The sequence below is a fragment of the Argentina silus genome (genome assembly GCF_951799395.1).
Source record: "Argentina silus genome assembly, chromosome: 2".
In the NCBI taxonomy this organism is placed as follows: Eukaryota; Metazoa; Chordata; class Actinopteri; order Argentiniformes; family Argentinidae; genus Argentina; species Argentina silus.
In genome coordinates, this window is record NC_139656.1 from 7,095,770 (window position 1) to 7,162,109 (window position 66,340).

At 44.8% G+C, this 66,340-nt stretch overlaps 4 protein-coding genes across 5 annotated transcripts in view; 1 reads left to right on the forward strand and 3 right to left on the reverse strand.

Annotated features, from left to right (window-relative positions):
• The window catches only part of taok1b (TAO kinase 1b), an 18,068-nt gene extending 6,052 nt beyond the window's left edge, over nucleotides 1-12,016 (reverse strand). The window contains exons 1-10 of the mRNA XM_083695331.1: nucleotides 11,467-12,016; nucleotides 4,480-4,734; nucleotides 4,177-4,248; nucleotides 2,521-2,622; nucleotides 2,348-2,393; nucleotides 2,013-2,109; nucleotides 1,124-1,237; nucleotides 735-826; nucleotides 403-496; nucleotides 178-259 (exon numbers count right to left, since the gene is read on the reverse strand). Of these exons, the coding sequence (XP_083551457.1) occupies nucleotides 178-259; nucleotides 403-496; nucleotides 735-826; nucleotides 1,124-1,237; nucleotides 2,013-2,109; nucleotides 2,348-2,393; nucleotides 2,521-2,622; nucleotides 4,177-4,248; nucleotides 4,480-4,611 (831 nt within the window). The 5' untranslated portion in view covers nucleotides 4,612-4,734; nucleotides 11,467-12,016. The remainder of the gene's footprint in view (nucleotides 1-177; nucleotides 260-402; nucleotides 497-734; nucleotides 827-1,123; nucleotides 1,238-2,012; nucleotides 2,110-2,347; nucleotides 2,394-2,520; nucleotides 2,623-4,176; nucleotides 4,249-4,479; nucleotides 4,735-11,466) is intronic.
• Nucleotides 12,017-19,021: 7,005 nt separating this feature from the next.
• smg6 (SMG6 nonsense mediated mRNA decay factor) lies at nucleotides 19,022-35,299 on the reverse strand (the record flags this gene model as incomplete). Its single annotated transcript, XM_083695296.1, has 19 exons — nucleotides 19,022-20,702; nucleotides 20,916-20,997; nucleotides 21,084-21,346; nucleotides 21,509-21,653; nucleotides 21,954-22,115; nucleotides 22,342-22,521; nucleotides 22,768-22,987; nucleotides 23,168-23,342; nucleotides 23,757-23,870; nucleotides 24,049-24,194; nucleotides 24,379-24,440; nucleotides 28,988-29,206; nucleotides 29,666-29,776; nucleotides 30,051-30,129; nucleotides 30,442-30,548; nucleotides 30,691-30,801; nucleotides 31,023-31,215; nucleotides 31,445-34,085; nucleotides 35,209-35,299. 19 exons carry the CDS (start codon nucleotides 35,297-35,299, stop codon nucleotides 20,572-20,574), a joined length of 5,232 nt encoding a protein of 1,743 aa, XP_083551422.1. The 3' UTR covers nucleotides 19,022-20,571.
• Nucleotides 35,300-52,153: 16,854 nt separating this feature from the next.
• ovca2 (OVCA2 serine hydrolase domain containing) lies at nucleotides 52,154-53,926 on the reverse strand. Of its 2 annotated transcripts, none has more exons than XM_083686487.1 (2): nucleotides 53,554-53,926; nucleotides 52,154-53,026 (listed from the first exon to the last, which is right to left on the reverse strand). In XM_083686487.1, exons 1-2 carry the CDS (start codon nucleotides 53,714-53,716, stop codon nucleotides 52,518-52,520), a joined length of 672 nt encoding a protein of 223 aa, XP_083542613.1. In that variant the 5' UTR covers nucleotides 53,717-53,926; the 3' UTR covers nucleotides 52,154-52,517. The 2 variants fall into 2 exon arrangements, with proteins under 2 accessions (XP_083542613.1, XP_083542612.1); XM_083686486.1 differs by having other exon boundaries at nucleotides 52,154-53,029; nucleotides 53,554-53,924.
• Nucleotides 53,821-57,946, forward strand: LOC310816353 (globoside alpha-1,3-N-acetylgalactosaminyltransferase 1-like). The gene is made up of 6 exons (XM_083686507.1): nucleotides 53,821-53,942; nucleotides 54,336-54,523; nucleotides 54,600-54,622; nucleotides 56,053-56,120; nucleotides 56,936-56,987; nucleotides 57,608-57,946. The coding sequence occupies exons 4-6, from the start codon at nucleotides 56,074-56,076 to the stop codon at nucleotides 57,821-57,823; spliced, it is 315 nt and encodes a 104-aa protein (XP_083542633.1). The 5' UTR covers nucleotides 53,821-53,942; nucleotides 54,336-54,523; nucleotides 54,600-54,622; nucleotides 56,053-56,073; the 3' UTR covers nucleotides 57,824-57,946.
• The last annotated feature ends 8,394 nt before the right edge of the window (nucleotides 57,947-66,340 follow it).

The following is a 66,340-nucleotide window of genomic DNA, read 5'->3' on the forward strand; positions in this document are numbered from 1 at the left end:
TGTGTGTGTGTGTGTGTGTGTGTGTGTGTGTGAGGAAGTACAGGATTAGTGAATCAAAATAGAGGCTTATGGGGATGGAACAGAGAGCAAACATCAGAGCGAGATTTAACACCACAGGGTTTCACAATCTCCATCTACAGAGTCAGCACAGTAACCTCACTGTGTGTGTGTGCTCACATTTAGCAGATCGTCAGAGTGTGGTCTATCCTGGGGGATTTTCTGAAGGCAAGAATCAACAAAGTTTCTAAAGTAATCCGTCCTGCAGAGAGAGAGAGAGAGAGAGAGAGAGAGAGGAAAGTAAGGAGGATGAAGGAAGGAAGTGCCAAGGAAAACATATATATATATACTTGGTAACAATTGAAATCAAAACTGCAAGTGAGAACGATTGCATGTGTTACTCACCATTCTATGGACTGCAGTGTGGGGCTCTCATTCTGTGCTATGTGGTATAAGGCACTCATTGCATTCATATTAAACAGAGGAGGCTTCCTCTCCGCTACATACACACACCGGGGGACAGAAATAGAGGAGAGTTACACACAGATATTCATACACATACCACCTACTTCATACAGGCACAAACACAAACACTATGGTGTCACAGTGATACACTTACAAAGAAACACAGACAGACAGACAGACAGACAGACAGACACAGACAGACAGACAGACACAGACAGAGAGACAGACAGAGAGACAGAGAGACAGACAGACAGACAGACAGAGAGACAGACCTAATTCTATACAGGTGATGCCCAAGGACCAGATGTCCACCTTCCCATCATACTGGCCCTCGTCCATCGCCAGAATCACCTCTGGGGCCATCCTACAGAGAGAGAGAGAGAGAGAGAGAGAGAGAGAGAGAAAGGGGGGGGGGGGTAGGGGAGAAGAAAGGAGAGATGGATTAGGAGAAGGAGGGAAGGAGGGTGAACAAACAGTTGTATGAGGTGGTGCTATCCACAGAAACAGAAGAAGGTGTGTTTGTCTTTTGGTGCATCCTTAAGAGGGTTCCTCTCCCTCACTCCTTAAACCCCTCCCCATAACCCACCTGCACTGACACATACCAGGATGTCACAGTAGACCATTGAGATGCAACCTGCCCACAAGCTGATTATTCCCTCACCAATATGGCGTCCCCACAAAGGAGTTGGCAGGTGAGGCAATGGAGGCGGAGCCAAAGTCTGCCAGTTTCACCTGCCCAGGCTCAGTCAGCAGGATATTACCAGCCTTAATGTCTCTGAGAGAGAGAGAGAGAGAGAGAGAGAATCAGTCAGATGGTGCCAGTTTATGACAAGTGACTTTCAGTCAGCTACTTGGATAGGTATAAAACGCAGGTTTCTGAATAAGGTTCCAGCAAGCTGGTCCACATGCCACAGAGTTGCAAGCAACTGCCTCCAAATTCATTGCATGGTGCTTCATCATACAGTAAGACAATGACCCAAAACATACTCCCATAGGAACGAGGGAGTTTTTCAGGGCCAGAAAGTTGAAAGGTCTTGACTGGCCATGTCAATCTTTAAATCAAAATTTAAATCCAATTGAACATCATTTCATTTCCTTATGATAAGATTTTAAGCAAAAAGACCGAAAAACAAACAACTGGTGATGGCTGCAGTACAGGCCTGGCAGAGAAGATACCCAGCCTCTGGTGGGGTCAATGGGTCGCGGACTTCAGGCAGTATATGCATGCAAAGGATTGTTGACCAAATACTTAACATGAGTACTTAATTTGGACATTTCATAAATCTGTCCCATTACTTTTGGGTACCCTGAAATAGGGGGACTATGCATAAAAAGTGGTGTAATTTCTGAACGGTGAAACCAATATGTACACAAATACCAGTTTTAAATAAAAGCTGAAGATCAGCCACTTTAAACTTATAGTAATTTAAAATCCAAACTTTTGGAGTGTAGAACCAAAAGAAGAAAAATGCTTCACTGTCCAATTATTTATGCAAGGCACCGTAAGTTATAACATTATGACCACTTTTAAACACGCTGTAAACACTCACCTGTGAATCATGTTGTGGGAGTGAAGATAGGCTAACCCCTGCAAAGCACCATGGGTAATGGCAGCGATCTCCATTTCAGTAAGGGGCTTTTTATGAACTAAAAGTGGAAGGAGAATCTTTAGCAAACGGCTGCGATCAACGTTTTTTTTAAGTTTAACGCACATCAAATGTACAGAATCATCTCAATCACACACCCTCTGTTGTTATGGTGATCTGTCAGGCATGCTCATATAAAACATTCAACCGTCACTTTCTAGAAGTATGTGTCAGTGTGGGTGGGTAGAATCATATTGTACCAGATGAGTATATCACAGAGCGGCCATGTTAACACCTACCTTCCAGAAGATCAGAGGCTGAGCCCAGACAGTACTCCATCACCAGCTAGAGAGAGAGAGAGACAATAGAACTGGTACCTTACAATATGGCGAGTATGTGGGAGTCTGTCTTTCTTGTGTGTTTGTTTGCGTGTGTGTGTGTGTGTGTGTGTGTGTGTGTGTGTGTGTCTTACCCATGCTGTATGTTCACGTAGGTAGCAGCCCTTGTACTCTATACTGTTGGGATGCTGGATCCTCTGGAGGAACTTCACCTCTTTGATGATGTCCTGCCATTTCTGTCAGAGGGAGAGATGAGAGAAGAGACTTTCAAATTAATGCATATTTGTTGTGCGTGTGCATGAGTGTGCGTGCGTTGTGGTAGTGTGGGGTGAATCTGAGCACACAGATTAGGTGTAATCTGATTATGGCTAATCTGAAATTAAGAGCGGAGCAGAGCGGGCGAGAGTGAAAGCCATGCGGTGACCTTGGAGTGTGCGACACTGTGTGTGTGCTATGTTTATTTAAGTTTCAAGTTTATTTTGTTTTAAAGTGCATTTTCACCAAGGTCTCAGCACACTATACATCATATAAAAACACATTAACAAAACACATAATATCAATAAAAGCATATGGGTCACAATAATTTGACACGGGGAATGGGGAAAGGCAGTGGGGGGGGGGGGGGGTTGCTAAGGGCATGTTGGACTAGTTGCAGACTTCGTATGGAGGAGCTCATTGGATAATAGCTCATTGGATAATAGCTCATTGGATAATAGCTCATTGCTAGTAATCAAATCTTGATGTTATAAAAGTGTGAATCAATCTTCTGGCATCCTCAAGTAAAAGAGAATTTCTTATTTTTGCAATATTGCTTAGGTTCTTAATGTGAGCGTCCAACGTAAGGTCAGAGTCAATAATAATAATACGAAGATTTTTTACTATTTTTTACATTAGACCTCAGATTTCTTGGGCCAATGATCAACAATTCAGTGTTATCAGAATTAAGGAGGATGTTATTTGCCATCAATAATTTAACGTTAGTCACACAGCATTCAGGCAAGACAGTTAGTGGCATGCCAGGTTTCATAGCAATGTATCACCTGCATAGCAATGAAACATGCTGACTACATTACCTAGGGGTAGCATATATAGGGAAAAAAGTAGTGGTCCCAAAACAGAGCCTTGTGGAACACCATAATTGATAGTACACTGTTCAGAAGAATCACCACTGACATGTACAAATTAGTATCTGTTAGTGAGATATGATTTAAACCAAGACAGAGCAGACCCACGGATTCCCACAAGTTTCTCCAGTCTGTGTAATAGAATTTGGTGTTAAACTGTATGAAACGCAGCACTCAAGTCAAGGAGCACAAGGATAGAGACAGAGTTGCTTTCCGAGGCCAGTTAATTAATGCAGTCTATGTAAGGCAGATTAGCAACTGCGGCCACACACACACACACACTGTACCAGACACACACTGTACCTAACACTTACGATGGTCAGAATCTGATCGTGAACAGTTCTACACTACTTTTAGTGGGGTTCATAGAACATAAACCATATTCACAATGCAGATGACTGATTCAAGACCGTGTCAGATAGCCGCTAGATTTATTATGGTCAAGTTCATGAAATTCATCAATCTAAATCAACATTTTAGTAGATTTACTAGGGGTTGAGGTTGTACAGACCCGAGCATAAGCGATCATCTTTTTTTAAATTTTTTATCATGACATCTTCAATCAAACAGTGCTGCCAGAGAGTCACAGAGACATGTCTGATGCTGCGTTTGGTCTCTGTGAAAAGCCGCCTGTAGACGTGTTTGGTGTGGTGTCGTCGGTCTCACCTCGTTGGACTGCTTCCCGCTGTAGGACATCTTCTTGATGGCCACCACCTCGTTAGTGCGCACATCCCGCGCCTGAGACAGACAACACACATGGGTGAGACAGGAGGCCAAAGACTCAACAGGGTAGGTCAGAATCCCTCTATACCTCTGGTTACTCATATCATTGTCTGATATAATACATCTGCTTTTTGTCTGTCTGTAATCTGTCTAATCCTTCTCTGCCTGACAATTCTGCCTCTTTATCTGTGTGAGTGAGTGAGTGAGTGAGTGAGTGAGTGAGTGTTTGTTTGTTTGTTTACGTACAAAGTAGACGGCTCCGAAGCTGCCATGTCCGATCTCTCGTAGGTCTGAGAAGAGTTTCTCAGGGTCGTCTTTGAAGAAGAGCTCGGCGACATCCGGGTCCTTCAGGCTGCCTGCCCGCACAGAGGAGGGCATGTTGGGTACCGTAGTCCACACCCAGGGGAGGGAGGCGGGACTATCTGGGCGTGTGTTTACGCCGGAGCAGCTGAAGACTCATCTGCAGGAGGGAAGGGGCCAGAGGGGCTGGAGCATGGGCATCTGAGGAGAGGGAGAAACATTTGCAATAAAATCAATACAGCCGATTATTACAATATTATTTTTCACGCCACTCTATCGATAATCCAGCCCTAACATCGCAATCGCTTTTAAAATGTTTTTTTTTCTTCTTTTTTTTGGGGGGGTTATCAATAACGTATTGTATACTTACTGTACAGACCAAGGTGATGCATACAACAGAGTAGGCTGAATTTTCAGTTACATTTTTACATTTTCAGAAAATACATGTGGAGTATCGTAATGTATCGCCATATGTATTGTATCACAATAGTATTGTATCGTGACCCATGTATCGTGATACGTATCGTGAGGTCCTTGCCATAACACAGCCCTAGTCACAATAACTAGGCCTAATAGAACTACACAGTAGAGAAGTAATGGAAACCATGTTTTGTTTGTACCTAAAATCAGTAAACCAATGTCAAAACAGCAGGAATATTAAGCCTCCTAGTCTGTGACAAAGTGACTGTGACACCAACTAATAGCAGTACTGTACAACTGTTGACTCATCAAAAGTAGCCTACAACAGCAGCACTGGAATCCAACACCTCAGCAATTACGATGGATCTTTAAGCTACTGGACTATGTGAGAGCACTAGCTACATCATTTAGATTGATTTAACGTCTATGTTTACCAGCCTAAACTGGGCTATTGTCTTAATGAGAGAGGGTGGTGGGGTTAGACGATAAGAAAAGTCTTCCGAAGTGTGCGTCTTCAGAAGTGTACAGTATTGATGAATGAAATTGTTGTGTGTGTGTGTGTGTGTCAGCACTTTAAGACCCTCAGGGACTCATCAAGCTCCTCAGATGTGCAAATCACCACAACAACCCCAAACACATGAAGAGAAGGCCATTAGGGAAGAGAGGGGGGGGGGGGGGGTGAAAATCAGAGGGGGGAGCAAGAGAAAGTGGAGAGGGAGAGAGTGTGGAGAGAGGAGACGGGTAAAGAGAGGGAGGGGGGGGGGGACTGCAAATTCTTCAAAAAAGCATAGGCCTATTATGAACAGTTGACGCACACACACACACACGCACACACACACAATAACAGAGTCACAAGACTGGTCTGGTATGGAACGCAGTCGAGGTTGCTCCGTGTCTCAAAACATACACATCAGTCTTATTTGACATGTATGATTTGAGAAGCGGTACGACCTCAACGGCATTCCATAGTCTAGGAGGGCCTTAGATCACGTAGGTCAGTCTGAAACCTACACACGCAAACAACCACACACACACACACAACATTACACACTTTGTCTCGGTATAGAAAATGGATACTCCTGATGGAGTGGGTGTATTGATTTTCTTTGTGCTGTAAAATCCTCAAGAAGAAGCCTAATGGGTGTCAACCGGCACTAACCCCACTGTGTGGGTGTGTGTGTGTGTGTGTGTGTTTGAGAGATGGTCTGTTGACGTGTGCAGAATATAAGAGTTCAGTAGGATTGTGCAAAGCAGTAAGGGGCAGAGAATGGTGGAGGGAGGGTGAGTAATGGACACATTACAGTAGGTTACTCTCACATGTAAAACACACAGGGGTGGGGACCGACAGTGAGCATACCTCACTTCTCCACAACCCACAGAAACATCCCAGGTATTCTCCACACACACACACACACACACACACACACACACACACACACACACACACACACGTTCTTTGTTAGACTGCCTTTTAGATGTTTTGCTTCTTCACGTTCCTCAAACATCTGAGAATAGCCCTACAAGTCACCATCAGATAAATCTTTGTTACAAGAGCTCACATAACCTGCCGGTCTAGAGTCTGGCTACATCACTCTGTCATTACACGTACCGCCAATGTAATGCACTCCAGGAAATACAAGAAAACATTTAGGCTATGCTGAGATGGATTAAGCTGTTGAATTGGATTAGCCCTAGAGCAGAATCTTGCCATGATCAAAGCCATGATCAAAGCATCTGATAGCTAAAAAACAAGACACAGAGTGTGTGTAACAGTATGTGTAACAGTGTGTGTGTGTGTGTGTGTGTGTGTGTGTGTGTACACCTGGGTCATAAATTCGAGGAGTAGCCTAGGTCAGGGGCAAAGGCTATATAGCCTAGTACTGTAAATGTTTACTACAGTATGTGATGGTGTGGTTAGACTAGGTCTGAGTTGGTCACTAAAAGGCCCAGCTATGCAAGTCACACTGAATAAGAGCCTCTAGTTGCCAATGCTATTCTCAGAATGTTGAATAGAAGAGACTCTATATCAGTCAAGATTTGGCGACTTCTCAAACTGACTAAGTGCTGCTTAATACACTGTATTTTGACAGCGCAAAGCTCAAGCTCAAGCTCTAGCAGAGCATAAAGACTAAAGTCAGCCAAACATCAACATTGCAGTAACATCACACCATGTAGCCTTTGCCTACTATATGACACAGGGGAGAGAGTGGAAACTAAGAGGATTTACTCCATACTGTTTCCCCTCACAGAGCTTCCATTAATTCCTCTCTCAATGGACTAAATCCTGTGTTTAATGCTTTCTCTGTACTCACACACACCACACACTCTTGGCCTCTGCAACAACACTAAGGGCTAGGCTTCACACACACCAAAATAATATAAACCAAAAGAGCCTGGTGGCAACGGAGCTAGGCGGAGGCTGAAGAGGGCACCCCGCCTTAAGTAATGGTAGGGGAAACAAACACTGCCACACATACAGTGCTGCTTGAAAGTATGTGAACCCTATGTGCAATTATAGATTTTTTTTTATAGTTTTTACCATGAAATCTTTATTTAAATCAGAACCAGTCTTTTGTATCTGACATAACAGGTTTATATTTACCAATTCCATATGTTGGTTTAGAGGAAATCATGCGTGTAGTAGAAAAAGTAAATTATAAAGAAATGAGTGCAGGTGGGGACCAAATGAACCAATCAAAGGAGAGATCTTTAAGAAAGAGTTTGGGCAGGACTCTGATAAATAGAGATAAGAAACCTGGTCAATTTTGTGTTACCCATACAGGTGAATGCAAAACACACCATGCCGAGAGGAAAGGAGATCTCAGAGGACATCAGGAAGAGGGTAGTGAGAGCACATCAGTCTGGGGAAGGCTATAAAATCATCTTAACAACATTTGAGCTCCATCAATCCACTGTGAGGCAAATAATTTACAAATGGAGAGCATTTAACATGACAGCAACTCAGCCTAGAAATGGACGCCCTTCCAAAATATCCCCAAGAAAAATAATAAATCAGGTAACAGCCAACCCAAACATAACATCTAGAGATTTGCAGACCTCCCTTGCTGCATCTCAGGTAACTGTACATGCTTCAACAATTCAAGAACACTGAATCGAAATGGCATTCATGGGAGGAAGAAGCCTCTGCTGTCAAAAAAGAACCAAACTGCCCGTCTTAACTTTGCCAGAGAACACCTGGACAAGCCTGAAGGTTTCTGGAAGTCCATTCTCTGGACAAATGAGTCCAAAATTGACCTTTTTGGTTACAATAAAAAGTTTGGCGAAAACCCAACACTGCCTACCACCAAAAGAACCATATCCCAACAGTCAAGCATGGTAGTGGGAATGTCAAGATCTGAGGCTGCTTTTCCTCCCCAGGACCTGGACGACTCCACATCATCTCCACAGGAGATTCTTGAACAGAATGTCAAGCCATCAGTCAGGGAGCTAAAGCTGGGCTGAAAATTGGTCTTCCAACAAGACGACCCAAAGCATTCAAGTAAATCTACCAAAGAATGGCTCAGGAGAAAGAAGATTTATGTTTTGGATTGGCCAAGTCAAAGGTCTGACCTAAATCCAAAGCGGGCAGTTCATGCTAGACACCCCTCAAACCTCACTCAACTGGCTGAATTTCTGTAAGGAGGAGTGTGGAAAAATCCCTCAAAACAGATGTCAGAGACTGATTAGTGGCTATACGAGACGTTTACTCCAAGTTGTCGCTGCTAATGGAGGTGCCACAAGCTATTGACTGAAGAGGTTCACATATTTTTGCACACATGAAATCTGAGTTTTTGCTAAATAAACAACTTTCGTTAAATAAACAATGAAAATATATAATATGTTTTTGTTTGTCCTTTATTTGGAAAGTCTTTATTACAAATTGGGGTTTAGATAAATATTTTATAAGTTCATTTTAATATTTTATACAAAAATAATGACCATCCCTGTAGGGTTTACAAACTTTCAAGCAGCACTAGATAGTATTGCTCTCAGAGACCAGATAGAAAAGGAGTTAAGCCAGCAATTTACACCATTTAGTCTGTTCAAAGCTTGAATTAATCTCCCCCAAACCAGTAATCTTCAAGCCTGCTCCTAAAAATAGTCCCACACTGTGGCTAGGAGCCTGAAGTGGGCTTGGGTTTGACTATGGCTGGGTATTTCTATACTTGCCTGGTTTAATGGGACTGAGGCTGGGTGGGTGGTAACCTATGCCCTGATAAAGCAGGATACAGTCAGATACATTTGGGTAGTACAGGGGTGGGGGAAGCACCGCCCCCAGAATACATTAAGCCCTACTGTTGCCTTATGTAGGCTGGATGAGTGAGCCCTGAGCCATGGGGGTAGCAGTGGAGCTACACCAGCCCCACATTACTCGCATGTGAGCACCGAAGAGCCACCGTCATTTTTTTCTATCCACATTAAAAGTGATCAGGACAGATGAGCGACAATGATAGAATGACAGCGGATAATGTGATGGCAGAATTGCTGAGAATGTAAACCTTAATTATTTTTGCAACGCGACAGTGCGTGGGTAATGTGGGGCTGGTGTTAGACTTTACCGGTGGTCAGACAGACCCTGGGGATTCACAAAGTATTTAAACACACCTTAGTTGACACTCATACAGGTACTAAACCTCACAGCCAATACACAAGGCAAGACAGCCTCCTTCTTAGTCGTGAGTGACATTCAGTAACTCCCTCAATTGCTCAAGTGGGTACCAGACTATTTCTACATTCAAGAAAAAACATTAGGCCTACATTACCCCCGCCAAAGAACAACAAGTTGGCTAAGGCAGACGCAGATTGACACCCAGACAATTCAATTGGTAGGCAGCCAGGCAAGCACAGACCAAAACAGGTATATAAAAAGCACACAGACAGACAGACAAACAAACAGGTAAGCAGACAGAAACAGACAAACGGTTAGGCAGACAAACTGACAGATAGAAAAATAGGCAGGCCCATGTATGATTCTAAAGCTGGCCAAATCTCTTTCAGGATGCAGTATGATGACTCAACTAGTGACAATGTTTAATGAAAATCAACATGAAATGCATGCTGCTATTACATAATACTGCATGTTGTTGCGTGGGATTGGACTGTGACTCATGTTGGAGAACCAGGTGGTGGTAAGGTACTGTAACAAGGTGGAGTGGTAAGAAGAGTGTAACATCTAGTACTAAATGTGACACCTCTTAAGGGCTTATATAGGCCTTAAGAACATGATCATACTAAAGTTTATGTTTCAGTCAATCAACCAAATGTTCAGTTAAATAACATGACCTAGTCAACTGGACTTTTGACACAAACCAAAACTCCTAAGAAAACAAAGACAGGTATGACTATCCTCGGTTTCCATCCATTGCTTTGTGACTCATGCTGGAATGCGGATGTGTATGCAGGAGGGTAATAATCGGGAGGAGCTGTCACTCATTATCTAACGAATGAAACCAACAGAATGGTTAACAGCTCTAAAACCAACTGTATGATGTTAGCTATATGTGCCCGTCTGGCACCACGTGAGAGTGGAGCGAACAGGCTCAGAAGCTAGAGGATCTTGCTGAGAGAGTGTTACGCAATGTCAACACAGAAATTAGGAATGCGACTTACGTCATAGCGTACAAACCAGCAGCAGCCAGCAATGAAAGCAAGCTTATTAGGCAGGCTAACCTGAAACGATCATCGATTTGTCAAGCTGCATGTGCTGGCTAGTTGTAAACATATAGGCCTAGTCATTTAATAAGACGCTTGCTTATATTTTAGCCAGAGATACATATTGCATGACGTTAATCTTTGAAGTGGCGAAGATGGATTGTGCATGCTGCTGTAGCCTAAGGACTAACACCAAGTTATCTCGTGTGTGTGTGTAGCTTTGTTGAAAATATATTTTCCAGTTGCAACACCGCCAAGAGAGTTGCACAGACAGCAAAAACAACGAGGCCGCGAGGGAGTGTCTTTCATGGTGTCACAATAAACTTCGTAGCAATCCACTGCTTTACACACATACTGATCCATACCCAAACCTACCTACCGTTGCCATCTATCCCCTTCTCTGCATTTTGACAATCAAACAGCTGTTTCATCAGTCACAGTCTACAATTGAATTGTTAAAATTAAACAGAAGCAATTGTGTAAAGCTATACACAAACTGACAATGGTCGTGATGGCTCGAGTTAGGTTGACAACTTGCATTAGCTAGCTTGCTAACCAATCTTTCAGTCAGAAACGAGCCATAGCTAAATGGCCATAAAACAGGGAGTGACAGCTAGAGGTAACATATCTAGATTAAGCTATCCAAATCAAATGTTGTTGTGAGGATTTTAGCTAGCTAGCCTCCCTTAGCAACAGCTGATTATTGAGCTGTTTAGCTGGGCTTATTATTATGTATTCGAAGGTGGTGGTAAACTGCGGACCTCTCAATCAATTTATTTACACTGCTCTCTGGGAGAAGTTCGCTTAACTTTACATCACAGTGTGGTCTTTGTTGTGAGTGACACTGGACGGGGCACTTACCTGTCAGAATGCCAGGCTCAGGAGGAACGGAGTTACCGCAAAAACCAAGGAAGGACTCGGGGCAGGGCTAAACCAACTCAGGAACCAAGAGTGTGGAGCAGAGATTGGAGTTTAGCTTTGATCGCTAACTGGCTTTCAGCTTCAGTTTATTCCCCGGTTCTTTGATTGTTCTGCGAAGCTGTCAATTCAAAAACAGTAACTAACACCAGTGTGTTAGCTACTACTCATAAAATGTGTAGAAGACTCCCTGTTAATGACTGTCAAGGCCAACAGCACTAGCTACACCCAGCCAGCTAGCGAAGTTTCCCACTCCCAGTCTGTTTCTAAAGATGGCGGCGGAGAGATTTCACCTCCTCCACTGTGACAATCACGGGGCCAAAATATCCAAAACTTCATAAAGTGAAAAACGACAGTCAGCCCTAGTTCCAGTTCGTATCGTCGCACACCTGTGCGCCACTCTGACCGCAACGTGGCTGGTTGCAATGTGTTGTTGTCGCTGTTTACACCCGGGTGCTGAAATAACCCCCTCCTCTCTGTACAAACTATCCCCTTCTGAGACTCCTCCGCAATCTCGTTGCACCGACGACACAGGCCGTGATCGGTAGGTGTGGAGGCGGCGTGGCCAAATTGGGCGGGGCGGTGACTATGGGATGAGAACTCGTGGTTGGTTATCACTGATTGACAGTCATCCACAGTGTTGTCAACTTCATTTTCATAATTTGATACGTTTCTGTTTACATTCCCTTGTACTTCAAGTTGCAAAATAAACAGAGCCGAACACTTTTGTTACTCTGTGTGTGTGTGTGTGTGTGTGTGTGTGTGTGTGTCCTGTCTCCTCAGTCTTACTGAGCTCCTTAGCTGATTATGATCTAAGTCTAGCTGTACCACAAATAGCCTAAATAACCCACACATCCTAGTCATGACTGAGCTTCCGCATTCAATAGCCTATACAATTTCAAAATTCCCTATAATCTCTCAATTCAAGAATGGCTGCGTTCTGTCCTGTATTCAGTTTGTCCTTCATTGGATGTATGCACACACCACACACACACACACACACACACACACACACACACACACACACACACACACACACACACACACACACACACACACACACACACACACACACACACACACACACACACACACACACACCTTTGAGACAACTGGCTGGCTGGTGATAGCAATCTGTGTATTTGTGTCCCCTCACCCCTGTTTTTCCCATCAGGGATCTGAGATCAGTGTGTTTTTAGGTAAGAACAGTCAGTCAGTCAGTCAGTCAGTTAGTAACCCTTTTACCTAGCTAGTCTCCTTCACCAGCCATTATTACACTACTGAACCTAGGAGAGCCTAGAGGCCCTGCAGACAAGGCTACCCAAGGCTGTGACGTTCCAGTGTACCATGTTTCTATGCTTGTGTTACATCATTGGACCTGAAGGCTGCCCACAGTCAACCTATAGCCTGCTTACAATCACTAGTTAGGAAAAATGCCTCTCAAATCAAGGTGCTCTGATACGCCTTGAAAACCATATAATAGTCGATACAACAATTCTAAATTGTATCTAGTCCACTACAGTATTCTTTGTTAGGGCACCCTCAGGGGGTCATGTGTGATTCAAACCCTGGTGATGCAATGTAATCCAAAGGAAGATTTAACTACTCAAGACTCAGACCAAAGCAGAATTGTGGCAGTTAATTAAGGGTTGTCAGTTAAGTAATAATCCGCATTGGTTCAGGTGCTGAATCTCCTCTCATCTCTATCTACAGCGAAGCCTTCAGGGAATGCCACAGTGTGTTTGCCTTGGGGTTGTTGACAGAGAGGCAGTGAATGACAGTGTAACCACAACAACGGTGAGAAAAGCTATTATCCAACAGTCATATATCATCCATTAGCTAAAGTTGTTGAAAGGGATGTCCTATGCATACCTATAATATTATCATAACTATCATATCATAAAGAAAAGTTGAAAAGGAAGAAAGCTATCCAAGACTATTGGGACACAGAAAACAAGCTTGTGCATGGCAGCTGAGAGGTTAAAGATGGCATTCCAAAACAGACTGCAGACCGAGCAACCAATTAGCTTGCAGGACAAGTCTCCCAGAACTGTGATTGGCTGTTGGCGGCCCGTTGTCCTGACGATGGGAATCAGGTCCTGCCTGTGTGGTCTGTATCCAGGCGCAGGGTAACTATGCTGAGCAGATAGAGGGACAGACTGCAGAACCGGTTTCCTCTCTCTCTCTTTCTCTCTCTCTCTCTCCCTCTCTCTCTCTCTCTCTCTCTCTCTCTCTCTCTCTTTCTCTCTTTCTCTCTTTCTTTCTCTCTCTCTCTCTCTCTCTCTCTCTCTCTCTCTCTCTCTTGTTTACATTTGAAAATGTATTGTAGTGCACATCATGCACGCTGCAGATGCTTTCACTTCCACCAAACCATGATTCTCGCAATTATCTACAGATGAACATTGAAACAAGTATCTCTGTCTTCCATGTGCTAGTATCTATGTCTTACAGTGCAATGTCTGCTATTTACAATTCATTTAGATAGATTCTATCGATTACAGTAACATGATTGTATGTCCTTGCCAGTGAGAATGACAGCATATGTAAACAAGTTGTAAAATGTTGACTGTGTTATTTCGACTGTACAGTACGACCCTCTGCACCACCATGTTAAACAGTATGAGTCTCTACTCGAGACAGATCACAGAGAACCATAACATGTACAAAGTTGTGTTTTATTTTGTTCCATACATACAGTACCCCATAATTGCCCAAATATAACCATATAGTATTGCAGATTCTCCGCATAGAATCTTTGTCATTTTTCAGCTTCCACAGCCTCCTGGATTCATACTGTACACAGACCTGGACACTGAAGTGTGGTGAAAAGTTCCCTAGGCCAGCACCCCGTCTCCGTATCTGTCTCTGCACCTCCAGGCATTTCCTGCCCTCAGACTCTGGGCTCAGCCTCTCCCCTAGGGAACAGCCTGCTAATGACTTGAGCCCTTCAGTTCTCCCTGCAGCTCTCGACACTTAATGCGCTTCCTGTGCAGCATGCTACCACAGGAGGGCGCTAAATGCAAAGGAATTAAACTCCTCAATGAACCTAATGTCAGAAGTGATATACGTATGCGACAGGTAGATCTAAGATCTTGGGTGTTTCTCACACCCACCACTCTCGTTGTGGCAAGTGTGTATGATAACAGTTGCTAATGCATAGCCTAGCTGTCACAGTAAAGCCAATATTTGTACATTTTTAGTTCCATCAGGAGAACTCAATGTATTCGACTGGTAAACAGCTATTTATTTACATGAATATTCCCCAAAAAAATAAAAAAAGATCCACATAGATAGTAGTGGTAGTGGCTCCCATAATTCATGATAAAACCCATTTTGCCAACCAACTGTGTTAATTTCGGCGACACATTACATTGGTAGACAGTTAGTATAAGGGGGGAAATTGGCAACAGACATCAACAACTTGGTACGTTTGGTACCGCTACATACTCGTCTGCCTACTTGTGCCACTCCTGTCAGCTAAGAACAGGAAACTGAGGCTACAATTTGCACAGGCTCACCAAATTTGGACAATAGAAGATTGGAAAAACGATGCCTGGTCTGATGAGTCTTGATTTCTGCTGCGACATTCAGATGGTAGGGTCAGAATTTGGCGTAAACAACATGAAAGCATGGATCCATCCTGCCTTGCATCAACAGTTCAGGCTGGTGTGGTAATGGTGTGGGGGATATTTTCTTGGCACACTTTGGGCCCCTTAGTACCAATTAAGCATCGTTTAAACGCCACAGCCTACCTGAGTATTGTTGCTGACCATGTTCATCCCTTTATGACCACAGTGTACCCATCTTCTGATGGCTACTTCCAGCAGGATAACGCGCCATGTCACAAAGCTCACAACATCTCAAACTGGTTTCTTGAACATGACAATGAGTTCACTGTACTCCAATGGCCTCCACAGTCACCAGATCTCAATCCAATAGAGCACCTTTGGGATGTGGTGGAACGGGAGATTCGCATCATGGATGTGCAGCCGACAAATCTGCAGCAACTGCGTGACGCTATCATGTCAATATGGACCAAAATCTCTGAAGAATGTTTCCAGCACCTTGTTGAATCTATGCCACAAAGAATTAAGGCAGTTCTGAAGGCAAAAGGGGGTCCAACTCGGTACTAGCAAGGTGTACCTAATAAAGTGGCCGGTGAGTGTACGTTTATTACACTTGCAAGCGGAGAGACACTCCAAACAGAGTTCAGTGGAATCTCTAAAGCAGCACAGCAACTTTCCCTCCTTATAGCAAGGAAGGAGAACACCGTGCCCCAACCAAGGACAGAGATAGGGATGTTGAGGGTTGGAACACATCGTGTCAATAACAGGCGCCACAAGCACTGTTTCCCACAGTATACTTCCAACCTTCAAACCCCGTTTTAGTAATAATATTTCTGTCACATGGAGAGGAGAGGGGCATAGGGAACTGATCCAGTTCCGCATAGTCAATTCTCCCGATTGCCCTCTCGTCCTCGGCCACCCCTGGCTGTCAACCCACAACCCCCACATAGGCTGGTCATCGGGCCAGCTCCTCCGCTGAGGTAACACCTGTGACAGCCATGGCCAACCCCCTCGTTCCTGTTCTTCCCCAAGATCCCTCGCGGCCGGAAACAATAGAGAACAAGACATACATTTAATTTGTTTCTCTTCTTACCAAAATGCAGGACAGCTGACAGGAGTAGGGTGAAGTTGCCCTAAGGCAAGGGTCTATGGTGAGTTTTGTGTGAACTCCTTCTCTATTGTTAAGGTTAGGATTTTGGGAGGGAAAACTGATCAGTGCGTAAGGGCCAAAAAAGCTAGCTGACACCGCCATAAAAGGTGACGTTGGAGGTGGAGGGCCGTTCAACTTGCAAGCAATGGTCAGCCCCCAAACCCCTGCCCGATCACTCCGCTCTTCCATCTCGGCTGGCCGCCTGGCACCGCCGCCTCTACGTGGATGCAGTAGCCGCACTACTCGGTCACGGCTTTTCACTGTCCTGGTGCCCCGCTGGTGGAATGAGCTTCCCACTGTTGTCATGACTGCAGAGTCACTACCAAACTTCCGCCGACTTGACTCCCTCGATCTGTGACTCACCACTCCACACCATGGCAACTGCTGCTAGGAGACACCTGGCAATTAACACCAAATTCAGGTTCAAACCCAGAGCAGCAGCTGGAGGGGAAAGGATAGTGAACACAAAGTATTAGAGGCATTATTGAAAGGTGCTTTACTTACCGTATGTCTGTAATGCAAAGAACATGAACATGGATCAAGATGAATGAGAATTATGATAAAGAACTGAAAAAGGCACTAAACAGAACTACATGGTTATGTCAAACACCTTGATGAAGCATTCTACACATACTACTAGGATGACCAATCTGGTTACATCATTCAAGATAAGGTTTTCAGGATCACCTTGGCTACCAGCGCTCCTCCTCACATGCACAGGACCTTGGGAGACGTTCTGCAGGACGGCCTCTCTCCTTTTCTGGGTGTGGTTTGTTGAGGTGCTGGCATTGGTCAACTCAGTCAATTCCTGCTTTTTTACCAAAATGTGTTTAATTTATGAGCTAAATTTCAAATTAAAACTAAACTGACCATACCTTGTTGCAGTACTCCACATGTTGTATGAAAGGTGCTACATAGTAAGCTTTTCAAAGGTTTCATTATAGTTTGATAGTTTGACACCTCTGACGTTTGTTGTCATATGACCTGACAGCGAAACACAGAGGATTTGACTAAAGCACAAACAGTTCTGACAACAAGCGGAACAGGTGCTCACCGCATATCAAAAGAGGTCTCACTAGCTTTGTGACATGGCGCGTTATCCTGCTGGAAGTAGCCATCAGAAGATGGGTACACTGTGGTCATAAAGGGATGGACATGGTCAGCAACAATATTCAGGTAGGCTGTGGCGTTTAAACGATGCTCAATTGGTACTAAGGGGCCCAAAGTGTGCCAAGAAAATATCCCCCCACACCATTACACCACCACCAACCTTTGAGTTACTGTCGCCTTTTTAGCATCTCGAACAAGTCTGGCCATTCTCCTCTGACCTCTGGCATCAACAAGGCATTTTCACCCAGAGAACTGCCGCTCACTGGATATTTTCTATTTTTCTGACCATTCTCTGTAAACCCTAGAGATGGTTGTGCGTGAAAATCCCAGTAGATCAGCAGTTTCTGAAATACTCAGACCAGCCTGTCTGGCACCAACAACCATGCCACGTTCAAAGTCACTTAAATCACCTTTCTTCCCCATTCTGATGCTCGGTTTGAACTTCAGCAGGTCGTCTTGACCATGTCTACATGCCTAAATGCATTGAGTTGCTGCCATGTGATTGGCTGATTAGATATTTGCGTGAACAAGCAGTTGAACAGGTGTACCTAATATAGTATACTTTTAGTCTTGTCATTTTATGTTGATTGTGTTTCAATATTAGAAATGTAAATACAGTATGTAATCTAAATATAGAAACATAATATATGAATGATATACAAATGATAATAGTTGGTATAACCCTTCAGGGAGCATCAGCTGCTGCAGTCTTACCCTAATAGATCCATCTGTGTTCGTCCTTTTTGGGGGGTGAAGGTCATGGTCCCTCCACAGAAGGAGGCGGCCAACGAGCTGGAGACCAGCAGCAGCAGCAACAGTGCAGGAAGACAGTAAAGAAACATGGTGGCTCTGTCACTCTCTATATGTCCCTCTATGGTGGGACACAGAGCTGTCTTTTACACAGACACACACACACTGAAAACATTCGTGATCAGCTCAGGTATGAAGAGTCCTTGCATTGACGACTGTAGAGAGAAGCTGTCAGGTGGTGTAGAGAATGTCATCTAGGTCATGTTATGTCATCTATATATTTACAATATGACATGATACAAATGTTATTTAGTGGATGCTTTTATTCAAAGCAATTTACACTTAACTCACATCAAAATGTAAGCCCAATCACCATGCTCCAACAAGTGAGCCATGCAGACGTACTGTAAGGTGTAAAAGATGCACTGTGGTACAAATGCTTAGTGAATCAGGCTGTCAGTAAACCAATATGTGTGCCTATCACAGAGGGCTCCGACTGGGAGAAGTCAGTAATGGTTGTTTCAGCAGATACTCCTGTAGCTCTTGAGGACCAGAGAGCCTTGGATACACATTAATAACCACAAATTGACTTGTTTATAATCAAAACAAATTGTTTATTGAAGAAACCAAGGGGAAAACATTTAAAAATATGACATGCACTTGTGTGTCTGTTTCGAGATTTAGAGTCTGCTCTCAAACTGAGAAGTATTTAAAAACAGCAGCACATACAGTAAGCACAGCGAACGGAAATATTAAGAGAATATAGGGCCTATCTAAACTACTACCCCACTAAAAAGGCCCATAGGGGATAAGCAATAACTAATTAACAAACAACTAATTCCAGAGTGGACCAACACCAGATCAGGAGAGGAGCAGGAGTTAACTTTGATCTGGCTAGTATTGACAAATATTAATTTAATTATTTTATATATATATATTTTGATTTGATATTAATTGATTTCATGGATTATCCAAACCATAAAAGACTGAATCCATCAAGACTACTTTATAATAATTGTATCTGAATGTCTAGCACAGTCAGCTGGCTAACTCTCTCTCCTGCTTAGTGAAATGAGTTTATAAACCATATGGTACTGTAAGTATTTAATTCACAGGTACAAATACAGGGATGCATCATACTGCGTGGGGAGCAGAACTAATTACATATTTACTGTAAGAAAGCATCAGCACAAACAGATCAAGTCTGCCTGAGGCCGACCCCTACCATCCTCACACCCACATACCGACAGACACACAGACACACACAGACACACACAGACACACACAGACACACACAGACACACACACACACACACACACACAGGTAAACACAGCTATTAATTACCAACTAGTGGTAAAAAAAGAAAAAGTAAGTTGAAATACACAAAAAGATATGATACCACTCAAACAATGAACAGTTGAGGGTTGGTGACAAGGTTTAAAGAACTCTCTTGACAATCAGAAGCAGAGAGCCCTAAAGCAGATGAGGTTTACAGAAGAAACACACACACAGACACACACACACACAACCATGCACATCAGTGTACTAAAAAATCAACACACACACACACAACACAAAGATAAATCAGAATTGTTTTTTTCCTACTGTTTCTTTACAGAAACCCAGACTTGGAAATGACTCAAAGTCAACGTCAAGCTGGAGGAATGACCCAAGTGGAAACTGGGGTGAAAACCACACCCTGGGTCAGCAGGAAATGATATGACCACTTCCTGGTCAACAGAGCCTGACTCTGGGCCACAAAACATGGAGGGGGTGAAATGAGGGGTGGGGAGGCTTCAGTGTCCCTCCCTAAACAACCCCCTCCAGCTCTTCCATGTAGCCCTCCTCTCTCTCCCTCTCTGTGCTGCGATGGAGGCCAAAGCATTCAAACAGAGATATGAACACTCCTCAGGACAGGGCCTTCACTACAGTCCTCTACCTCCTCTTCCTCATAGTCCTCACCTCCCTCCATCTCTCTGTCCATCCCTCATCTTCTCAGACTTAAATACTGCTGGCTTTATAAACACACACTGCAGACGGAGGTACAGGCCAGGGGTGGACCAGAGATAACCCATAAATTAACACTCACACACACCTCCTGCCTCCTCTCCTCTCCTCTCCTCTCCTGCTTCCTACCTCTTCTCTATCGCTACCTTTCCTTCTGGTCTAGCCTTCCTGAGCCTTCCAAACTCTCCCCCTTTTCTTTACCCGTCTCTCTGTCAGATGCAAGCTGTTCTTTACACACACACACCTCACCACAAGCAGGGAAAAAGCTCATCTCATTAAAGGACTTCATTCGTTTCTCATGCCAAAAACGCCTTTAGTTTTGTTTTGTTTTTCCAAATAAAAAGCGTTTTCTCCCTTTCTTCTCTTCTTTGCTCCTCCTCTGCATTTGCGTGTTTCCTCCACTCCAGGTTGAGTGGTCAGCGGTTTCAGCGATTGGGTGCACTGAGGGTTCAGTCTGGCCCTGTTCAGCCCACTTTGGCCCAGCTGAGGAAGGCGGGGATGTCCCGGACTGGGACGTTTCGGGTCAGAGCTTTGACCCGCAGGTTGCGGTCATCTGTGAGGAGAACCACTTCCCTCCGCAACCGCACTGGCCCGTCTGAGAGAGAGGGAGGGAAGAGGGGGAGGGAAGAGGGGGAGAGAGAGAGAGAGAGAGAGAACAGTAAGTACATGTGCTGGACAGATGGCCCTAGAAGCTATCTACGACACAAATTATGACATGGCACTCCCAAAAAGCACAATGATGGAACACATGCATTACGTAAGGGTGTGTGTGTGTGCATTACTGGCTAAGTCAGACAGGCCTACTTACTTCTCTGCGCAGGCATAAAGTCCTTGGCCTTGTCTTTGCAGTAGTGGAGACAACAGGACAGGATCACATCGTCATTATTCCCCTGAGGAAAGAGGGTGAAAATATGAACCGAAAACTCCAGAGGATGTGTCCTCACCAACGAAGGCAATCGTCAACACCCACACATACCTGTTGTCCTGAGGTGTCCTCACTGCGGAAGGCGATAGATTCTAACTGGCTGCCCCTGCTGGTAAGAGCTCTGAGACAAGGCTCTCGGGCCTCGAACCCTTGTTCCAGGAACGCCACGGCAACCCGGGCCTTCTCCTGCACCACCCGCACGTGGGCTGCGCTCACGTTGGCGTTGCCACGACAACCCCCGCCACGCCCAACGGGGCCTGAGCACCCGCCGCTGCTCTCCTGCCCCTTTGCCAGGCCGTCCAGCTCAGTGATCACTGACGTGACGAGAGATGGCGTGGAGAAGAGGGAGAGAGAGACAGGCATATCTTTAGAACTACATACTTTTCTTTTTTTTTTTACATTGAATTTTTAGATATTGTTAATGATTGGTCAGTGTGTAAAACCCTCCTCCCTCCCTCCCTCCCTCCCTCCCTCACCTATGAGTGGCACCACCAGTATGTAGATGGCAGACTGAAGGAGTTTCTTCAGGCCGTCCATGTGATCTATGAAGCCGTTGGTGTCTGGAACCAGGAAGAGAGGACGCACTTCCAGCTCCAACTGACCACACGTCTGCAACACCGCCTGGAACGCACACCCGCATGGTCAGAAGTTCAGAACATACTACAGTGTGTGTGTATGTGTGTGTGTGTGTGTGTGTGTGTGTGTGAGGGTACATTTAAAGTTCTCCCTAAAGCACACACAGTACATGCATGCACACACATGCATGCAATCAAAAAAATGTGTGGAAGTGTGTGTGTACAGTATCTGTCCATCTCTTTGCATGTTGGACAGTGTGTGAGTGTGTGTATGTGTGAGTGCGTGTGTGTGTGTGTGTGTGTGTGTGAGTGAGTGTGTGTGTACGCACATAGTGTAGTGTGTTACCTGTATCTTGTCTCTACGTTTCTGCTGCTGGGCCACTTTGTTAGCCAGGACATGGCGTCGAGCCCTCAGTTCTCTGATGTCATCCTCGCTAGCCCCTCCCTCCTCAGCATCCCCCTCCCCCTCTGACAGGGATGACTCCGCCTCCACAATGACATCATCACTCTGAATGGGCGCGAGGCGAGAAGAGTAAAGAGTTACCATATTGCTTTGTTTTCTTCCTTTACTAAGGAAATGTACATCTCCCACTAAGCTCTGTTAGGGTGCGTGTTTGCATTACTGAATGTAGTTGATGGGAGAAGGAGAGTTGGATGAAGCAGGGGAGGGGAGGAGAGGAGAGACCACACACACCCACACACACACACACACACACACACACACACACACCCACCTCTCTCTCCGTCTGCGAGTCTTGTCTGCTCCTTCCATCCATCGCCCGGCTGAGCAGAGGAGAGGTTGCCATGGAGATGTACTTCCCTCCTTTAAAGGCCAGCAGAGGCTCCTCCTGTCCGCACAGCGCCTCCAGGAAGTACTTCAGGACAGTCACTCTCTTACAGTCTGCTGCTATCGCCTACAGACAGATCAGTCCGTTTCACCACTTCATAAGCTCAACATAATAACACTCACATTAGCCCATTTCACTTTCCACCTTTCCCTCATCAAACCAACAAACAAACTAACGCAGATTGTTTCAAGGTGAAAATAATCAGCAGCATACATACAAACCCAATAACCGAAGAAACAGAGGGAGAAACAGTGATCAGCATGGCGATGAATGTAATATGTGTGTGTGTGTGTGTGTGTGTGTGTGACTCACCATGTCTGCGGGTCGGTCTATATAACAGGGTTCTTGTGGGGCGGCAAGCAGAGGGACGAACCCAGCCAGCAGTTTGTCCTCCTCCAGCAGTAACAGCCTCAGCTCTTCATCCCCCTCTCCCCCGTCTCCGTCTGCCTTGTACAGCGGCGCCTCCCCGTGGTCGACACGCGCCAGTGCATTGCATAGGTCAGCCAGGCAACGCCACACATCAGGACTACCGCTGGGGAAAGACAAGAGAGAGTGAATGAGTGAGAGAGTGTGTGTGTGGGGGGAGACGAGGGGTGTGAAAAAACACCTGGTGTGTGTTTGTGTTTGAGAGTGAGTGAGTGAGCAGGGGTTGCGTTAGCATTTAGAGAGAGAGAATGTGTGTGTGTGTGTGTGTGTGTGTGTGTCTACTCACTCTATACCACAGGGTGGGGGGTTCCATTGGTCAGGATGACCCAGCATCCAATCAGACCAGACCTTGACACTGGGCAGCAGCTCTCTCAGGTCCAATGGGAAGGCAGAAACCCTGACCATGCCCTCCGTCCCCTCGTCCTCATACCCTTCGTCTCCCCCCTCTGCCGGGATGGGCTCTGTCAGGTAGGAGGGGGGCGGAGGGAGGGAGGGTGAGATTGAAAGAGAGAGAGAGTGAGAGATCATTTTAATTCTAAATCAACTCTTCGAAGGTCAGCTCCTCTCCGACCCCCGTCCCCGTCAACAGAACAAACAGCGCCCCGGGCCCCTCACACAGAACCGAACTGTTAAGGTTGTTGACCAGCTCACAGTACCCACATTCAACCTGCAGCCTCGTTATTACACTAAAACGACAGGCAAGAAACTGCCATTGCCTGTTCTTAAATAGACAAAACAAATCTATTGGCGTCTAGCACTGCGTGAGTGTGAGTGTGAGTGTGTGTGTGAGTGAGTGTGTGTGTGTGTGTGAGTGTGTGTGTGTGTGAGTGTGTGTGTGAGTGTGTGTGTGTGTGAGTGAGTGTGAGTGTGTGTACCTGCGGGCGTCTCTCTCAGTAGCTCTGTGCAGCGTTGTACCAGCAGTCCAAACATGGCCAGACCCAGAGCAGTGGTCTGCTCCTGCAGCACGGAGCGCACCTCTCCATCACCACCTGGCGGAGGACCAAAGGCGGGGGACAGATGGATACATGTTGATGGTGATGAACAGCAGCGTGCGTGTGGGAGTGTGTAAGTGTGCGTTAACCTCGGCTCTGAGTGTTGTGTATAGTGAACATGTTGATGGTGATGAACGGCAATGTGTGCGTGCGGGGGTGTGTAAGTGTGTTTCACCTCGGCTCTGAGTGTTGTGGATAGTGAACATGTTGATGGTGATGATCTGCAGCATGCGTGTGCTGCCGAGGAGGGAGGGGCTGTGCTGGAGAAGAGCCCGGAACTCCTGAAGAACACGACTCGCCACGTCAGGGAAGGACTCCATGCTTTAATATACAGACACAGACAGAGACACACATACAGACAGAGACACACACGGTTTTAGAAATTAAGGTCGGTCAATATAAGGTTCTCTCTTCCTTCCTTTCCCCACAACCAATATAAAAACCTAAATGTATAACTTCACCAACTGGCCCGGTTTCTAGAACACAAACAGGAGACACAACTCACCCTACTTTAGTGAAGAGCTTTCCATGAGCGTGGAGGAAACTCAGGATGAACCTCTTGTTGAGCTGGAGGGGAAAGGGGAGGAAGAGAGAGAAGGGGGATGGAGAGATAGAAATAGAGGGGGAAAGGGTGGGAGAGAGACAGACAATGAGTCTTGATCAGTCTTGGGGTCTGTTAGTTTATATTTCAGTATTGTCTCTACAAAAGAATCAATTAAAAATCTTTCAGCATTTAAAAGCCATGGCTTTCCCCCCCCCCCCCTCTGTCTGTGTGAGAGAGGAGATGGATGAAATACATACAATAAGAGCTTGAGACACAAAAGAGAGCAGGCTGTTTAAAGCAAACAGAGGACTTCTAGTGGAGATGGAGAGAACTACAACAAAGTCTTTTTTTCCTTCAACACATGACAGCAGAGGAGAACAGGGCTGGGTTTCATAACAAAGGAAGATATCCCTCCTCTCTACACATGTTCACTCTCCTCTAGTAGATGAGAACAAATGATGACAAACTGATTGGTCTTCTCCGTGAGAGGGTCAATAATGGTGGACAGAGAGTGTGCGACAGTTCTGAGAAACCATTGATTTTGCCACCGGAAAGTCTGTAACGAGACTGGCTTGACGAACCTCTGACGCAAATACACAGAAACACACACACACACACACACAACGGGACGGCAACTTTTCCTGAGAGCGTGCGCCTTCGAGAGTGTGTATGAGTGGAAAGATGTGTGTGTGTGTGTTTACGAGGGCGTATCGCCATGGACACGGTGATGACGGGTGAACACGGCCCACGATGCCCTGTCCGCTACGGAAGGTGAGTCACAGAGACCGTATTTGTGTGTTTGTGAAAGAGTGTGTGCGTATGAGGCAAGTGTGTGTGACTCAGCAGAAGAGCAGGTATGTATACTGTACGTGTGTGAGAGAGAATGTACTAAAGTCAGATTGTGTGTGTGTGTGTGTGTGTGTGTGTGTGTGTGTCCATTTTCATGTCAGTTCTAACAAGGTTCCACTCTGTACTAGCAGTCTGTTGTTCCTCTTCTGCAGACATGTCAGCCTAGTTTGACCCTGCAAGTCAGAGGGGTGAGACTAAATGGGACCTTCCTGATCAGTATCCCATTGCCGGCTCGACTAGGTCAAAACCTAGATCTTAACCCTAACAACGAAACCCTTAACCATAACCACATTTTAATCAATTCCCTTAGTTTTGTCTAAGTCATAGCCCTGGTTGAGGAGAGAATCAGCCAGGAGCTAAGAATGTGTCCAGAATAGACTAGAGCCACTATTGTCAAAGTGGGGTACGTGGATCGATCTAGGGGGTACACAAAATAAATCTGTGATTTACCTTCCCACAGTAAAAAAAAAAAAAGTTCAGCCCACACCCAGAGTGGCAACAGAAAATTATACTGGTACTACAAATGAAGCCCCTGCTGTTGGGACCAGCTGCTCAGGTCATCCAGGTATGACCACCAGTTCTGATGCTAGCTGTAGCTCTACTGGTGCTGCTAGCCAAGCTGCCACCAATATGGACTGTGATGACGAAGCAGCCCAAGAGCCACAGACCCCTGCCCCAGGAAAACACCAACTTGACAGGGAGGTTGGAGTCTCAAAGAGACGCAAATATAACGAAGACTATGTTATTATGGGGTTCACTTACACTGGGAGTAAGGACTTCCCTCAGCCTCAGTGTGTCATATGCGCCCAGGTTCTGTCTAATAACGGTTTGAAACCTTCACTCTTGCACGGACATTTAGAAACTAAACATGACCATTTGAAAAACAAGCCACAGGAGTTTTTTTGAGCGCCAATTGAGACAACTTTCTAACACCAAGAAATGTCTAACAGCGACAGATACTATTAATAAGGCAGGTCTAGAAGCGTCTTACATGGTCAGTTATAGAGTGGCTAAGTCAGGCAGAAATATCTGGATTCGTTATCCCTTTTCTTCCAACAAGTCATACCATCTACCTATGTCTGAGCGAGAGAGCCTCATTGAGATATCCACCAACGGGGCAATGAAAATTACAGTACAGTAAAGTGGATGTGTCTCCGGATATTTACAGAATTAGCGATACAGGTATACAGGTTGTATTGCATGTGTGTTCATTTTTACAGAGTTTACAGTTTTGTAGTCCACTATAGTCCATATAGCCCAGTTCAAATTGGCAGGTACAGTACAGTTTATGGCTATAGGCCAGTTTGTTACTGACCAGTTTTGTTGACCTTGTTATGTGTTATGTTGTGCGTGAGTTTAGGTGCTGATCACCTGTTTGAAATCCAAATAAAAAGCAGGAATTATTGGTTATTCTGTCTCATATATTTATAATTTATGTATATTATATATATGTGTGTTTCCGTGGTGCTGGGGTACTCAGTAGGATGTAGAGGGTCTCAGGGGTACATGACTGTTAAAGGTTTGGGAACCACTGGACTAGAGGACAAGGGGAGCATAAAGAGGAGTCTGACAAAGACAGAGGATGACAGACAGACAGACAGACAGACAGACAGACAGACAGACAGACAGACAGACAGACAGACAGACACACACACACACACACAGACAACAAAAATAGGAGTATGAAATTATACCACTCCACTGAACAGAAGAGAAACATAATGAATGAAATAAAGAGAGAAACAGAGGAGACAAGAAAATGAATGAGAGAAAAACAAACAAACAAAAAAGGATTCAGAGCATTCAGGACACTTGAATATAAAAAGCTCAGAGAGGAAATAATAAAGGCAAAGGAAATTATGGAAAAGGGGAGAGAAAAAGAGTGAGAGTGAGAGAGAGAGAGGGAGGGAGAGGGGGGGAGGGAGAGAGAGAGAGAGAGAGGGAGGGAGAGAGAGAGAGGGAGGGAGGGAGGGAGAGAGAGAGAGGGAGGGAGGGAGGGAGGGAGAGAGAGAGAGAGAGGGCAAGATAGAGAGGGTGAGAGAGAGAGAGAGAGAGGGAGGGAGAGGGGGGGGAGGGAGAGAGAGAGAGAGAGAGAGAGAGAGAGAGAGAGAGAGGGAGGGAGAGGGGGGGAGGGAGAGAGAGAGAGAGGGAGGGAGGGAGGGAGAGAGAGAGAGGGAGGGAGGGAGGGAGAGAGAGAGAGAGAGGGCAAGATAGAGAGGGTGAGAGAGAGAGAGAGAGAGGGAGGGAGAGGGGGGGGAGGGAGAGAGAGAGAGAGAGAGAGAGAGGGAGGGAGGGGGGGGGAGGGAGAGAGAGGGAGAGAGAGAGAGAGAGAGAGAGGGCAAGATAGAGAGGGTGAGAGAGAGAGGGTGAGGGTGAGAGGGTGAGAGAGAGAGGGTGAGGGTGAGAGGGTGAGGGGGTGAGAGCGATAAAGAAGGAACGGGTATTGAGCTTTTAATTGTCTTTGTTGTGTATCAGTTGTGTGGGAGGGGGTTACTGGGTACAAGGTCATGCACACTGCCGTTGGAGAGTGTGTGTTTATGATTTTTCATGTCCCTGCCATAAAAAGAAACGCCCCCGCTGGCGCATGAGCAAACACGTGCACACCCACAGGTGCAGACACACAAGACAGACACACAAGACAGACACACTCACTCACTCACACACACACACACACACAGTCAGATGACAGAATAAAGAACAAATGATAATAATAATTACTAATAATACATAATACAAGTGTGGACTGAAAGAACAGTATTTTAATTGCATAAGTGCATTTATGAACGGTGCTTTGTTCTGAAAATATATATATATATATAAGCATAGCCATGAAGTCTGTTAACTATTCAGTGTGGAGGATGGCATGGGAGATAAAATTCATCTCCTTTCATAGAGCCTACTGAGCGCTCAAAACCCACGGAAATTCCTCACTTTATTCTGTTACGGGTTGCATGATGTGTCGCACCTATTATCAAAATACAGCTAAAACATTTACCCCGCTTCTCTGCGCTGTTAACGTATAAAAACTGCCCATTTCACATATAATCATTTAGGCGGTGAACAATGCGTGATGACTACAACAAACAATGTGAGAGTAGATATAGATATTTGTATATTCATAAACTGGTTGGTCCAAGTTCTATCTTGATATTTGTACAATTCCCCCTCCTCACCTCTCCATTCTTCACGAGCTACTCTCCCTCCTTCCACTCTGCAGCAAATCCTTTACGTTCCACACGCTGCAGTTCGCTTTAGAGCAAACATTTTGTAGGGACATATAACAATGTTTTTATTGTTGTGTACTATACTTCCACATTCTGATCAAACTGTTGTATAGTTTCACCTGATCAATTCACCTGCTTATGTTATTTTCGCGGGGCTGCTGGAACACTTGAGCAATGAGTAGACGGGCAGATTTCATCTAATATTTCTTGCGTTGTGATTGGCAGCCATCAATGGATCTGATCATAACGTGTAAATTAAAAGCAGTTTAGGAAGTTCAAAGAGTAGCTGATAATGAGTCGGTAGTCGGCGTCTTGCCTCCTTGTTTGTGGAACACGCTGGCACTAGTTTTAGCAGTACACTGAGCTGTAACACCACTGAACCGATAACCTTACAGAACGTAAATTCCTTCGGGATGATAACTTCAAAGTTTGACATTGTGGTTTACCATAGAACAGGCACAGTGATATCCCTAGTGTTTGTGTGTGTATTTACTCACATCACTGGCGCTGAGGTTTCCCAGTTCTCCATCCTGCTCTGAGTCTCTGCTGGATTCACTACCCCCCCTGTGTGATGACGGAGCCCCTCCATGTCCACTGGGGCGAACCCAGATCTCCACACGCGCCCCTTCCTCCCCTCTTCCTCCTCCTCCTCGCACCGCTGGCCCCCGGGAGCCCCCCTCTGATTCTTGCTTCCGTCTACGCTCCAGCTGTTCCGCCTGAGGGTGGGGGGGGGGGCAGAGGTTAGTGGTCAGGACGTTTTCATATGACCAGTTAAAGCTCGCTATGGATGGAAGGATCTGCTTGGCAACATAGAAACAATGTCTATGGACAAATATGATATAGGCCTAAGTGACTGGATTTGATTCTAAGACTAACAAAGTAAAAATCCTATCATTAATTAGGGAGTATAACATCTGTAGGGGGGCTGTTTCTATGTGTAGGCCTACAGTATGTCTTTGTGCCTGTGGCCATAGCTGTGGATGCAGGCGGAGTAAGCAGAGCTGCTTCTGTGGTTGTCTGAGAGGGCAGCTGACCGTGTGTGTGTGGGTGGTGTGTGGGCTGTTTGTGTGTGTGTGTGTGTGTGTGTGTGTGTGTATGTATGTATGTATGTATGTATGTATGTATGTATGTGCACGTCTCTCTCTCTCTCTCTCTATCCATGACGCATGTCTAACCTTGCGCTTGGCCTCTTCAAACAGACTCATTAGACTCTCCTTGGCTGTCAGGATGGGGTTGGAGGCAGCCAGGCTACGCATATAGTAATACACCGCATCCAACTTCCGCTTCTGAGAGATGGAGACAGAGAGAGAGAGAGAGAGAGAGAGAGAGAGAGAGAGACAGAGAGACAGAGGGTCAGTGGAAGAAGATTCAGTCCAAGTGGGAGGGAAACACTTTTTCTCAAAATCTTGTCTTTACTGGCCCCCACTGGCGAGGGAAAGTACCACTGCATAAACACAAAACGAAGAACCAGTCAACTGCACCCGTGGAACACAATCAGACACAACACAACCGTTTGATAACAGCATCTTCAACTGAACGGACTGAGCATCTCTCACTTACGGTGTAGACAGCTAACAGGGCGAGCTGGTTGTAAGGCCGTCCGTTCTTGGGGGCAATCTGCTGGGCTTTCAGGTACCAGCTGAGGGAGACAGGGACAACAGACACCATCTCTTGAGTCAGTAAACCCTTATACCAATACACCAATCCACCTATTTATTAACCACAAAACAACATATTATTACAGTTTAGTAATAACAACTTGGTGGACATAAATGAACGGGAACTGCAGGGAGATCTGCAGTTGTCACCTGTAGCTTATACAGGAGTCCTCCGTCATTTAGAATAGGATATTATGTCATGTCTGTATACATTTCTATATAAACTGTCTGAAACAGTCTACTCTCATGGATAAGACTCTGGTAACCATGACAACATAGGGGGGGGGGCCTACCTTCGAGCCTTCCCGTAGTTGGCAGAGTCGCTGGTCTGCTCCCGGTAACGGGCGATATCACCCTGACAGATCATACAACGCTGAGCACTGATCAGGGCATACTTTACCTGGAACAAACGCAAACACACAATTAACATAAACTATATAATCATGCACACTATGTAGATAATACACCGCTACGCACAGTTCTGAGCATATTGTGGTAGGTATAACGTATAGTTTACACACACACACACAGCAGAGTTTTACCGTTTTGCGTAGTGGGCGAGCTCTTATGGCGATGCCATCCATGTAGTCCTCCAATTTAAACTGGAACACAGTCTGCAACTTCTTCAGCAGCGTGTCGAAGAATAACGCCCCCTAAGAAACAAACAAAATTAACAGAATTAATTCATATCACCAATGTCAATTATAAAATTGATATACAGTCTTTCAGATATTCTGTATAATTTCATACATAATTATACAATTAAACTGAAAGATGATTTCTAGCCCAATTATTAACATGAAAATGGGGGTTGAGCATAAGCATTTCAGGTTAGGATTCACTTCACTGTCTGTGTGTTGTTTGTGTACTGTACCTCGTCCAGCAGAGTGAGGAGCATAGTTCTGATGCGCGGGGCAGTGTCCGTGCTGGGATCTTTGAGAACCTGTCGGAACCGTTCAATGACCTGGTAGAAGACATTCTTCCACAGGGCCTGGTCAAGGTTCTGAGAGTCCGAAAACTCGATGTCGGTCAGAATCACACGTTCGTAGAGTGTCAGCAGGTCAGCTCTGGAACACACACACAGACGAACATTGCGGCACTTTGTATTACAGTACTACTACAGCTGGTATGGACTTGGGATTCATTACCATCAACTATCCCCTCCACCCTTCATCAGTCTCTCCTTCCCTTCATCCAAGTCCCCCCCCTCACACTCTCTCACCTGAGCCCATCTTACTATCCTCTCTCCAGTCCATTCCCTCCCACCCTCCCTACCTCTCTCGCTCTCCCTCTCACCTGAGCTGAGCCATGCGGTCCAGTCCGTCAGAGCTCAGTCTGTCTCTGGACAGCAGGTTGCTGAGTTGGAGCTCCTGGGTGTCTGCAGCTCTGAGCAGTCTTCCCAGCTCACCTCTGGCCTGCTGCTCTGCCTCCTCTGGGGTTAGATTTCCCCCTGTCCCTGCCCCCGCTGGCGGGTACACCTGCCCCCTGTACCCCCCTGCATAGAACTGCCCCATGCCTGGGGATGGGTACATGCCGTTGGAGGGGGGCATTTGGTAGGGGGACATGTGGTAGGGATAAGGGTAGCGAGGGTTGGGGTTAGCGTTGGGGTTGTTGGTGGGTACGGGGTAGCCATAAGGGTTGTCTGAGTTCTGGAACTTGTAGTAGGCCATAGCTGCAGCCTGCTGCTGGGTTTGGAAGTGCTCCCCTTGGCGGACTGGGGGACTGCCTGCCATCTCGTCGTCAGTATCCAGGAAGTGAAGCGGGCCGTATCCACCGGCTGTCTGCAGGTACATGGGCTGTTGGAGTGATGGATGCTGGGACAGCTGGGTGCGGGCGAGAGCAGGTTTTTGGTCTGGGTTGTTTGGGTCCCAGAGTCGCCTTGTTCCTCCACCTCTCCCTCCTCTACCTCTGCCCAGTCCTGCCCCTCTTCCTCTGATTCCTCCAAACAGGAGCCTCTGCCCAGGCTCCGGCGAATTGGAAAGGTCAGTATGGGCAGGGAGCACAAGGATGCCCCTCCCCCTGCCGCAAGGAGCTGAGCCATGTCTCCGACACTGCGGATCCTCACCGGGCCCTGAGGCAGCCTGAGACGTGCCTGGCTGTTTCTCCAAAGAGACTCGGAGGATTCCACCCCTGCTCCCTCCTCTGTGTCCCCTTCCTCTGTTCTCCTCCTCCCTCTTTCTCTCCAGGCTCCAGTCCTCCTTTCCATCCCTCCTCCTCCTCCTTCTATCATCTACCCTGTCACCCATTTCACTCTCCTCCAGTGAATCTGTCGATGACATCTCTCTGGTGGGCCTCCTCCTGTTCTGTAACTGACACCCTCGCTTTCCTCCACTTCCTTCAACTCCTCCTCCTCCGCCCCCTCCTCCACCTCCCTCCCCCCTGTCCCTGCGGCCTAGCCCCAGGCGGTCCCGTCCAGCCCGGTTCTCCCTTGGTCCCTGTCCCTGCCCAGGTCCATCCAGACTGGTCCCACTGCTAGCTGAGCTGGTGCTGTAGGTGCGGTTCCGGGGGCGACGGATGTCTGATTTGGAGTAGCGCTTAGAAGACGGGGTTGTGTTTGTTATGCTTCTCTCACTTCCTTCTGCAGCCCTCTCAGCCCTGTATCTGTCCCTCTCTCCATCCATCCCTTCGTCTCGGGGTCTGGGTCTATTCCCTCTCTGATTCTCTCGGTCTGAGTGTTTCTCTCTTCCCTTAGCTGGGTGTGGATTTCCAGTCCTGCCCACCTCCCTCTCTTTGTCCCCCTCTGATGCTCTCCTGTCTTTCTCTTTCTCCGTCATCCCTCCCTCACCCTTCTCTCCTCCTCCTTCTGCTCTTCCTCTCCTCCTATTGTCCTGGTTCCCCTCCTTCTCTCCTCCTCTATTCCTGCGGTTTCCTCGTTCTCTCCGCTTCTCCTCTGTCTTATCACCGCCTTCATTTTCTCCCCCACCTCCTCCACCCCCTGCTCGGCTCCTCCTTCCCTCACTGCTGGCTTTCCCCCTCCTCCCTCCTCCTTCCTCCCCCGCTGCTTTCTCTCCTCCTCCTTTCTTGCCCTCCGCCTCTTTCACACTGAGTTTTTCTACCTTGTTCGCAAGGTTCTCCACTATAATGTCAGAGACTGCTGCTGCTCTCCCTGCTTCTCTCCTCCCCTGCTTCCTGTTCCTCTCCTCACCTCCCCCTTTAACCTTCTCCTCTCTCTCCTTCTTGCCCTCCCTCTCTCTTGCTTCCTTCTGTGTGATTAGGTCTTTCACCACCTCCTTCTCTCCTGCCTCCCTCTGTTTAGCTGGGTCTTTCCCTGTCTCTCTCTCTCCTGTCTCCCTCCTCGTGGCTGCGTCTTTTTTGGCTTCCTCCTTAACCGGGGCAGGTTTTTCCTGCTCTCTGCCTGGTCCAGACTCCTTCCCCTGGGTACTTCTTCGGCTGCCGGGCTGGTAGATTTCACGATCTGGTTTCCGGGTTTTCCGGGTCAGTTTTGGAGAACCAGGAGAAACGCCAGCAGGTTCTGGGAGGTCTCTGTCAGTCCCGCTGGGGTTCTTTTCTTGTCCTGCCTCTCTGCTGGCTTTAGGTCGGTTGCTTAAACTTGAAGACCCCTTGGTGCAGTTGTGGTCGCCTCCAGATGTCTTTGGCTCAGATGCTGGAGTATCACCACGGTTTAATGCTCCAACCCCACCTTGTCCTCTCTCTCCATCTCGTCCTTCTTTTCCCACCCCACCATCTGTACATCCATGACCCTCTGAAACAGTCTCAGCAGACATTTTATGCTCCTCCAGTGATGACCTAACAGGATCGTCTGGGTCTGTGGTCAGGGTAATGGGGTCTCCTGAGTGACCAGGTGTGGTCTCTCCGTCCTCGCTGTCATGACATTGTTGTCCGTGACCTGCACCAGGATGATAACGCTGCAGGTCAGGGCGCTTACTGTCGCGGTGACGCTGCTGCCGTTGACCACACCCCTCCTCTCGCTCGTCCGCTACATGGAGAGAGAGACAGGGGGAGAGTAAAAGAGAGTTAAGAAAGAGTAACGAGGGGAGTGAGGAAATGACATGAAACCATATCAGTAATAACAGAATATATTTTTAAGGTTTCCAAAAATCTTGCCATTGTTAACAAACTTATTTTGTAGTTTTAAAAATGTTTGTTGTGTGTGAAAACCACAACAAAAAAAACACCTCCCATGACGCAAAGACACATACACACACACACACACACACACACACACACACACACACACACACACACACAGTTAATGGTACCACACAACAACAGCACTCAGCACCTCTTTCATTTCAAGTATTGTTATATCTCCCTGATCAGCCACTAAACTGACTTATCAGACTGTTCAGCACACAAGCAGGTGTGAAGGTCTGACAGAGCTGCTTTTCCCCTCTTTCTTTCCCTCCCTCTCTCTCTCTCTTTTGCTCAGTCGCTCAACTTTGTCCTGTCTCCTCGGACTAACACACTAGCCAGGCAGAGGAAAGTTAAGAAGTCAAGAATGAAAGCACGAGGCAGAGGGAGGGATCATGAGAGAGTGCAAGGAACGGGAGAGGAGGACAGGACCGGAAAGAAAACAAGTCACAGTGCCTGAAAAGTAAACAAATAAGTGCACGGCTAGGGAGGCACAGAAAAAAAAAAAAAAAGTAAAACAAGTCACCGGTATTACGAACTACAGCTTAGGAAATGTGATCTCATACAATCATTCATAAACTGATTTAATTGTCATAGATCGGCAAATAAATTGTGCGCAATTATGCCGCCCTCTAGTAAACAGTTGCTGCTAGCTAACATAGCTAAGCTACAATCCATTGAGTGAGTGCTGTCTGCGAAGCACTGGGCAGGGTGCAGTAGTGGGTGCAGTAGTGGGTGCGTGGGAACCATCAGGGAGAAAGTGGGTGACAGCGATATTGTTCTGAAGGGGTTTGAAAACAAACGGCGCGGGACCACATGATGAGCCTGAGCTAACAACGTTACCATTAAGCTACCTAGCTACTTTCCGTGGAGAGTTCCTTTACTTTTATACCCTCACTGTGTTTGACGTTCTTCTATTTATTTTTTTATTTTTTGTTGAATACGATTAACTTAATAGACGTTCTCACCTCTGTGACAGTCGTCGTGATTGACTAAGTTCGAAGTTTCAGCTCTAAGCTCTGCAGCTGAAATCCGCACTCTGTCGAGCTCATCCGCCATTTTCGTTTCCAGCCAACACAAACATACCGTGCCCTGGCAGGTTCAAAACACCACGCGCCTGCGGAGGAACGCGTTTAGAAAAACAACAAGATTGACGAAACAGGCTAGTGGCCCTTGGTGTGTATTACTCAGGCGACTGTAGTGCTGGTACAGCTCACATCTGAATTGTGTAGCATAAAATGACTAGAAATGGATCAAAAACACACAAACTAATTGAAAAGTTTGACTAGGATAGATGATAGATACAACATCACGATTGCGAAATCTATTCCTGGAAGTAAACAAATGTGGTGTAACATATTAACAGAAAAAAGCAGTCTGCTTTTTAATAGTTCATCTATGTTTGCCACTAAAGCTGAGCTGGTATGATCTATGTTTCTATTTTAATTAGACACATGCCTCTATTTTTGTTCAATTGACAATGATCCTTTGTTTCTAACTATCAGTCATTTGCTTCTGTCTCCACTGTTGCTCCCAATGCAATGGACCCCGCGCGCCCCTCTCTGCGCATTGGAGATGTGTGAATGGAGAAGGAGTGGGGGGCAGTGAGTCATTCTAGTGAGTCATACTGTTTGTGTGTGTGTGTGTGTGTGTGTGTGTGTGTGTGTGTGTGTGTGTGTGTGTGTGTGTGTGTGTGTGTGTGTGTGTGTGTGTGTGTGTGTGTGTGTGTGTGTGTGTGTGTGTGTGTGTGCATGCATGCTTTATCATTCAGTTCTAAACCTTAGCCACCAGATGTCAGAGTTGATTGCACTGTGACTCAAATTCTCATTCACTTCGGCTTTCCTTTTTTTTGTACAAACATTTTGAATTAGTAGTTGCACAATGGGTGCTGGGACCTATCCAAAAACATTCATACTTTTTTTTCTTTCACAACCCCATCTTGCCATCTCAGTCTTTCTTTCCACTGAACTGTCTCACATAATAGAGACATAGATAGATACACAGATAGGATAGATACAGAGAGAGAGAGAGAGAGAGAGAGAGAGAGAGAGAGAGAGAGAAAGGGAGGAGCACATGGAAGGATATGCAGAGAAGCTGTGTGACTGAAGGTAGAGTAAATATCTCCATTTCCCTAGCAACACAGATTCACGCTGGAATTAAAGGGCCAGGGTCTTTATACATTATACCCCCCCCCCCTCCCCACAACCACACTTTTTATGTCATGACTACTCATGTTCCGTTCCATACATGTTCCGTTCCATACATCCTACAACATGTGAGTGAATTATTCATCTAACCACTGTAGACTGACATCCATTGCCTTATGATTAATTTCCATACCGTGCAATTGCATTGATGTGTCCATTTCTGTACTGTAGCACACATGTGCAGAGGTTCTACAAATTATCTGCACCACAAGTCAAATTATAGGCAGAGAGGGATGCACAGTAGAGCTACATAGAGGAGAAACTGGGGCTAATTAGACTCGTGAAGGGATGGGACACTGACAGCCTAGAACATAACCCACAGGTTCTATCATACAGAATACTAGTCCCCATATTGTGCTGTTATTACTATTACTAATATCAGTCTCGTTACGGTACTGTTTTAATAATACTATCATCCTAACAGTACTGTAATCCTTGATTATGCATGTGCTTTGATTCTGTTCTGTAGCGTAGAATGCTTCGTGTCTGCAAAGTGTGAGAGAGGGAGGGGGTTGGCGGAAGTGTTGAGTGTGTGTCTGTGTGTGTGTGTGCGCACGCGCACGTGTGTGTGTGTGTGTGTGTGTGTGTGTGCAGGGTTCTGATTGTCAGTGCAGTGCTTTGGTGCAGGTAGTGCAATGCAGGACGACAGGAGACGGAAAAAGAGGAGGGAGGGCTTAGGGAGGGCATGAGATAGGGAAAGAGAGAGGGAGGGAGGAAGGAGAGACTCTGAATACAGATGAGAAAAGCGGAGGCGGGCTTCTTTTTGCAGGTGAATTCTGAACACAAGGGGGTTTCTCCAACCCCCTCACATCTCTCTCTCTCTCTCTCCCTCTCCCTCTCTGTCTGTCTGTCTGTCTGTCTGTCTGTCTCTCTCTCTCTCTTTCTCTCCTTCACCACCTCTCTCTCCTCTCCCTTGGGAGAATGGGTGAAGGTGGGAGGAGGCTGAGTTTTGGGGGTGACAGCAGAAGAAGAGGAGGACAGATGGAAGAGAGGTGGGTAGCAAAAAAAGAGGAAAGGAGTGAGGGATGGTGTAGCTGAAGGTGAGGGTGCTGCAGAGGGAGACGGATGAGACATGCAGAATGAAAAGAAGAGAATGATGAAGAGGAGAGAGGAAGGAGGTCACAGAGAGACGGACGGAGGGCAGAGAAGGAGAGGGATGAGAGAGGGACCAGGGGTTGTGTGACGCATGTTTGGTCATTGCCGTCATTAAAGTTTGGGAGTAAATCCAATGCATTGCTTTTAAGTTTAATTCACACTGAGGAAGAGGTTGAGGGGAAAGGAGAGAGAGTGTAGGGAGAGAGAGAGAGAGGGGTGGGGGATAAAAGGAGGATAGAGAGAGGAAATGATAGAGAAAGAGAAAGTGAGAGAGAGGCAGTGTGAGGCTCCAGCAGTGTAAGATGCACCATATTTTATTGATGACCTCACTCAAACCCTGGTGTGTGTAGCTGTAGCCTCACTCCAGAAGACTCACCCTCATTAAATACATGACTCAAAGAACACAACACAACAACTCATCCTCTACTACTACCACAAGCTATGCCACACCACTTACCTAGGATAGCATGTATACACTGAAACAGGTGTTTGTTCACAGGTTCACTGGTTTGACATACGGTAGTCATCATGGGAACTCCGGTGTGATGACCAACTGGTGTTGTACTGGTCTTGGAGTCTGAATCACTCAGCAAAGTAGAGATTATACAGCAGCTTACAGGAGGTATTGCTCTCACTAACTTCATCAGTTTTAAGAGATTAATTATATATCCCATCACAAATGTCTGGTAAATAGCATATAGGCTATGATCACCTCAGATGATAAATACATAAAACAAAACAAAATCTCTGCTTGCAAAGTATCATTTCTTTATTTCTTCGTGGGTGTGACCACTGTCATCCTGTCTGAGTGTGTTTTGGAGAGAAGCATATGCTAATGCTGTGTTATGATGCTTGTCAGACAGAGAAGCAGTGTCATATTCCTATGAATCACATTCAGCACCATCCATATGAACGGATCCTGACACCTGCTGATACATACGCACACAGTTACCCTTTACTTTGTTTAAGATGCCAGTGTGTCTGTTTACCAATATTTTTAAGCTGTGTGTGTGTTTGTGAGTGAGTGTGTGTGCGTGTGTGTGTGTGTGTGTGTGTGTACATGTTTGTGTGTGTGTTTGTGAGTGAGTGAGTGTGTGTGTGTGTGTGCGTGTGTGTGTGTGTGTGTGTGTGTGTACATGTGTGTGTGTGTGTGGTGTGTGTGTGTGAGAGAGAGAGGAAGAGAAAGTTGTAGGCATGTGCATAGTGACAGTAGAGCGAAAGATGTGGGGGCGAGAGGGGTTTCACCAATCAACACCCACTCGCTCCAAACATCCCTCTCACTCTCGCTCCCTCCCTCCTCTTTTCCTCTGCTCTCTTTCTACGGAATCCTCATTACATGCACGTCTGGCAACAGTGAGCTGTCTCCTTCCCCCCCCCCCACCTTCCTCTCTCTCCCTCTCTCCTTCTCCATGCTCATTGCATTCGAGCCAGCTTGACAATCAAAGGGAGAGAAAACACAAATGAGAGTGCAGGGGGGAGGAGGGGGGGGGGCACGCTGGGATTTCAGTATGAGTCAGAGAGGGAGAGGGGGAGATGGGCAGGCGAGGTGGGCGGTTGAGCAGGGTACATTTGTTTTTACAGAGGTCATGCATATCCCATGTAGAGGGTCAGGAGGAATCCTTGAGACTTTGCTAATGCTCCTCCACAAAAATGAACAAGCTGTCTCAATGTAATTCAGTCATATCAAATTAATAATTTGATAGATTTGATCAGAATGAATTCATCTCATATCCCTCACTCTTCCCCTTCCCAGTGCTCCTATTTGCACACGCACCTTCACTTGCCTCTTATGACACTCCCTCCACTATTTTTTCTAACCACGTCCATGCGTTTCATGTCTTCCTCACAAATCCGCGGGTAGGCTACTACATCATCAGAGGAGAGAAGCAAGAAAATGCAGAAATAGTCTATCAAAACCATATACGAAATATGCTTAAAACCCTGAAATATAATAGCCTACTGTATATCATAACTGGCGGGGACATTTCGAAGTGGATACAGTGCGAATGCGATAGTGTGACATTGGCTCGTAAGCATCTGTAGCGCGACCTTTTTGAGACAAAGTTGCGCTATTTGTGGGCAGGTGAAAGCGCAGGACAGAGACAGAGAGAGAGAGAGATTATTCAGATTGCAAGAAATGTACTTGCAATCTGAATATTCGCGAATTATGACAAAAAAAATACCGAGGTCATAACCTCAGTGTCCTCTATGGTAGTTATGGCCTTGCGCTTACGTATGTCTGACACGTTACGTTACGCACAGCTCAGTGCGGGTGTCCCCAAACTCGCCATGAATATGGAACTTAACGATTTTGTGACTGTTTTACGCACGATTGTGTTTCCCATGTCGGCCCGCTGCCTTTACCACCACTGCAAATCTAAGTTAAATGTGTATGGATCATTTCCAGACTGATGTAAATTATGTTTATTCTGCCCACGTAGGCTATACGATTGGCATTGCGATATGTTCTGCATCATCGATAAATAGCCTAAATCATAGGGTGATTCATTCATGTTGGCTAGGTGGGCAATCACGATTTCCTTTGAATACAACTGTGACAAATGCTGCAAGTTAGATTTTTAGCGGCAATGATAAGCTCACGTACGGGCAAGAAGAACTGCGGTTGTACATTACTACAGTAGGCTATGTATGAGATTTGCCGGTCCGACTATTGCGCAAATACATTTCGAGACGACAAAATAGAAGAGAAAAGAAAACGGAGGTGGAGATAATGCTGAACGAAGCAGCCTAGAACAATCTCAATTTGGTCTAGCGGACGCATTAGAGTAGCCTCGTTAAATTACGAGAGTTTTAACGAACCACGTTGTAAAGAAAGTGTTTGGGAAACGTTAAATGCACGTTAGTAGCGCTACGAGACTTTTAAACGAGCCCCAGGCTGTAGGACATAGCCTATGTGAGGGAGAAATGAACGTTTAGGCTAACGGATAGCCCTGATCTTTGACTCCATGTGCATTGGTCTATTTTAGGTATAATAACGAAAGAGACAGCGAACCATTGCGCAGTAGCCTGCTATAACTCCCGGCTTCGCTATATACATAATCCGTGCTCCCTGATATTCAAACTATTAAATGAGCTAAAACGAATGCGTTAATTACATCAATGTGATAGAGATTTTCTAACTTGTTTTACTTGCGATACTAGCACATTATTAAAAGTAAACACGAACAGGCTATTTTCATCTTAGGACAGGACTACACTGAACTCTCCCTCGCGCCGGAGCCTTGTCCTTATAAATAGCACTCCGTTGACAACATTCCGTCGATGACGTAGAACACGCGCGTAGATGTGTAGGTGATGCTTTTTAGTGAATGAGTTCACCCCTCCCTCTCGGCTCCTCTACTAGTACTATGGGATCTCTATAAAAAGCCTACGGTAGATTGGAGAGCCGTTGAGAAGAGCGACTTTACAGGAGAAGAGAACAGCTTCTAAAGAGGGAGGAAGTAGCCTATACATTTAGGCTACACAGCAAAACCCAGCATCTGAAGACTTCCACTATAAGCATCATATTGAATAAAAACAGGTTTCCTCAAGAACGCGCATCTCCTCAAGAAGGCGCACCTGACGAAACAGCTGCGTTCGTAGACGATTTGGAACACTAATGATGGGAAGTTGAATAAGGTAAGTTCAAACAGTTTTTATGATTACATTTTTTCTATTGGGTTATCGAACACTGGACATAGCCTAGGCTACTACAGGTGTTTATAGCGTAATATTAAATAGGCCCCACAACATTCAGAATTAGACTAGACTAGACGACCGAGACCGTTACTGTCGCGTTTAGAGACTAAAGCCCCGTAAACGAGACTTTGGAACTATATTGAGTCTGAAAACTGCACTATGTAGCCTAATAGCGTGACTGCTTTCTATGGCGCGTGTCTCCCCTTCTCAACCGCAAGTGAAAGCTACTGCAGTGTGACTCACTTTCTCTCGCACGTGGGCAGCATGCAGCCTATAGCTGGAGACTATGTTGTGCAACCCAGACAGAGTATAAACCAATAGACTCGCTTTTGTGATTTGTTATTTTAGGCTAAAGATCTATTCTAAACATTTTTCGCCGAAATATGTTTACGCACAAGACACATAATGGAACCACCCAAGCAGATATACATATTCACTAAATGACTCTCTGACTGTTTGATTATGACCACAACTTTGATTGCAGGATGCCCAACTTGTTTGTGGCCGCCTACATGCCATGTTTTTGGTGGTTGTCACACACAACTGGCATTAGATTAAGTTTCAAGTAGTCAACATTGTGGAGGTATTTAACAGGGGTAGCCTACGATAGAATATCGTATGTAGCCTGTCCTCCTTCCAATGTCCGAATAAACGTGCATGGTATGCTAAATGTCCTATTTCTCTCTGTTCCATTTTCCTTCACCGTTCACCGTTCATCTTACACACACACACACACACACACACACACACACACACACACACACACACACACACACACACACACACACACACACACACACACACACACACAAATCCCACGGACGAAACCCCCGTAGGCGCGTGAGGGGGAAGAACGTTCCTCGCCACCCTCTCTCATCCAATCCCAGGAGCGCGTGGCACCGGGAGGTTTCCGGTGGTGTTGATGACTCTCACCCCCCCCCCCCCCATTCCGTGCCGCTTCCCGCTGATTTTGATTAGCCTATCATATCTCCTCTCTCTCTCTCTCTCTCTGCATCTCTCTTGCTCTAGCTCTTTCTCTCTGCTCCCCCCCGCCTCTTATGTATTTCCGGCGTTTCCTTTTAAAAAAATGTCTTCCAATCTCAATTCTGTGACGTTTTCGGGCGCTGAAGTCAGCTCTGCGTCACTCTTGCGCACTTTGCAGATGATTCGCAAGACGAGCGTCAATGAGTCTCTTTGTTCATTCATAATTCGTTGAACATTATATCAATTGAGTTTGATCTTCTGATCATGATTCATCGCTATTGTGAACGCTTATGGAGGTAGAATTTGGAACTCTATGCATATCAGGCTACTTGTTGTGACATTTAGAGGTCAATCTACTCTTATATATACAGAGGGAGATGACATATTGATATTGCTAAAGACAATGATTAGGCTTTTTTTTAACTCAGATTTTTGGGATGGTAAGAACAAGTTTCTTAATTATATCAGGATTGGGGATTCATTCCTGTCATTCAGGCAAAGACAGCCCAAGGGTTGTACGAAATGACTGCTCTCTCTCTCACACGTAGCCTGAACAGTGCGGAAGGGAGCGGAAGCTTCCCGTTCCATGGAAACGGAGGCACGCGGAGGCACTCCCAGCGCGCTCTGATAAGCCAAGACAGTCGCTAGGCAAGAGCTTATAGGCTCGAAAGCTATATGACGTAGCAAGCTCTCGGTCCGAGGTCTCTAGCCTCCTGCACCATCTCCTCATGTGTGTTTGAGACCCACGCTGCCCAGTGATCCTACGTCACTTTATGTCCTCAAACAAGAGGACTAACGTTGCTGCTAAGTGACATTTTCCATATTTGACAGGAGAGCCAAAACAAAACATTGATTCTGGGCCAATTGTATTGTGATGAGTCTTTGTTTCTATGCTCCATTTCAATGCAGTTAAGGATCTCAATTGAGCTCATTTCACCACTTGATAGATCTCATCAAGAGCTTTCTATTGATATATTGATGTCGATATATGTTTCTATTTCTATTGATATATGTCACTTAGGCCCTTTGCGCGCCAAGCCCTCGACATAGGCCGATAGCATAGCCCACGTTTAACAACATGCTCGGTTTCGTAGGTTAATCATTACTCTCATAAAAGTATAATCGCAGGGAAGGAGTTCGTGGAGTAGCCTAAGTATTGCAGTAGAGCACAGCCGCAGGCCTATAACACATTTCGGGATAGACATCAGAATAAGAACATAGGCTACACTCCATTGCATACTAAATGCACCCCGGCACCCGATGCTATACTGCATGTAGCTTATACATTTGGGAGGTTATTCCAACTTCAGTCACAGTGTGTAGAGTGTAGTCCCCTCTGACGAGAGACAGCGTGTATAAGACTGTTTCTGCATTCTACACTGTTGCCTTCCTATATGACGCTCTGGTGACTGGTGGGCTACCATGGACAGCGCCAATACGCTCAGTCTCTGTCGCTGTCCATTCGATCGTGGTGCTGAGAGGGAAAAAAAGCGCTTGAGCTTCGTTGAATTACAAAATAAGTGACTATATTTATTTTTATTCTTATATATAAGTGTGCGAAGATAGACTACTGAACGCACTTCAATTAAAGTTTTGATTGATTGATTGATTGATTAGCTTAAAAGTTTAGTTGATTTGGTTGTTGCTGATTGTTTTTGCTTTGACTATTCTTGTGAACGAATGATAATTTAACAAGTGAATTAACCCCATTGACAGTTGTCGATGACGTCGGATTCCTTCTGAGGACCCTAGCTTTAAATTCGCCTCCAGACTCGGTCATTGAGTCACTGAGTCAGCAAGATAATTCCATCGGGCGTCACGCGCCGCCGGTACTTGGCTATAATCCGGTACATCTCGTCGGGGTTAAAGGGACTGAGTATAGACTGAATGACAACTCACATTATAAACTGACTCGAGCATTCTAGGAATAACACACAGAGAGAGAGAGAGAGAGAGAGAGAGAGAGAGACAGAGAGAGAGAGAGTGTGTGTGCCTGCATGTTTATTACCATTGAGAGTGACCGGTTAGAGAAAACGTTCTCTTTTACAATAATCACCTGGCCAAGAGAAAAGTGATACAACGGAAAACCCAAAATTGTTTTAGAAGCAGAACCAACGTAATCAGTCAAACATGTTGGTAAAATGTAAAATAACTGCAAGAACTGCACTCTGAACTCAAGAATAGGTCGAATGATGTAGAACAACATTTGCCTCTCAATAGCAATAGCAAACCTGCAATGCAAATCTCCACAAATCCCCAACATGAGAAAGGGCCCTTGAGTTTAGAGAATGTGGTCAGTGTACCACCACTTTTGGATGCAGCCACGTAATCACTGGTAGCACCAGTGTTCTCGTGATGAATAACAGAGAGAGACATGTTATATCATTATGTCAATACAACTTTTATGTCGTAACATCCGGTAGAAGGGAAACATGTACAAAACCCCAACCCCCCTCTCTGGAACATGATCCCCTTGGGAGAGATCAGCCCAGTCACAATCAATAGGTTGGTGCACACACATGCACACACGCACGCACACACACACGCACGCACGCACGCACGCACGCACGCACGCACGCACGCACGCACACACACACACACACACACACACACACACACACACACACACACACACACACACACACACACACACACACACACACACACACACACAGTCATACAATCCTCCAGTTTCTACCTTTGCCACATTGATGTTGATTGGACAAAGTCCATTTGGTTTGACTCTAATGGTGTTAAATCTTCCTCTCTAGCGCAGTGCTGCCTCCGGCCTGGTGGCCATGGTTATGACCTCTGACCTGGCCAGAGCATCAGCACCTTGGCTTTAGACTGCTTACTGCTTATACAGTGTCACAGTACAGTAACAGTCTACAGTCATGGCTACTGAAGCCTGGCAACTCTTCGTAGAAGCCTTGGAAATGCAGTGGTAACACTATGGGGACATTCAGAGGACACTGACGCCTACACTATGGTTAGGAAATGGTTAACTTGGTAGCTGAGGCCAACACATGGCAAATGTACAACCAAAGTCTCTCTCTCCTCTCTCTCTCTCTCTCTCGCTCACTCTCTCCCTGTGTTGCAGGCCTCAGGGTAGAGGTCTCAAAGAAGAAGATGGGACTGATGCCATACAGGCTCGCACACACACACACACTCATATTGGAATGATAATGGAATGAAAGAATATATGTACAGTAAGTAGTATAATTAGTATTTTCTTTTTCTTTTCCTCCAGTTAGGGTGAAGGGTTGGGGTAGGGGTAAAACATAAAGGGTTGGGTAAAGGGTTGGGGTAGGGGTAAAACATAAATAAATAAATGGACTAGAAATGATGCAAGCATTTGATAGAACTTAATTACATTTACTAATTTCAAAGCTAATCTACACCTCCTCATATACAAGTGTTGGATGGAAAGGAAAATAAAATTGTAATAGTGTGTGTGTGTGTGTGCGTGTGAGAAAGAAAGAGGGGGGGGGGCATTGCGTTGGGGGAGTCCTACGTTATGTCCACACGTCGTATCCACAGACAAGCCAATCAGACTTCACTATCTCCAGTTACCATGCCAACTCCTGCACCTCCTTCTCCCTGCTGTCTCCATGGCAACCGTGGCTTTAGATTGTTACTCTAGAGACAGCACCATGGTAACAGTCTACAGCCATGGTCGTTAGGGGGCAGGCGTCACAGCGACAGCGGAAGGCGAGATAGCAGAGTGATAGTGGAAAAAAAGAAAAGAGAATGACGACATTGGAGCAGGACCGTTGTCACTGTGAGAGATTCTCATCCACCTGCCCACAGCTCAGTTGCCTGAGCCAAACACTGTCTTTCAATAAAAAAGCTCAGAAGTATCTCAGTTGGTTAGTGTGTGGAATTGACAGTTAATTAATTAAAAGCTGTTGTCAAAGGACAAAATAATACAAGAATGCAGACATTTGTATTGTGTTTTATTGTGTAAAATGTGTAAGATTAGGTTGCAGGTAAATTAGATAGATAGATAGATAGATAGATAGATAGATCATGAACAGGAACACACTTCAGAAATGTCAGAAATGGTACAGCAATCATTTGAGTGTGTGTGTGGCTGTGTGTGTGTATGTGTGTGTGTGTTCAGTGTGTGACACGCATGCTCACACACTCGCACACATGCGCACGCATGCACACACACACACACACACACACACACACACACACACACACACACACACACACACACACACACACACACACACAGACACAGACACAGACACACACAGACACACACAGACACACAGACACACACACACACACACGAACACGTTAGAGTCATAATGCAGGCACAGCCAAATGTTACAAATGCTTATTCCGGTCCACAGTGCAACCAAATTAGGAAGGGAGAAAAAGAGAATACCTACACACTTTATGTCTTGATAATTGTTCTCTGAGTACTTTTGTTTATTTAAACGGAGCTACTGTATATCTCAATGAAACTAACTAACTGTTTAGTTGTCTGAGGCTTTGCTGCCCTCTACAGGTCAGTGTATGTTAATGACTCAACATCTGGACAGAGCAGATACTCCCCAGGTATAGAGGATGTTACACAGCACTCAGTTGACCTAGATAGGCAGAGTCGCCTCAAGGCACAGTGCAACAGTATGAGAAACCATGTGTTTGATGTGATTGATAAAACCAATAAAACTATATCTGGAGAAAACAAATGTGTCTGTGTTAGTTGTATGAGCACTATATGTGTTGTGTATATGTGTGATATTGATATTTGCTCTCTACTGATACACATTATGTGGGCCTCCAGTTGGTCTCTGGCGGGAGGCTGCTGGCCAGCTTCTTTTGGGCCACCACTGATAACCCGGTTGTGGTTATATATATGCTTTTTATCTCTACAGTGAGAAGAGATGGGTCACAATACAAAACAGTTGTGGAATTATCACCATCTTGTTTATAGCTATCCAATACCTTCAAATCTACAGAGTGGGAGAAGGACCCAGGGGTTGTCTCTGGACAGGTCCCAGGGAAGTGGCTGCTGCTGCCCTAACAAGGGGTGGTGGCGGCCCCTACAGGTTAGTATTCGCAAACACATCAACACAGAACAGAGGAGTAGGCGTGGATGGAACACTCCAAAAACCTTTCTCTGTGGCTATGACGACAAAGCAGTAGAACCCCCTGATACAACTCTAGACATACATAATTGCAATTCCCTTGTATGACATTAGCAGGAGAGCCCACCTCTGGTTAATGTATGTTTGTCTATAGCAACTTCTCACAAAACCCTACATGTTTTCTCTACCTTGGAAAGATGTACAGATGGAATGACAGACAGATGGAGAGATGAGAAAAGATGAGCAGACCTCTCTCTGTGTTAGTCCTCCTCTCCCTGCACTGTAAGAGGTCATGTGCTGATTGATTATTCGCAGCACATAAACTCTTACTGTTTAGGGCTGAGAGCGGGTGAAAGAGGGATGAAGGGACCAGGAGGAATGATTCAAAACACACCCACACATTTGTTTTTTCTCTCTCTCTCTTGCTCTCTCTCTCTCTCTCTAATATATATCATGTTAATTAAGCCTGATCTCTCTCCCTAATATATATCACTCACTCCCTAAGCCTGATCATGGTTTTGTGGAAACTGCAGTGATTAGATTAAAAAACACAGACAGAGAAACACGTGGCACTACAGAGAAGTCAGACACCCCCGCCTCCCCCTTCTTGTCTTGATGACTAATATTTACCTCAGTAGTGTCAGGCAACTGTGAGGACAGCCAAACTACAGAGCTCGCTGCCAGGACCTGGATGTGGCCTCGCAGCCCATTAAAACAGACAGACAAATGATGTGGATCACATCATACAGCCCTCTCTGGTCATCTGCCCTCTCTTCAGACCACTTGAGCACATCACTCCATTGGACCTATAGTCTGAACTGAAAAAGTGATGGAGAGAGAGAGAGAGAGAGACAGAGAGAGAGAGAGAGAGAGAGAGAGAGAGAGAGAGAGAGAGAGAAAGAGAATGAAAAATAAATGTTGTGGCGTAAGGCTAACCACAGAGTCATTTTGGCTTCACCCACAGAACTCTCTGTCCACATAAACAGGAAAACCAGAAGGAGCAGAGAGTGTGTGAGCGTGCACGGAATACTGAAGGACACACATTACACCCATATGAAGACAGAAGACCAAAACACATGCTTACATACACAAGAATGAAAACGTATACGCACACAGACACACACACACACACAGACACACACACACACACACACACACACACACACACACACACACACACACACACACACACACACACACACACACACACACACCAGTCTGCTGATGCTAAACTGCATTAAAGGGGCACAGTGACTTGATCCATGCAGAAACATCCAGTCATGTTATACTATAAATAAAAACACTGTTCTGATTGACCATACAACATGCTTGATGCAGTTTTACAACATCTGTTCAAACCAGGCCTCCCTACTTCCCTCTCCCTGATCTAACACCTCTAATTTTTCTCCTCACCTGTCACCACCAATCCCCTCACACGCCACACTTCCTTCCCGCTCTCCAAATGTCTTCTCCCTTTCTAATCTTTTTCTTACCGTCTCTCATTCCATCCCATTCCATTCTGTTTCTCAATGAATTATCCCCTCTTGTCCTTCCCCATCTTTCCTCCACAGACCTTCCTCCCACTCACTCCTTCTCAATCTATCCTCAGATCTCCCCATTCATGGCTCTCTATCGGTCTCTCTCCCTTTTCATCATTGTTTGTAATCAGAGTGAGTCAGGCGATGACGTCAGTCATTTATAGGTTTAGAGCCAGACAATGACGCCCTCAATAGTAACAGGTTAGGGTTAGGGTCACGACTGACTGACTGACTGACTGACTGACTGACTGACAGACTAACTAAGAGACTAACTAACTAACTTACTGACTGACTGACTGACAGACTACCTAAGTGACTAACTAACTTACTGACTGACTGACTGACTAACTAAGAGACTAACTAACTAACTTACTGACTGACTGACAGACTAACTAAGAGACTAACTAACTAACTTACTGACTGACTGACAGACTAACTAAGAGACTAACTAACTAACTTACTGACTGACTGACTGACAGACTACCTAAGTGACTAACTAACTTACTGACTTACTTTGAGAAACGCATAAATCATGTGTTTAAAAGGAATATTTGTTGTGTATGTATGTGTGTGTGTATCTCACACACACATTGCTGAATGTAATCTCACTATGTGAACATGTTGTTTGCTGCATGATGTACATACAGATGTTCCAAACATTGATTAAAACCAATGATCATATATAATGATCTATATATAGACACATACACGCATGCACGCATGCATACACACGCACGCACAGACACACACACAAACTAGGGAAGCTGGGAAGAAGGGCTAAACCACATGTGTAACAGACCTCCCCAAAACAAAAACAGCCATCATAAGGATAAATCACACCCATCCTGACCAACATACCGATTCGACCAAACACACACACACACACACACACACACACACACACACACACACACACACACACACACACCACTGTGCCACAAATTACTGTTCATTACTGTCACACTCACATTTCACTTCCTTGCTCCTATTAAAGAAAACAAACCCTTTAAAATCCAGCTGACAAAAAACAACTGAGACAGCTCATAAACTAAGATTTCCGCTCTTACAATGAAAACAGTTCAAAAATCAAATCCTCTTCGAAAAAAAAGATAATGGTCAAGAAATCTGCTGGTGATGATGGCGATGAAAAAAATAAGAGGAAGGAGGAAATTATGATAGTGGTGATTAAGATGATGAATATGCTGGAAACAGTGGCAGTAAGATGATGTGTTGAGGAATAAATCCAAAGGCTGTGGTTCAGATGATAAAACCTCTCTCCAGTGGCAGCAGTAGTAGTAGTGGTGTTATCACTAGCAGTGGCAGTAGTGGTTGCAATAGTACAAGTAGTATTGATAGTCATATTGATAAACTAATAATAGTAGTACCATTGATAGCAGTACAAGGAAGTCATTTTCGGATTCAGGATGACCAGGCACTTTGGATTTGAAGTACCACTCTTATATACACACACCATGGCCCCTCCCCCTAGCGTCTCCCGGGACAACGAAGGTTTCAAGAATCAAAATACAGCCTACATGTCTGACACACCTCCTGCCCTGTACGCCCCCACCCCCGCCTCTCCAAAAAATGACAGCTTATAGGGTATAGAGTCATATCATATGCTTCTTGACCGTCTCCCCCCATGCTACCTCTTCAAGCAGACAAAAAAGAGAGACAGAGAAAAGAAGAGAAAGAGGGAAAGAGACAGAAAGAATCCTCCCCCACCCCCTTCTCTCTGTTATTTCTCGGACTGTTGTGCAACAGCGGGGAACAGATTCCAGAGAAGAGAGTCACGGCTGTTGTAAAACTTACTGGCAAGAGTGACTCTCTGTGTTTTTCTTTTACTGTTTCCCTCTCTCTCTCACTTTGTTATCAAAACCATATGTGTGCGAGTGTACTCCGAGGTCTGGGAGGGACAAAAGGGACACAGGGAAAGAGAGGAGGTAAAGAGAGGGAGAGGTGGAGGAGAGAAGAGCCAGGGCACACCGACTTTTGATTGAACGACTGGTAGAGGTCGGGGATGGAAAGAAGATGAGCTTGACAGAGTGAGAGAGGAGACAGAATAAGAAGAGACAGATGCCGTTATTCAATCCATTGCAGATAGCAGCTTTCCATACTGCATTGTGTTTGATCTGCAGATGTCAGACCCAGATCGAGGGAGTTGACCGATTTAGCAATTGTCAGTAGAGTTGCGACTGCTGCGTGACTTCTCAGACAGTTTCAACATCGGTGCCGAATGGTTTACGCTATGAGAGGACACACTGCAGCGCAAATCAAATGCACTTCAGAAACAGCAGTGTGGAAACCAGCTATCTGCAATGAATTTAATCCCGGCCAGAGGGTAGAGAAAGCTACAGAGAGAGAGAGAGAGAGAGAGAGAGAGAAAGAGAGAGTGGTGGAGTGTGGATCGGATGATTTAGTGCTCTCATCCTAAAAAAATAAGATGTCAACCACACACACTCACAACACCGCAATGGCTTACAAATTCACCCACTCACATCACTCTCAAATGTTTTGCATATGCATCTCAACAAACATTAGACCAAACACAAAGATTTTACATTTCCACTCTCTAATTTGCACAAGTACCATTATTTTAAGTTACATCATACATGCAGTGACACTCATATGAAACAAACAGCTCAGAGTCAGAGACGAAGGAGGAGTGAGAGGGTGAAGGGAGGTTCTGGCTACTGGGACACTGGGAGATGAAAGCAAGGGAAAGGGAAAGACGAAGAGGGAGGGAAGGGTTAGAGAGGGGGGGGGGGAGATTCCCGAAACATCTGGAAACAATCATGAGCGCAATAGTCTACATGCTTCAATTTTGAAGGAACACTGAGTCCTCGCGCTCCCCGTCCACCTCTTAAACAACACAAACATGCTCACATGCACACGCACAAGATTTAAGTGAAAAATCAGTGCCAGACAGAGTGCCACAAGCTATGTGCTAATTCCCCTAGTGGCTTCTGTTGGTACAGCAACATTAATTCATTAATATGAACATTTCTTAGATCTGTTTTTCTCTATGATTTATGATTTAGCCTGGTTTAACCAAGAGTGAGAAATGTATAGCTGTATGGTGTGTGTCAAATTTTACACAAAAAGCTCCCGGATCTTAATAGGAAAATTAAGCTATTCTGATTTAATTGAAGTGAATTCAATGTGTTTGAAGTTTTTAAATAAACAAAGACAAAGTGAAGGGGCACACACATTAACTTCAGCTAAAAACAACACAAATACCTGCTCATTGAAAAAAAACAAGAATGCCAAATAGGTTTGGTAGATTTGGCAATTTATTTTTGGGAATGACAGTGGTATTGATATGTCAGTGTGGTTTGCTGTAACCTCTTAACCACAAACTAATACTCAAGTCATTTATTGCGCTGTAATGATAAATAGCTGTTCATATTTATAGGTAACTTATGAAAATCAATTTGAGCTGCTAATGTATGGAAGTCAAAAACATTTTACAAAAAGGTGCATCATTAGAATCAGTTTCTGTCTGTCACAACTGACAACATTCATCATCAACATTCTGGTAAGGGTGTTTTGACTTCTTGGATAAGCTTTGTCCACACACAAGTTTAGCCCCAATTTTCTCAACTGAAATCTCTAAATAAAATAATGTATTTCTATGAGTCTCCTCTCTCTACTGAAATCTCTTGAGAAACTCCTGGTAGGTCTGTCGGTGTGCAGATGCTGCAGGCACAAAATGCCCCCCAGGGTGAGTCAGGATCTGAGGATCCTGGAACATCGAGAGGAGCTCCCGGCTCATCCTGTCGGGAATGACATGGTCTTCCTGGCCAAACACGTGTAGAGAAGGCATCAGGAGGGGTGCAGGAGCATTGTAGAATCTCTCGTGTTCTGAACATGCACTTCGGAACCCGGCAACCAGGATAGCAAAGCGGAAGCAGAATTCAGGCTCCAGGTTTTGCTCCTGTAGAGAACACAACATTGCCACCAAAGCAGCACCCTGGCTAAAGCCCAAAATCCCATCGAACGGGCCAAGTTCCTTCACAGCCCCCTTCACGGCCTCCATGCTTTCCTCAAGCCCTAGGCTCGTCTGACACTGCTGCTCAGCATTGAAGCTCCGAGCCTGGGCATCAGAAAACCACCACCCCCTAGAGTCATCGCCACCTCCATTCTCTTTCCCTAGTGCTTCTGGTGAAAAGTGAAAGAAAGGGAGAGAGAGCAGAGTGGGTTGATTAAACACAAATTCAACAATTTACTTGAAGGCGCTATACACGACACAAAGGTTGACATGCAAATTTGACAAATCCAATTATTTATCTTCATGTGAAATCATCCTCTGAAATGACATTACATTTCAACTGACATACTATAGTACCATGAACAGCAGGCATGTTCTCAGGATTTGGTTGAGCTGCCCTTTGCCTATGATACACAATACCCGCTTTTCACATCAGTGAACCATCACCTATTATTTTCTTATGGGCTTTGTTATTTTCTTTTAGAATTCCTCAGGGAGGAATGTATGTTACTGCTACATACCCCCTGAGTGACAGACTGATACACCTGCTCTTCTTGACAACATGCTGCATACCGCAACAGGGTAACTAACTAGTAGCTACTTGTGAAACCCAACTGAGACGTGTCTCACTACCACTCCATGTTTGACTAGGCTACTACATTGAATTATAGCCCGTCAAGAGCTCAAAACCCACCTTCGACAGTTTGAGGTACCCGGTGCGGCGCGCTAATGTAAACCAGTTCCACCTGTTTCTTCAGGAGCTTCCGCAGCGCTCCCGTCTTCTCGCGGAACGGGCCACTATTCTGTCGGTAACCGTGAATGCACAGGATCCGGAGCGGGGCTGTTAGAGTAGCCATTCAATAAGAAGTCGGCGAAAAACCACGGCACTTGCGTCGGACAGGCAACACTCGTCTTGACTCTGTGAACAAATATTGCGTTATGACTCAAAGCGTTGGTAAAACTATCTCAAATCATATTCATACCTGCCCATCTATATACATGCTTTTATCGGTTTAACATCCAATACACTTTCATTCATCGATTGTTTTGAAAGCGCTGACAGATGAGAGTTACAGTGTAAGGGTACGTAATTGCTCGTAGAGAAACTGAAGTCATTGGGCAATGGTTCCGCTTGGATGGCCGCGACCAATGATCTATAGTAGTTTTGTACCTAGATGATATGGCTACAGTTGTAATGGTAGCTAGCTATAATCCACTTTTTATGTAGGCTACGCTGTACATGTCTAATTCGTTTTCCAACAGACGGCATGGAAAACAAACTAGAAGTAGTTTGCTGACAGTGGAAAACAGGCTCTGGGGCTTCTGTTGGAGCTGTTGATGTTGAAAAAGTCAGCAGACATGGCTCACCTAAAGTGGTGTGATGTTTGGCTCTGTAACGTTTTCATTGAGTAGGTTTATGTATGAACTGTGAGATTAACAGTAGTAATTATGTTAGATTTCTTTTCATATCTCCAGGGCCATGCACAGGGCGTTGAAAAGAGGATTTTGGGAAGCTACATCAGTTTCTATGACATGAGGCAGCCAGCTTTCCTGGGGGTGGAAAAGGAGAAGAAGTCAGGTGATGGAGATGAGCAGGGAGATCTTCCCTTTCAGACAAAATCAGAGCCATGAAAGAAGAGAAGGGAACTGGTCATTTTCTACTGGTGAGAATTGTCTTTGGTATCCTAGAGGTTGTATGCAGCCTAATATATCTGATGCCGATTCTTTGTTCTCTTGCAGAACTTTGAGGCCACAGAGAAAAGGTAAGTGAGCTGCCTCCTGTCTCTCCTCTCTGTGATTCTGAACCCACAGTAAGTAATGGGACAGTGAAGCATTTTGTCTTCTTTTGGCTCTATACTCCAAAAGTTTGTATTTGAAAATAAACATTTACTATGAGGTTAAAGTATATATTCTCAGCTTTTATTTTATGGTATTTCTGTACATATTGGTTTCACCATTTAGAAATGACAGCACCTTTTATACCTAGTCCCCCTATTTCAAAAGTAATGGGACAGATTCATATAATGTCAAAATTATTCTCTCCTGTTTAGTATTTGGCCGACAATCCTTTGCATGCAATAATTGTCTGAAGTCTGCGGCTCGCTGGGTATCTTCTCTGGTGATGCTCTGCCTGTACTGCAGCCATCTTCAGTTGTTTGTTTTGAGATCTTTGTGCCTAAAATCTTATCATCAGGAAATTAAATGCATGTTCAATTGGATTTAAATCTGAAGATTGACTTAGACTTTTAGGCCCTGAAAAACTCCCTAGTTGCTATGGCAGTATGCTTGGGGCCAGTATGCAAGATTAGAAAGTTTTGCAGTACGCTACGTTGCAGAAATTGAGTGTGTAAAATGCCAGGATGTCAAACCAGATTTGCCTTTCATATAGTATGAATTCACTGTGCACTATTCAGGAGGTTTTAGTCCCACAATGCAATGGAGCAGATAAGGGGAGCGTAGCCTAGTTGAAGCTAGACCAACATGGTACAGACTTCAAGTCATCAAACGGCAAGAGAGGCTGAGAATAAACCATGTTCAGCCCAGGGAGCCATCCTGCTGAGCGATTTTGAAGTTGGATATGCCATGTGCCCATGGGCCCACCAGTGATTGCAGGGCATTGCAGTGGCTGGTGCCAAAAAGACATTATAACTTTATGAATTGAAGACACACTTTTTCATGGGTTTGGGGTGTCATCACCAACATAGTTAGCTGTTATCACCATCAATCATCTACATTATAGTTAAAAGACAATTGTACCCCACTGGAAAACTCCACTTCCATACCCCAGTAGAGGGACGTGGCCTGTGGACTGTGGAACGTCACTTCACGAGGGTCTATGGCAGTGCCCATTAACAGCATGTCCTGGCTTCATTGCAACAATCCCATCTCTCATTGGAATCTACAGAGCCCCTTAGAGGGCATGGAGGAGAAAAAAAAAAACAGCCACGCTAATCTTTACTATTTTGTACCATCAATTTAATAAATCATGCCCTCAATTTAATAAATCGTTCCCACGATTTAGCATCTCGTTTCAGAGATTTTTTCAGGTATACAATTGTCTGGATGATACAAGAAAACATAGCCTACTTATTCAGACCAAACACTAGTAGCCAATATCACTAGTCTCACTACCTAAGTCAAACGAGGTTACTATATTATTCCATTAATGGAGGAAAGGTTTACTCCTTTTCAGAGTACAGCACGTGTGACCTGCATGCTTTTGGACCTGACCATCGCTACCACTGTGTTCACAGTGGGGAAGTCAGTAAATAACCTCCGTCTTTCACTTTCATGTTGACGTGACCACTATAAATGATACAAAGCACACACATCTGTAAACACTCACCCCATTCTTTGTGAATAAAAGATGTTTATCATACTTGATTAACAATAAAAAATAAATAACAGCCTACAACCTTATCTCTTAACATTCCATCTCATCCTGTCTTTCCACATCTTACTAGGAAGTAATGTGTGTGTTATCTGAGGACACTGTTTTTCTTTGGTGATACAGTGCACCTGTGCAGCCCAAAGTGGAGCTCACTTCCTGTAAAATGTGCAAATGTAAAATAAGAAGATGATAAAAGCAGGGTGTGAAAGGCATAAGAACTCAAATAAAAGATTTTAGGGCAGTAATAACATAAATAAATTGCATTCTAATTATAAAGTCACAGTCACTATTTTTTAAAGTCACAACAGTTTTTGCCTCTGATATGGTGTAACAAGGAATTCCATAGCTTTAGTGTGTGAAAAAGAAAGCTGCCTCTCCACCTTCATTTTGTTTTACTCTGAGGATATCTCCCACACTGATGGATTTGAGGGCCTGTGAGGTCACACAGAGAGGTATTCAGTTACAGTTGATTGGTGCTAAACCATTTAGTGCTTTAAAAACAAGTACAAAAAAGGGTTAGGGTTAGCTCTGTCTTTCTGTCTTTCTCTCTGTCGTTCCAGTCAGTACTCTTGCTGCTTTGTCAACATAGGAGAGTTGAATTTGGTATAGACACAGATGTGTGCTCTATCCATCCTGTTACAGTAGATAAACCAGTCTTTTAATTAATGCTGTTGTGTCCTTGCAGATACACTCGTTTTCTGGATGAGTTCTTGGAGTTGGCAGAGAAACATTTCATGGTGGGGACCTGGAACGACGTGTCATCTATCATAAAATATTCTTCAGGAGATATTATAATATTTACAGAGAGATCATATGATGAGATCATAATGAACCCCTGGAACAGTCAGACTCAAAAGGATACCAAACACCCAGTGTAGTGCATTACATGGCTGAAATTGCACCATGTAGGGAATGGGGTGTGATTTGAGACAGACACCATCCAATAGGAGGATGAAGACCATACTCCTGGCCATCATGGACAATCCCTCCCATCCCCTACATGACACTGTGGCAGAGCTGAGAAGCTCCTTTAGCAACAGATTATTACAACCACGTTGCACTAAGGAGCGCTATAGGAGATCTTTTCTGCCTGCTGCAATAAGACTGTACAACTCCTCCTCCGGCTGGCTCGATCGGGGTGATCAGAGTCAGGCTGGGGGATGTTAAATGATACTGGACTGTTCTTACTGTATATAATGTTTCAGATGTCTATTTTATTCTATTATTCTATTGTCACTTTATTTTGTTGTTGTTTGTGATGTGAGCTGCTGTAATGCCTTAATTTCCCCTCGGGGATCAATAAAGTACCTATCTATCTATCTATCTATCTATCTGAGCCCTCTTTATTACATTCTAGGTGGGGATGTCAGTGCACTACTACGTTTTCGTCAACAAGCCATCTGCGGTGCCCAACATGAGCCTAGACCCGGGGAGACTCCTCACCATCATCAAGGTGCCCAACATGAGCCTAGTCCCGGGGAGACTCCTCACGATCATCAAGGTGCCCAAGTTCAACCGCTGGCAGGAGATCTCACTGTCCTGCACAGGATGGTGCTCATCCAGACTGCCATAGAGGAAAGAATCCACCAAGGGGCGCACTACATCTACTGCCTGGACTTATTTTCTGTTGTCCCTTTAGACACTTGTTGTTTCATGGTTATTGTGCTGAATGGTATTGTCTTTTGTGTTGTATGTAATCCAGGGCTACCATGTAAGACACGTTTCTATATCAATAGGACTCACCTTGATAAATAAAGGACAGATTAATACGTAAATAAAACTATTATAGACAAAGAGACCAGAAATGTTTAACATTAATCATTCTCTTCTATGGAGCCATTCAGTTTAATTCTATTTCCGTTTATTTGCACAACTAGAAAGACAAAATTGGTACTAAGTTAAAAACAACAGTACAGTATGTGCAGGATGGCAGCTCACTAATTCCACCTAGAAGTACAACCCTTTTGAAGATAAAACAAGAGACATAAAAAGAGACATGAAACAGCCCACAGACAATAGACATAAAGCAATGACTGCACAGCAGTATGACTAGATAATTAAGACAAAAAATAAATAATGTAAAAAAAAAAAGTAGACATTTAATACATGTAATGTATTAAAGTGTACACTATTAATGGTTCATTAGCCGAGAGAAGCAAGGCCTTCATTAGAAATTAATGTTTTCTTTTGTTTTTGGTGGGATGTCTCATCTTATCATCTCTGAGCTTCCTGACAACACAGAGAGATTGAACAGTTACTGTATGTATTGGTCCTGAGTTCTTTGACCCAGGACACATCGCTGGGACGTTGAGGTTGGAAAAAGCACTAACTGGTCTGCCCAGGGGAAGGGAGAGACCACTTTAACTGTAAGTGTATTTCATAGTAAGGTAGAACGCACCCCACCCTCCTCCCAGAGGATCAGAGTGCAACTGTACTGGGACTGAGGAAAGCTAATGTTCTTTGACCCTGTTAATAACAAACATCTATCTATGTTTAAATACACTTTCACTGAGAATCTTTCTCTTCAAGGGTGGTGGTTGAGGAATTTGCCAGTGAAGGCCTCTGTAACAGTGGAACAGCACAGTTACAGTTGACATAAGCATTTTTCTGTAACAGGGATCCCAATTAATGCAATTGCTATGCTGGATCAAATGTGTCTCTTCATGTCATAAAAACCTTGACTGTTTGTAAACATATTAAAACTACTGATTTAATATCATTGCAAGTTGTTTTTATTTTGTTTATACAAATTGATACATCTAATTAAATGTGCAATTCATTAACTACATTTTAGACATATTTTATGTTTTGTCTGTACTGAACATCAAGTTCACTTGATACTTTTCTATCCTCCTTCCCTTTCTGTCTCAACCTCTGATTAGTTTTATGTCAAAGGAAATGTTACTTGAGGATCGGCTCATGTTGGGTTGCTGGGCAAGTTGGGTTCAATACTGGGCTGTTGTACAGGTTATGCTGGTAGGAAGGTACAACAGTGCTCTGTTATAATACACAAGCCAATTAGGGAGAGTTCAAAAACACACCCAAGGGACGGAGCTGGCTCTGCTCTCCTGCACTGAACCATACTTCTATACCCCACAGAGAGGAGGGGGGAGAGAAGGAAGGAGGGAGAGAGAGAGAGTGAGGGGAGAAAAAGCAATTAGCAGAGGGGTGTAGAGAGCGGGAGAGGGAGAGTGGAAGAAAGGAGAGGAGGGGGGGATCCTGTACTCAGGTGTAATGTGGCCCATCGCTGTCAATGTGATATATGTGGAGCAGAAATACTGTATTATAATCTCCCTGCTGTGAACGAGGGAAAGGGAGAGAGGTAGACAGAGAGGGGGGCATATAAATAGAAAGAGAGAGGGGGGGGGGGGGGGATAAACAGATAGACAGAGAAAAACGAAAGACAGGGACAGCTAAATATAATCTGGCCAATACAGGACACAATACACAGTAAATACACTGTACTATATCAAATCACTGGACATCACCCACCTACTCACACATAGGTACATCTGGATTCCTGACTGAATGCCCTATATCTAGTGTGAGCATGTGTGTATATACTCATGTATCCATTGCTTATAATTTGTCTTTAATTAACCTTATCAATGGAGCCACATGAACATGGGGAGAGAGGGGAAAAGGAGGGAGCAGTGATAACCTTGAAAGAGAATGCACTTCTCTCTCCTCTTTGAAGCGTTGCTCAAGAACATTTTGCCCTCCTCTCCTATCCTTATCACACACACACACACACCCACACACACACACACCCACACACACACACACACACACACACACACACACACACACACACACACAAATATATTACCCTGGTTTAATATATATTTTTAATAGCTTTTTGTATTGCAGTGAGCTATGGGTAAGGCTAATGTCATACAATTGTATTCTGATGGCAACACGGCACACAAAAACACACAGGGACACATGGCCACTTATAGCCCACCGTCTAAGCCTCCCACTCAGTTGAGGCTCGTGAGAAGGGCCCCAGTCCTTGGAAAGAGTGGAGCCTGGACCGGAGGGTGAGTCAGATTCAGAAAACACGCATCACTCATACCAGCCAAAAACACCAACCTCAAGGGCACAAGACTCATGCCAACGGACAGGACAGCCATGAGAGATAAGACAAGCCCACACACCAAACAAACAAGCCAAGAAATAAAATGCTGGAAACTGTAGGTGAGACAACATCTCTTGTTCTTCAAATGGCAGAGCAGAGAATAGAACTGTCAGTCAACTCCGTGCAGCAAACATACCCTCAGAATCTTCTCTCTCTCTCCCTCTTTATCTCTCTGTGTAGGGAAAAGAGTGAGATTGATATGCTGTATAAAGAGTGATTAAGGGAGGCAAGAGAGAGAAAGAAAGAGAGGTTGGGGAGGCATGTGTAGGCACAGATACAGTGAAATTGGGTGAAAATTAAAGAAAGAAGGGAGATGTATAAAAAGATGAGAGGAGAGCAGAGGCGTAAGAGGAGTAATTTAGCTGAAGTCATTAGCAGCAGCTTATCATTCTCATTAGCTGGTGTCAGATTGGAAAAGATGAGGAGAGAGAGAGAGAGAGGATGAGAGGGTGCACAGAATATGGTGAAATTGCTTCCTCTGTGACATAGTTGTTATACAATCTGGACTGCCTTTTTAAGCTTTTGAGAAATAATTTTTTGGGGGGTAAAAAGCAGTTGGTTTGTTGATTTTGACAGCAAGTGATTTATTTGAAATACATCAATTGATATTCTAGGGATGCAGTTTGAGAAATCGTATGGTGAGTGAAAAGAAGGAATAGATATTGATAAAAGACTGTATTAAGGAGCTGGTTCTCAAAGTCTGAGGCCACAGAACACAGAATGGAAGGTGGGATATGGATGAGGAGATGCATCACAGGAGGCACAATGTCCAATTGATGAGTTTATTGTAGACAAGCACAATAGGAGTGGTTTGGGTTAATTGTTGTGGATAACAAGGTTTGTTGAATTAGGTTGTGGAAGTTACGGTTGTGACAAAGGGAAACAATTAACACACAATACAGGAGACAAGCATGACAAGCAGTGCCATTGACTAAATGTGCGGCAAACAAGCTAAACAGAAATAGATTGCACAAGAATATGAATAAACAGAATAAAACTAAGGCTTGACTATTACCACAAATACAACATCAATTATAGTTACACAACACAAAGACACTTACTTTGAAAGGAAACAAGGGAAAAGGAAAAGAGCAGCCCCATTTTCACACCAACATGGGAGAGGAAACTGAGAACAATGAGAATGGTGCCAATTAGGGAGGTGAGGACAGATGTGTGGACTTGTCAGGAGAGGGCTGTGGTCAGGGGTGATCTGGAGGACAGCAGTGACATGGTGAGTCCATGATTCTTTTCAACTGAGATACTGTATATTTGTTTATTTGTTGATTTGGATCCCCATGAGCTGTTCCATAAGCAAAAGCTACTCTTGTTGGGTAGCTGTACATTATTACTGTATTGTAAAGAGTAAGAGTGTAAGAGGCTCTCTCCAGTCTGCAGTTATAGTACTGTATATGTTGATGTCAGCCGGGTATTGGTTAGAATCATTGGTTGTACTTCCCACAAAATGTCTTTATCTACTGTATTTTCTTTATTATGTGGAGTAGTTTAAATCTAGACATATGCACAATGCATTGTGAACGCTTGTTAAATGTGTCTTGTTAATCAAATTTAATGTCAGGCTAGCCTCCAGTGAGTCAATAAAACCAACAGAGAGGGCAGAGAGAGACACACAGCTTTAGCTCACTCAGCATCCCTCTCCCTCTCCCATATCCGACCAATTACACCTGATCTTTAACCCCTAGGTCTGTTCTTCCTCCCCTGCTCTACTACATTCTCATACTCCATTCCCTCAGATATCTCTCCCCAACACTCACTTTCTCAGACTTCTTTTCTTTCCAACAGTCTTGCTCTCTCTCTATGTTCCTGACATGTCTGTCTCCACCCTCCACTCCATCTGTTGTTCTGTCTAGATTTGTCCGTTCCATTGAAGATTAATTGATACTCAGCCCATTATTATATAAACAATTTGTGATTTCAGCTCTCTTTTTGAATTGGCTGAACTAAAGTGGAAAAAAATCTTTGCAGACTAATCTAGGTGAAAAATCAACATACCAAAACCCTATAAGCTTAAAGCAAGAATAATAGATGGAATTGATATCCATGGGACAAATCTGTATTCCACTGTATCTATCATTCCTGTAGTTGTCCATATCCCAAAGTAAACATCAAGGCCATGCAGTACATAGAGCACATAATTATCAGATCTCTCTGTCCATCCTACTGTACATCATAATCAGATCTCTCTATTCATCTCTCTATCCATCGTAGTGTTTCCAAAGCATCATTATCAGATGTTAAGATGTGTCGTTGTGAGGGTAGTATACCCCAGAGCCCAGGCCAGATCTCTCCTTCAGGGACCAACAGAGACAGATAGCTCTCGGCTCCATAGTAAACATACGGCTCCCTCTGTGTGTATCTCATTCCCCGGCCAGCAAAACAAGATAGAGAGCGATAAAGGGAGATGGAGAGATAGAGGGAGATAAACGAGAGGAGAAGTGAAAGATATGGTGGGAGAGATAAAATGTAGTACCTGTCCTGCATTTCGAGGGAGTTTCAAGGGAACAGGTAGAATGTGTGAGCAGTTGACGGAATGGAAAACACTCTCGAAAACTCTGGTAGACATCCTAGAATAGAAACATTCTACAGCTTTAGCTTTAGCTTTATTGCTACTATCTGTACTTCATTTGAATAATGATCTGTGGCCAGGTTTCAACGTGGGATACAAGCAATGAAAAGAGATACAGTAGCCCTCAATCGTTTTCCGAGTATGGAAAATTATCTGGAATATGTTGTGTCTCTAAAACTGCTTCTAAATCCAACTTCCCTCTGTATCCTGTCCTCTGGTGTTTTATAAAGAGGAGTGTACCTCTAAGAATGTGAGAGTAGTAGGAGAAAAAACTTGTTCTTGTGTGTATTTGTGTGTGTGTGTATTTGTGTGTGTGTGTGTGTGTGTGTGTGTGTGTGTGTGTGTGTGTGTGTGTGTGTGTGTGTGTGTGTGTACATGGAAGAATCGTTTTCTACAAAACTGTTAAAATACTAATCCCTAGTCACACTTATTAGTGGCCTTGGCTTCAGGTGTCAGCTAGTAATTCTGGTATTTGGCAGCCTTGGACTACCTAACAGTACGTGGCCTGAAAATTGCAGGCCTCCCAATGAAAAAAGCCAAATAGCTTGCAAGATATTGTTCTGTGTCAGCTTTTGTGGGAAGCGGTGTTACCTGTGTGTGTGTGTGTGTGTGTGTGTGTGTGTGTGTGTGTGTGTGTGTGTGTGTGTGTGTGTGTGTGTGTGTGTGTGTGTGTGTGTGTAATTGAACCATGGTGCCAGAGCTGTTGTCAGTACAGGGTGAGTTTACTGTGAGAGCACAGTGAAATGTAGGAGAGTGCAGCTACAAATTTGCTGTGGTTAACAACATGGCGGTCGATAAGGCTCATTGTGTTACCCTTCAGAAGCGAAAAGAGGAGGTTGGAGGAGTGCTGCGTGAGGTAGGAGGGGGAGAGGGGGACGACTGTGGAGGGGAAGGGTGGGGAAGGAGGAGGAATGTGAGGACCGGACCTTTCCAATATAAAGGTCGATCAAATTGGTCCACTTTTTGGCCTATCAGAGAGAAACAAGACTAGACACTAATCACCTAGTCAAAAGGTCACTGAAAGGTCATTGAAAGGTTATGTAGGTCATGACAGTCTCTTGCAGATCACCTGTCCATCATGCTCTCCAATGTACCTGCCCATACAAGGTTGCAAAAACGTGAAGTAGATTCAAAATGGTTGCGAGAAAGAGAGATGAAGGTTGCTTTGTAACATTTCCATTTCCATTCCACCGTTAAACTATATTTTCTTAATGTATCTAAAAGGGTTAGGGTTAGGGGAAAGAGAGAGAGGGAAAAGAGTGAGGGAAAAAGGTATTGGCCAGAGGGATTTAACAAGGAAATGTAGAGGAACAGGGGATGAGAATGGAGAGAGAGAAAGAAAGAGAGAGAGAGAAAGAAAAAAGAGAGAGAGAGAGACAGACAGGCAGACAGACAGACAGAGAGAGAGAGGAATGGAGAAATTAGGGAGAGAGAAAAAAATAGAGTGATAGAGAACAAGAGAGCAAGAGATACCGATGAAGTCACATTGAATTGAATTGACAGTGTGAAGATTGAAGCAAACTGACCCCACTACCTCTAAACACGTGCCCTTTGACCCAGGCTTAAAGTAGGACAAGGTGATTGAATGGTGACTCACAGGTCTGGAAGAGGACAAGAGGATTTTCTGCTTTCAGTAAAGTAGTATTGACTGGGGTTAAATGATGGGTCATTGGAGCTGCACCACCTTGGTGTAGAGGCGTATAGGTTGGCAGTTACAATAAAAAAGATTGACAGGGAAGGGATTGAAAGAAGGGGGCAGATTTGTCTCGGTTTGTCTGCCTTCATTGGGATATAAGACAGCAGAGCCTGCAGTGGGAATAAGATCAACATCTGTTAGACATGCCAATACAAAAACAACTACTTGTTATATCTACTCATAATAGATCTCCAATCTGATTCAGGAGCATGGACCCCCGTCTATTCCAATGATTCAGAGAGCTCCCACTGACCAGGAATTTCTCCTGACCATCTGCGCCTAGCAGGAACTAGAGGATTCGGGTAAAGCCACTAAAGTATCCAGGCTGGTGGTTTATGCCTGGTGAAGGAGAACAGGCTCAAAGTGGCACCTGTCATGTCTCATTCTCCACCTTCAGAGGGAGAAAGGACAGGAAAGACAGATAAGCTGCACGCGCTCATTTGGAATGTTGAAAACTGACCACAAGTATAGACAGGCATACAGGTAATAGGCTGAGAGAAGGAGAGAGAGAAAGAGAGAGAAAGAGAGAGAGAGAGAGAGAGAGACGGCGTCAGAAAGATGATGGTGAGACTCGACGCGCACTCTCCGTCTGTGCTCCGCGGGCTGCCTTCCGTCAGATTTCACTAAGCTAGGGGAGATTGAAGAGGCTGCCACGAGCGTCCCGGTAAAGGAGACGACGGACAGTACTGACCCTACTTCGATTCCCTGCGGATTGCATCTGCAAAGAGAAACATTTCTTCATCGAACATCACAATTAGACGACATGGTGTGGTAGATGAGTTTTGCCTATTGCAATTACATTTTTGGAGTCTGACATTTTCCAGCTTCGAACAGCTCAGGTAACATTTCATAGACATACTGAGCTGAGTTTTAGAGCAGGCTATACATTACAGCGCAAGCTGTGGTTGTGGTGCGATTTGGGGATGGGGCATTTGGGATTGTTTTGACGAGATCGAACTAGACGGTTTAACTTCTTCTCTGTCGGAATATCTGCGGATATGTTCTACTGCCTCACAGCACTGTCATCGTCAAACCTCGACAAGAGACGATTATAGGCGTGTGACTTGCGCGGGACGTCAAAGACACCAGCAGTCAAAGGGATTCCACATATATTACCAAACTGAAGAAAGGCTGTTTTTACCCACGGAGTTAGCACTCAGCTCGTACGACACTTGAACAAGGATGGGACTTGGACATTAGAGGGATCAAATAACCGCCTCCAACATGTTTAGGCGAGGTAAGGATAGGACTTTTCTAGTGCTATCATTTATGCACTAATCATTCAATTTAATGTTTGATTGTTTGGTTTATGTTGGTATAGCCTAGAACAAAAACAACAGTCCAATATCGCGCATGTCTTAGATAACAACACGCCTTTGTGTTTTTGGACAGCCAGTGCTTTATTAATGTTTTCGTTGATGATCTTCCAACAACATTAACATTATTGTGTATTGGCCTATGAGGGCATTGGTGTAACTGTGTAGGCTATTTAGGTTGCAAAGGTTGTCAAACCCCTGCGTGTTCTGGTCGGAGCGTCGCAGACGGCACTGCCGTCTAAACTTGTCCAACCGTTCTTCTCTCTGCTGGCAACGCGGGAATGAAATATTTATTCACGTAGGGCCTAATATCATTCTTAAAAATAGACAACCGCTGCCGCACTGCAGTTTATGAT

Coding starts and splice junctions, on each gene's coding strand:
- ovca2 (XM_083686486.1), bottom strand. CDS start 53,716: ATGGCTACTCTAACAGCCCCGCTCCGGATCCTGTGCATTCACGGTTAC. Junction 53,030..53,553: donor GGTACCTCAAACTGTCGAAG/GTGGGTTTTGAG, acceptor ACTTTTCACCAG/AAGCACTAGGGAAAGAGAAT.
- LOC310816353 (XM_083686507.1), top strand. CDS start 56,074: ATGCTTTTGGACCTGACCATCGCTACCACTGTGTTCACAGTGGGGAA. Junction 56,121..56,935: donor ACTGTGTTCACAGTGGGGAA/GTCAGTAAATAA, acceptor GTGTCCTTGCAG/ATACACTCGTTTTCTGGATG. Junction 56,988..57,607: donor TGGCAGAGAAACATTTCATG/GTGGGGACCTGG, acceptor ATTACATTCTAG/GTGGGGATGTCAGTGCACTA.